Source organism: Cornus florida, unplaced genomic scaffold (assembly GCF_030987335.1).
Source record: "Cornus florida cultivar Cherokee Brave unplaced genomic scaffold, ASM3098733v1 CherokeeBrave_3.0.0_Hap2_Chr05, whole genome shotgun sequence".
Lineage (NCBI taxonomy): Eukaryota > Viridiplantae > Streptophyta > Magnoliopsida > Cornales > Cornaceae > Cornus > Cornus florida.
In genome coordinates this window covers 33,427,395-33,499,483 of record NW_026775575.1, presented here as the reverse complement: position 1 = coordinate 33,499,483, position 72,089 = coordinate 33,427,395, and positions in this window count along the sequence as shown.

Sequence of the window (72,089 nt, the reverse complement as noted above, 5' to 3'; positions counted from 1 at the left end):
CATCTTCCTCCTTCATTGTCTCAAAATTCGGCAAGTTCAGTTTGTGCTTCATGTACTAGTCCATTCCATCTCTCGGAAGATTGCCCCACAATGGAGCAATTTCCTAGTCCCAACCAAGAGCAAGCTAATGCCATGTTCTCGCGGCCCGGGAACAATCCATATTCCAACACCTACAATCCGGGTTGGCGTGATCATCCGAATTTCTCATGGCGGCAACAAGCCCCACAGAATTCCCAATTCCAAAACCAAGGGCGGCAAAATCAGCCCTCTTCTCAATATCAAGGTAGACCTTTCCAAGCCTCTTCAAGCTACCGTCCTCCTTACAATCCAAATGTCTCCAATCAACCTCCTGTGTGTCCAACTGACGAGATAGTAGCAGCAAACAAGCAAATGATGGAATCATTAAATAAGCAAATAATGGATGCCAACAAGCAACTCTTGACATCCTTGCAGCCTACTCTCCAAATGGTCCACTCTCATACTCAATCCATAGCTAATCTCGAAAATCAAGTAGGCCAAATAGCTAACTCGGTGAATCAATTGCTTCAAAAGGACAAGGGCAAGCTTCCCTCTCAACCTTTTGAAAATCCTAGAGGAATGCATGTGATTGACGAAACCCCTCCTCCGAGTGGGCCGACTCATGAACAAGTTCAAGCTATCACCACCCTTCGGAGTGGTAGAGTGGTGGACAACAAGGTCGATGGAGACAAAAGTGAAGAAGTTTCGCCGTTGAAAAATCCAAATTCAAGCTCTTCTAATCCAAATTCTTGTCCCAATACCATTCACGGATATCCCACACATGTCTCCCCAAATGTGGAAACTACTTATGAGCCAAAAGCTCCGTTTCCTCAACGTCTTCAAGAGTCGACACACTTTGGGAACAAGAATTGTAAAATTCAAGACATGTGGGAAGTCTTCAAGCAAGTGAAGATTAACTTGCCCCTGTTGGATGCTATCAAGCAAATCCCTCCCTATGCAAAATTTCTCAAAGATTTGTGCACTCAAAAGCGCACTTCTAAAAATCATTTGCCAAAAAAAGTGAGGTTGACTGAAAATGTTAGTGCTATTATTCAGCACAGCACTCCCCCGAAGTATAAGGATCCGGGTGCCCCCACAATCTCGTGCGTCATTGGTGACAGCAAAATCGAGAGGGCCCTCCTTGACTTAGGAGCTAGTGTGAATTTAATTCCATACTCGGTCTACCTACAACTTGGTCTGGGCGATCTTAAGCCGACTTCCGTGGTTTTGCAACTTGCCGATAGATCGGTCAAGCATCCACGAGGTATTCTTGAGGACGTCATCATCAAAGTGGACAAATTCTACTTCCCGGTAGATTTTGTGGTTCTTGATACGGAACCAGTCCATGACCCAAAAAAGCACATTCCCGTGATCCTTGGTAGACCATTTTTGGCTACGGCTAATGCATCAATTAATTGCAGAACCGGGGTGATGGACATTGCTTTTGGAAACATGCAAGTCAAACTCCACATCTTTCATGCAACTCAACATCCCTCCAATGAGGATGATTGTTTTCTTGTGGATGTCATTGATGAAGTGGTCGAAGAATCTCTCCCCTTCATCCTAAGCAAAGATCCCCTTGAAACTTGCATGTCTCATTTTGACTTCTCAAACTTTGATGTTGATCAAGCCATTCAAGAAGTCAATTCCTTGCTTGATATTAATGCTATCATGGATGTACCTCCTTGGAAAATTCCAAAAGAACCACTTCCCCAACTTTCCACCACTCCTCCGGTCCCATCATTGTTATCTCCGCCACAACTTGAGCTTAAGCCGCTCCCGGCCCATCTCAAGTATGTGTTCCTTGGTCCAAAGCAAACCCTTCCGGTCATTATTGCCTCGGACCTTCAAAAAGACCAAGAGACCAACCTTTTAGCAGTGCTCCAAGAGCATAAAGAAGCTATTGGTTGGACAGTGGCAGATTTGAAAGGAATTGACCCCTCCATTTGTATGCACCGCATTCATATGGAGGATGACGCAAAGCCTACTAGAGAGGTCCAGCGCCGGTTAAATCCAAACATGAAGGAAGTAGTCATGAAAGAGGTGATCAAATTGCTAGATGCGGGAATCATCTATCCTATCTCTGATAGCAAGTGGGTGAGCCCCACACAAGTTGTCCCCAAGAAATCCGGGCTCACCGTTGTTGAAAATTCAGCGGGCGAGCTCGTGCCACAACGAACCACCACCGGGTGGCGTGTGTGCATTGACTATCGTAAACTCAACTCATCAACTAGGAATGATCATTTCCCGCTCCCATTTATTGATCAAATCCTAGAAAGGTTAGCCGGCCAAAGCTTCTATTGTTTTCTTGATGGTTATTCCGGCTATAACCAAGTGGCCATCGCCCCCCAAGATCAAGAGAAAACAACATTCACATGTCCCTTTGGTACTTTTGCCTATCGACGCATGCCTTTTGGTCTATGCAATGCACCGGCAACGTTCCAAAGGTGCATGATGTCCATATTCTCCGATATGGTTGAAAGGTTCTTGGAAGTTTTCATGGATGACTTTTCCGTATTTGGCTCCTCCTTTGACTCGTGTCTCAAAAATTTATCTCTTGTGCTCCAAAGATGCAAAGAGACGAATCTCATTCTAAGTTGGGAGAAAAGCCACTTTATGGTCCAAGAAGGCATTGTTTTAGGACATGTCATTTCTAAGCGGGGAATCGAGGTAGACAAGGCAAAAGTTGAGTTAATCTCTAATCTTCCTCCTCCGAATTCCGTCCGTCAAATCCGTTCTTTTCTTGGCCATGCCGGATTCTATCGTCGCTTCATCAAAGATTTTAGCAAAATCTCACGGCCCTTGTGTAATCTCTTAGCCAAGGATGTTCCGTTCAATTTTGATGACGCTTGCATGGAAGCTTTCATCAAACTTCGCATTCTCCTCTCCTCTGCCCCGATCATGAAACCCCCTAATTGGTCTCTTCCCTTTGAGATCATGTGTGATGCATCCGATTATGCATTAGGGGCGGTTTTGGGCCAACGTGTGGATAAACTTCCGCATGTCATTTATTATGCTAGCAAAACTCTCTGTGATGCCCAATTGAACTACACCACCACTGAAAAAGAATTGCTAGCTGTGGTGTACGCCTTAGATAAATTTCGCTCCTATCTTCTTGGCTCCAAGGTCATCGTCTTTTCAGATCATGCCGCCCTTAGGCATTTGTTAGCGAAAAAAGAGACAAAACCCCGCTTAATTCGATGGATCCTCTTACTTCAAGAGTTTGACATTGACATCCGGGACAAAAAAGGGACCGACAATGTTGTCGCCGATCATCTCTCTCGCTTACTTCTTGAGAAATCTTCGGAATTTGCAGCCATCCGTGATTCCTTTCCGGATGAGCAACTTCTTCAAGTTTCACATTCTACTCTTCCGTGGTTTGCGGATATTGTCAATTATCTTGCGGTTGGCAAAATTCCAGCTCATTGGTCCAAACAAGAGAGGGACCGGTTTTTCTCCCAAGTCAAGCATTTCTTTTGGGAAGATCCGGAATTATTCAAGTATTGCCCGGACCAAATCATCCGGCGATATATTCCTGAAACCGAGGCCACAAGCATTTTAAATTTTTGCCATACTCTTGCTTGTGGAGGCCATTTCAGTGCCAAAAAGACCGCTAACAAAATCCTTCAAAGCGGATTCTTTTGGCCTACCTTGTTCCGGGATGCATACAATTTTTGCAAATCGTGTGAACGATGTCAAAAACTTGGATCCATGTCCCGAAGAGACATGATGCCCCTCACCAACATTTTAATTGTTGAAATTTTTGATGTGTGGGGGATTGACTTCATGGGACCATTTCCATCTTCTTATGGCTATGAGTACATCCTTGTAGCGGTGGATTATGTGTCTAAATGGGTTGAAGCCGCGGCTACCAAAACCGATGATCATAAAGTCGTGATCCATTTCATTCAATCTCACATCTTTAGTCGTTTTGGTACACCCCGAGCAATCATTAGTGATGGCGGATCTCATTTCCGAAATCGTTATCTCAAATCCGTCCTTGCTAAGTATTCAGTCATTCATAAGGTTGCTACACCTTACCACCCTCAAACGAGTGGTCAAGTAGAGATTTCTAACCGGGAGATTAAGCACTTTCTAGAAAAAACGGTTAGACCGGATCGCAAAGATTGGTCATTACGGCTAAACGATGCACTTTGGGCTTACCGGACAGCTTATAAGACACCCATTGGCATGTCACCATATCGACTTGTCTTTGGCAAAGCATGTCATCTCCCGGTAGAATTAGAGCACCGTGCTTATTGGGCCATAAAAAGGTTCAATTTTGATCTCAAACAAGCCGGCTCTAATCGTGCGTTGCAATTGAATGAACTTGAGGAATTGCGTAATGACGCGTATGAAAATGCAAAAATTTACAAGGCAAAGACTAAAGCTTTCCATGACAAACACATCGTCAAAAAGTCTTTTGCCCCGGGACAAAAGGTCTGGCTTTTCAATTCCCGATTGAAACTCTTTCCCGGTAAACTCCGGTCAAGATGGGATGGTCCATACATTGTCACTACCGTCTTTCCTCATGGAGCAATCGAACTTCATGATCCTGCAAGTGGATCACTCTTCAAGGTAAATGGCCAAAGGCTTAAGCCTTGCATTGACAGCACAATTCTAACCCGAAAAGTTGAGGAAGTCCCCTTGACGGATCCCATTTATGAGGAATAGTGCCTGCTCTAGCTTGGTCTAGCTATCGACATTAAATTTAGCAAAGCAAGGGAAGAAATTCTTTCGATGTTCCAAGCTTCCCTACCTTCTTAAATTGCTCGTGCCTTGAAATTTTCTGGGAAATGGTTTCGATAAGCCAAAAATTTGATTTTTCTAAAATGGTCTTCAGTTGTGTTTCGCAATTTTAGACTGGCCTCTTAGACCTTCTTAACTCTAATTTTCATTCCCGGAAATTTCTATCGCTTTTGAACAATTTCATAGGACCTATGGCATGCAACTCATGTGCACAACCTCTCCTTTTCAATGCATTGTTGAATCATGGTTCCTCAAAAATTTTCATGCATTAGAGAGAAGTTGCAAGGTTTGAAAATTTTCTCAAAACTTTCCAGGCATTGGAGATGAAATGCAAAGTTTGAAAAATTTTCATCCAGGCATTAGAAATGTTGAGCAATTTGACAATTTTTCCAAAAATTTTCTATTCATGCATTGGAGAGGTGTTACATTTTGAAAAAATTTCCAATTTGATCCATGCATTAGAAAGAAGTTGAAAAGTTTTCCAATTTTCTCTAAAAATCCATCCATGCATTGGATTGGAATAATGTGTCAAGTTTCAAATTTTCCATGCATGCCTTGAATTTAGGACTGACATGCAAATTTTCAAAAATTCTCTATGCTTAAAATTTTCATTTTTGAGAATTCTATCCCTTTTGCATCATGTTGCCAAAAGCTTGAAAATTTTCTTAAACTCATCCCTGCATTGTGTGCAGTGCAAAGTTAAAAAAAAAAAAAAAAAAAAAAAAAAAAAAAAAATTATTTTTTCCATCCATGCAAGCTCATGCATGGCCATGGAACAGCATTCAAGCTCCATTCAAGGTTCAAGCACCAACAATCATGAGCCTGCTGCCTTCATTTAGAGCTTTCTAGCTCCCAGTTGGAGTGCTCTAAGCTTTTTAGCCCATCTTCCGCAGCTGCATGCTACTGCCTCAGAATCGAGCACTCGTAGCCCAAGCTTCGAGTGCTCGAAGCTTCACCATTTGCTTGGCCAACTCACTGCTCTCATTTCGAGCACTCGAGCTTCCTCTTCCGAGTGCTCGAACTCCCTATGCAACCCACTCGAGCCTGCTGTCTCCATGCAGAGCACTCGCCCTCCCCCTTGCGAGTGCTCGAAGACTCCATCCCACTCAGCAAACCTCTCAACCTCCACCACCCTGCCTGCATGCATGCACGCCCCTGCGTGCATGCCACCCCTCTCACCTCATCACCCCTCCCACAACCACCCTTCCCACCCTAACCAACATCATCCCACCTCTCTGCAACCCATAGAACCATGCACAACACCTTGCACCACCTCACCACCTCGCACACATAGAACCATGCAAGCATCAACTCCAACCTCAACTCCTATCTCTCTCCTCAACCCAACGCACCACAACCCAAACCATCCACCTCCTCTCGGCATCTCTGCAGACAACCCCATCAACCCACCATCTCTCTCTAAACCATCCCCACCATGCATGCATGCATGCACGTCCATGCATGCATGCCACCTCTCAAACCCACATTCTCTCTCTCTCAACAACACACCCTCCAACACCCTGCACCACTACCACCTCTCGGCCTCCACCCCTCACCACCCTCCTACCAACCATCCCAACCAACCTTCACAACCAACCTCAAACCCTCACACTGCTCAAACTTCGAGCACTCGAAGACCCAGCCTCGAGTGCTCGAACTCCCCTTCACACACCCGAGCCCCTCACCCAACTCTCTGCCCCCATTTCGAGCACTCGAAGTGGGCCTTCGAGTGCTCGAACCAAGCTCTCACTCTCCCTCTTTTAAACCCCGAAGCTACCACCTCACTTTCCTCCCCCTCTCTTGGCTCCAACTTCCTCACCTCTCAAACCCACATCCTCTCTCTCTCTCTACCTTCCCCAACCACCTGCTCGACCCTCTCACACACCACACCAGCTTTTCTCTCCCTCCCACTCACAACCAAGTGCACAACCACCAGCATGCAACACACCTTGTTTGCATGAACATCCAACACCCATCATCCTCGCAGCCAACTCCTCCACCCACCACCTTCAGCATCCACTTGCATAACCAACCCACCTCCATACCTCCCCACCCCATCCTCTCACCTCCCTCTTCCTGCCTTCCTTCTTGCTCTCGGATACCCTGACATTCAGGTTTGTGTCCTCTTCCTTAGTTTTTCTTTTCCTTTGTTCATTCATGGTGTTTTACACGGAGGATGGGCTAGTAATGTTGGAGTTTGGTTTTGTTGATGATTTGTTGTTGCTTTGTCAATGCTAGTGCTTGTTTCCTTGTTAAAAATTTTGGGTTTGCTCCTCCATCCCACTCACTTTCCTCTTCTCCTTTTTGTGGTGCACGCCAGGTGTTCGCTGAAATTCCTCAACCAAGTCCACCTCTCTAAATGTCTCGTGCCGGTCCTTCTCGCCCTCCTCGACCCTCTTCAGGTGCCCGTGCTGTCACTCGTGAGCGACCACGTGATCCTTGGGATCGCAAACAACTCAACTACGAACTCTCATTTCCGCTCACGGATGCCTTTGACATTCTACCCACAACTTCGTGGGCTGTCGCCGAATTGACTAACCGGCGTCTGCAGCACATTTGCGCACCCCTTGCCAGGGTTGCTTACCCCCGTGTAGTGCGCCTCTTCTACCAGAATCTCCAGTGCCCTGAAGAGCCACCCATTTCTCTCACTACATCCATTGACGGCACTGCCTATGCTTTCACTATGACCGACATCATTCAGGTTTCTGGTTGCCCCATTGAGTGCCCCGATGACATTGTCAATCGTGAGAATCTCCCTTTATATGAGGAGCCGGATACATTAACTGTGGCGCAGATTGCCGCTGCCATTTGCCCTATTGACGATCCTACTCGGCCCCGGTCTTTTATCCGCAAAACCAATCTTCCGGAACGCCTATGGTTCATTGACACTGTCTTCAAGCACAATGTTTGCCCTTTGGTGCACAGCACCGAGCGTCGGGGCCTCTTTCTGCAAGCCTTATATGCCATGGACCAAGGCCAATGGTTCTCCATCCCAGAGCTCATTTGGTCCACCTTTATGAAGTTTTGGCATGATGCTCATAATGCACGGGCTCCGCGAGTTGAAAATCGGAAATTGCCTTTGCCGTTTTTCATCACTCGACTCCTTCAGCACAAGGGTTTCGTTGTTCCTCCCCACGAACCAAGAGGCGACAAAATCAAAATTTTTACCCAGCGCTGGTGGATCAATGTTCTGAGCCATTCTAGTACCCCTCCGCCTCCTGCCCCCCTGTTCATCCACGCTCCACCTCCTCCTCCTTCTGAGGCAGTTTCCACCGCCGCAGCCACTGCGAGGATAGAGCCTTCGGTCGACTCTCACCAGGACCAGGCTTTCATCCGAGCTTCCATTGCCGGTATTCATGCGCGACTAGATCGTTTTGAGCATTCTTTGTCCGCGTGCACTCAGGCTCTGTGTGAGTCTTCTTCACGTGCTGAGGAAGATCGTCGTCTTGCTGCTGAAGACCGCCGTGTCGCCGCTGAGGACCGTCGTTTGGCTTCCGCTGAACGGCGTAAGACTCAATCTCTCCTCCATTCCATCCTCGCCCGTTTACCTTCTGGCCAGTAGCTTGTTGCGCGTGTGGACCTTCTCTTTTGTTTCATCTGTACCTATTTCTCTTGTATATTTTGTTTTCCTTTTAAACTGTAAGAATTTGCTATGTATAGGTTACTCTGGTCGACATGATCCCTGTACAGTTCTTTTTGTCATCATGTAAACTCTTTATGCAATGCAAGTTCTTTATGTTCTGTTAACTTTCGATACATTCGTTTTCTGTCTTTATGCTTGTGCTATTAATATGTTTGTGGTTGTTTCTTTTGGTTCTTCATATTGCTTTCCAGGTTGCGCAGTCCGGTTCAAGTTTGGGGGTTTTTGTCTCCAAATGCCATTCCCTCCCCCGGGTATTGTTGTTCCTTTTGTACTCGTTGTCATTTTTGTCTCTCACTTGCATCCATGTCCACATTGAGGACACTGTGTCGTTTAAGTTTGGGGGTGCATCAAGCATTCTTGGCATATTTTTGGTTCCATAATTTTTGCTAAAGCAATGATAGTATAACTTGACACTTGTCGGAGATGAAACATATGTTTAATACCTTGTGTATAGAAGCAATTGAAAAATTTTGAAAATAAAGAAAAATTTGAGTTGAAATGATCATGTAAATACAATGTAGTCTGTATAAATGCCTCAATTAGATTCTTGCTGGATTTACACTCTTATAAGCTTCACAATGCACAGATGCACATTGGAAACTTAACTGTGAGGCATGCAACTTGATTGACCTTGACCTTGGCCTAGTTAATCTGATTTGATGAACCTGATAGATGGATACCTTTGGCATGTTTATTCAAAAAAAAAAAAAAAAAAAAAAAAAAAAATAATAATAATAATAATGACCAGTTGACGTTCGTAGCCTTTCCAGCTCGAGCTATTAAGCCCTAGGAGTGTCTCTACACTTAGCACCCTAAAGCCATCTGGTTTGGGAGTTGTTGGCCTAACGCTTGCTACAAGGGTTAGTTAGAAAGCTTAAGGGACTTAAACATTGCACGGTCATTCAAAAAAAATTAAACTAGTAATAAACATGGTTCGTTGGAGTTCGTAGCCTTTCCAGCTCGAGCTATTAAGCCCTAGGAGTGTCTCTACACTTAGCACCCTAAAGCCATCTGGTTTGGGAGTTGTTGGCCTAACGCTTGCTACAAGGGTTGGTTAGAAAGCTTAAGGGACTTCAGCATTGCACAACCATTCTATGTTTCGCTTATGTGTTGAAATAAATTGTTAACAAGCAACAAAAGTTGTCTTGAAAATAAAATCATGCCTTAGGGACTTCATGTAAAAGGGAATTCATTGACTTGAAAACTTGTACCTTGGAATTGGAAAAGAAAGTAAAAGCCGCATGTTGAGAATCCAATTCACTTTCACTGAAGCTAGAGTTGATTTCCATTCAAGAGATGATAATTGAGTTATTTATATAGACTTTGATGTTGATGCATGTATGTGGAAATGTATTTAGCCAATTTTTGTATCAATGCTTCATATATGCAAGGTAGTTTTCCCAATGACCCCATCTCTAGTTTTTGTCTGTTTCAAGTTGTATTTGAGCTATGTATCTATCTCATTTTACCATGGAGGATATTCTTTGTAGTAGCATGCCCATGGTTGTCTTTTCTTTATGTTTTTCATTGTAGTTTTGCTAAGGGACTAGCAAAATGTAAGTTTGGGGGTGTGATGAGCGCCGAATAATGTATATTCAAGCGCCCTAAATTACATTAACAAAGTCCAGTTATTAATTATTTTATGTAGATTAACTCCAATTCTATGTTTTTATGCATTTTCAGGTTCATTGGCCAAAATGGAACAAGAATAAGGCCTTGTGGAGTCTTGAGCAACAAAAGGGTGCCAATGCTGAATTCTGGCAGCAGTAGAGCCTGGTCTTTGCTTGCCATTTTGACCTTCCAAACTCGAGAACTGGACTTCCCTCATAACATGAAAGATTTAGAGCTCTGAATCAGCTTTCCAAATCTTCAAGTGGTTCATCATTCGGAGTTCGGAGCAGAGAGTTATGATCTTCACAACAGAGGTGCGCAGAACTGCCTGGCAGCACTGATGTACTGCCTTTCTCCCCATTTTCGACCAACCAGACTTGAGATTTGGGTCTTCATCAAAACATGAAGTTTTTAAAGCACTGAATCAGCTCTCCAAAGCTTCAAACAGATCGTCATTCAGAGTTCGGGGCACAAAGTTATAGCAGTTTTCCCAAAATAGGTCAGCACTGAGCAAGAGGAGCATGTTACACATTGCACTAAGTTAGAGTGCTCGAAGTCACCAAGCGTGCGCTCGAAAATCAGGCAGAATGCCCTTCGGAAATGGCTCATTTCAGCCCACTTGCACATTGGATTCCTCAATGCCATCTTCCCTCTTTATGAAGTGGTTGGAGGTGTCCCTTGGAGGAGAGAGGGTATGGTTGGAGCATAAAAGGCTACCCAAAGGCCACATATATCATTAAGCTTTATCTTGAGCAAGGAAAGAGAGAGAGAAGAGAGCAAGGAGAGGGTGTTCTTGAGTGCTACAGTAGGAGCTCGAAAATGGAGATGAGGATGATGCTTCTTCCTTCTTCTAGCTCACCAATGGGTAACTAAACCTCATCTAGGGAGGTGATGAAACCCCTCCCTTGTAAGCATGTGTTAGTATAGTTTATTTTTGGGGATTACAATGTATTTTTGATAGTCTTTCCATGGTCAAGAGCCTCATTTTTGTTGTAATGAATGTTGAATGTTTTAAATGATTATTGTGAGTTATTCATCTTGTCTTGGATGGTTGCCTTTCTTAATCATATTGCTTGCACTTCCATGGTGACAATGGAAGTTAGATCATGGAATGGTTTTAATGGCATGGAGTTGGAGAACCTAGATAGCTCATGGCTTAGGGTTTCCCTTTGATGGGCTATACTTGATTCTTAGCTTTATGTGCATTCACCATTTAAATTAGGGCTTGATAATCCTTGGCTTAGTAAGCATGTTCTAAGCTACATTTTAGTTTAGGTAGTTGATCATGTGAACCTTTGATGGTTTATTCTTGCCTTTCTAATTAAATGAACTTCTTAAGGATATTATAGCAACCTAGTTTTGTTATGTATCATGACTATCATATATGTTGTTTTCCCCTTAAATTAATCTTAACCTAGCATGTGTATAGGGATGGAGGTGGATTCATTTCCCTAGCCTTCTTTACTTGTACTCACTCCCTTAAATTCTTGCAATTTACTGTTTTATGCATTTTTAATTTCCTAGCTTAAGTGACATCCAACAAAACCTCTATACACCCTTCATCATTCTAAAAATGATTCTAGACATTTAGGTTGTATTAGACTAGCGTAGTCCCTGTGGTTCGACTTACCCGACCAATAGCCCTATTTTACAATGATTCGTGCTATTGCGAAGGTTGATGTATGATTGACCAACCGATCAGTAACTATGAACTAGAACGCAATAAAACGATAACACCACTTTCATAGGGAACACGATTGCATTTAGCATATGCAACAAGCCTTTTAAACCCCTAGGTTACCCCTAGTGGACGAGTGAAGTCTCGTGAGGGTTTCTAGAAATAAAACCCACAAACATTGAGCTCTTTCTCACAAGAGAGGAACCAATATACAAAACAAGCATCGGGAGAAAACTACCTCAAGTATGCAATTTTTCAACCTTTTCCAAGCAATCTCCCAAAATTTCAATATCAAGTAAACAAGTTTGGTCCTCCACACATCAAAAAAATGATCATGCAAATCAAAACAACTCTAAAATTCTTTTCAAGTGAACCGGTATCAAATATGTTGCTATCTAAGCCAATTAGATAAATAATCACATCCTTACCTTCAAACTAGCACACAAATCTAGTACCGATCATCAAAACAAAGAATGAACCTTTTATTAAAGCTTTATTCAACTAGGGGCGCTTATTCTTTTCACTCGATTTTTTTTTTTTTTTTTTTTTTTTTTTTTTTTTTTTTTTTTTTTTAACTAAACTAAGGATCAAAGATGGGAAACATGGTGCAATGTAGTGATCTATTAAGCTTTCTAGCAATCCATGAGGTCTAGTGTTAGGTCAATGACTCCCAAATTGGATGACTTTAGGGTATTAGGTGTTTAAACATCCTTAAGGACTTACAAGCTCAAATCAACTAGGCTATAAATCAAAACAACCTCTAGCTAATCATTTCCCACTTCTCACCTTTGGAGAGAAGTCCTCACTTTTTTTTTTTTTTTTTTTTTTTAAACCTAGAGTTTGGGCCCTCCACCTTTCGGCGCAAGAAATTCAATACTTGATGATGTTAGAATCTCGGCTACTCAATGAAAAGGGATTGTTGTTTACTTTTGTCAAGATAAAAGCTTTCAATGCACTACTAGCTCAATTGGGATATAACCAAATCAATAGTCAACAAAGCATGTACCCCATAAATGAATGCTAGTGTACACCTGTGCTAGTGTAGAATCCTAGAGTGAATCTCAAAACAATCACAAGATCAAGATGACCTGGACCACAAATGCAAGCAAAATATCAATTTTTCAAAAAATTTACTCTTAAATGGCATCCACAAGGCATACAAGGAGTACTGGACTCTCAAGTCAAGTAATTTTTAAATTCTAAGTATTATGGCCATCAAAAGATCAAAATCTTAGCCCAGGACTCTCAAATCATACCACATGCATAGAAAGTAAGTGCAACATGCAAAATATGCTAACACAACCCCAAACTTAATCTATGCATTATCCTCAATGTGCAAAGAAGCAACAGATAATGGAAAGAGTATATCAAATGGGTGAAGCAAAAGGGACCCGGTAACGGAAGCTTAGCTTTGGAAGACATACCCAAACTTAGATTTCGAAAACCTGTCAGAAAATGGTCACACTAACAACTGTCAAAGCATATGCAGCAATGATATGAATGAGAGGAGATAAGACATCAAGCATGGAATTGAGATAAGGCATGGGATAATTTTTTTTTTTTTTTTGATCGATCAAAATCTTCTTTGATCGATCGAACCATCCCACAATCGATCGAAGTCAATGAAAAATTGAGACTTTGGAGCAAAAATTTCTGACGCATTTTCGATTGATTGAAGACCATTTCGATCAATTGAGATATAGGTTCGATCGATTGAAAATTTATGATGCAATTTCGATTGATCGAAATGCAGTTCGATCGATCGAAGTTCCTAGGCTCTAAAATTTTTAAGAATGCAGATTTTGAAAAACTCACACATGCCTGGAAAAACTTCAACGAGACAATGATATATCATTATTATGATGCTGCAAAAATGAAAGGTAAGAGAGAAAAAGAGAAAGGAGTGTTTGGAAACTCTTATTAGAACCAGGTTTAACGTCTTTAGATGACACTCACACAATTTCAAACATCCACATAGACTGGATCCACCAAGAGGGTGGCTTCCATATGTCTTTGAAAAACTTGTCCTTCAATGTAGGGTTTCAACCTTTGCCCATTTACTTTGAATGTGTTGCCATTTTTTAAACTTTGTATCTCAACTATCCCATGAGGTGCAATAGAAATGGTTTTATATGGGCTTTCCCATTTGGTATGCAACTTCTCGAGAAAAAGTTTAAGCCAAGAGTTAAAGAGCCATGCTTTTTGTTTGGGTTCGAAAGATTTCCTCACAATATGTTTATCATGAAAAGCTTTGGTTCTTTCTTTGTAAAGTTTTGTATTATCATAAGCATTATGTCTCAACTCTTCTAACTCATTTAGTTGGAGTAAACAATTCTCTCCAGCCTTGTCAAGGTCAAAATTCAGCTTCTTAACTGCCCACATAGCTTTATGTTCTAGCTCAACCAGAATATGGCAAGGCTTTCCATATACAAGTCTATAAGGAGACATGCCAATCGGAGTCTTATATGTTGTCTAATAAGCCCACAAAGCATCATTCAACTTTTCGGGTTGTGTTTACTGTTTTCTCAAGAATTTGTTTAATTTCCCGGTTTGACACTTCTACTTGCCCACTTGTTTGAGGATGGTAGGGGGTGGCGACTTTATATGAGATAGAGTACTTAAGAAATAATTGCCTCAAAAATTGATTACAAAAATTCTTTCCTCCATCGCTTATCATTGCTCTTGGCATACCAAAATGAATAACAATGTTCAATTTAATGAATTGAACAACCACAAAGTGGTCATTTGTTTTGGTAGCACAAGCCTCCACCTACTTAGAAATATAATCAACGGCAAGTAGAATGTATTAAAAACCATAGGACATAGGAAAATGACCCATGAAATCAATGCCCTATACATCAAAAATTTCCACCACAAGAATATTTGTCAAGGGCATCATGTCCCTTCTTGACATTGATCCCATCTTTTGACACCGCTCATACTCCTTGCAAAAATTATAGGCATCTCTATGGATTATGGGCCTAAAAGAACCTTCATGGCGGTCTTCTTTGCACAAAAATGACCACCATATGCAAGGGTATGGCAAGACACGAGGACACTTGGCACCTCACTCTCCGGAATGCATCTTCCCACAATTTGATCCGACAATATCGAAACAAGATGAGGTCTTCCCAATAGTATTTCCGGATGTTGGTAAAAAATTGGTTCTTTTCTTGCCTTGACCAATAACGAGCCCCTTTCTATGTGATAGAAAACCGACTTTTTAATACGAGAGGTCGCTTCGCAAGGTCAAAATATGAATGTGGTTTCGGAAGCCTTTCTAGTCAAATTTACATTTATAAAAACCACCACTATAACTAATGAAGTATAGCGAGTAGGGATCGTCCACAGAGATTATATGTGTTGGAATTTAATTTCGACTCTAATGTATCAATTGATTGCAAAAGGGAGATAGTTGGGTTGGTTGATTACTCTAGAAAACAATTAATTAAAAATGCGATTAAGATAAAACTAAGCTGAGATAGGGATTTAAGAGATGAGAAGTGAGGTCTTGGGATGCATTAGAATTGCCACCAAGCTTGTTCACCAAACCACACACTTTCAATTAATTGGGGAAAACCTTCTTGTGAACAAAATGTGACTACCAATTGCAATATTAAGCATGGACCATCAAATTCATGTATGAATTGTCTACCTAACTGAAAAATAAACTAAGTGTAGCACAACCCATCAATTCTAAGCATGACCCATCAAACTAGTCACAATTGTAGCACACATCAATCTAGAGAATCATGAAATTTGTAATAGTAAGCCATGGAATATCAAATCAAGTAAAGATTGTCTACTTACCTACAAGCATGAATTAAATTATAGAATAACCCATCAAGTATAAGAATAATCCATCAAATTAATTGATAAACCCATTCAATGAATACCATGCATAGTTATCACTAGATCATTAATTAATCATACATAGACATACAACCAACATAGAAAAACTAGTGTAGAGATCAATTCCCAAGTAATCACACATAAGACAACATGTAATCACAAAGTGAATCAATAGGAAAAATTAAACCATATGAATCATGTAAGACATAATTCCCAATTTAATCACACATAGACATGTAAATAAACTAGAGAATTAAAAGAAAGAATTAAACCATAGAAATCATAGAAATATACCAAGATTCATTTTATTCACAAGGCTAAAACATTAATCACAAGATATTATTTCCCAAAAAGTATGAAAAAGATAGAGGTTTAGATTACAAACTTGGGGCTCATCCAAGCCCAAAAGAGAAGTCTAGCCAATCATGGAGGAGGTGGGTGTGATCTTGGAACCCTTAAGGGCAATCCCCAAACATGGCTCCATCTTCTTCCTTTCTTCTTTGTTGCATTCTAGAGAGAGAATGTGTGTAAATTTTGAGATGTGTTCTTGGAGCCTCCATTCTTCTCTTTTCTTCTAACCCTAATCTCTAACTTTTCTAAAGAAAGAAAATAAAATTACAATGTAAAAATAAAATGATAAAAAGCTCCCTTATAAAATAGTTCAATTCCCCCCTTTATAAAAGGTCCTTTTCTTGGTCACTAAGTCAGAAATATAGCCCCAAAAATATCTAATCCCGCAACTATGTGGTAGGTGGAGTTTGGGCGCGCAGTAATAAAACAGCTCGCTACCAGTACATTTTCGATCGATCGAAGAAATCTTCGATCGATCGACACTTCGATTGATCCAAAATATCTTCAATCGATCTTCGATCTATCCAAATTTTCAGCATTTTTTAACCTTTTTCTGAATTTTTCTGAAATTTTCTAGGAACTTTTGTTTAACTCCAAAAAGGCTGTAATAGGCTATTTTTAACCCGTTTGAACCTTATTGACCTGAAATAAACAAAAACACAAATAAGTACTAAAATGGAAAAATAAAGATAAATGAATGGACTAAAATACCCTCGTTTAGGTGCTAAAATACGTCATATTTGAGCACTCATCACACCCCCAAACTTAGATATTGCTAGTCTCTAGCAATGAACTACAAGGAGAAGAAAGAAACAAACAACTATGTAACTATGAACTAGAAAGCAAAAAAAGGATAATGCCACTTTCGTAGGGAACACGATTGCATTTAGCGTATGCAACAAGCCTTTTAAACCCCTAGGTTACCCCTAGTAGACGAGTGACGTCTCATAAGGGTTTCCAGAAATGATACTCACAAACATTGAGCTCTTTCTCACAAGAGAGGTACCAATATACAAAACAAGCATTGGGAGAAAACTACCTCAAGTATGTAATTTTTCAACCCTTTCCAAGCAATCTCCCAAAATCTCAACATCAAACAAGCAAATATGGTCCTCCACACATCAAGAAAATGACTATGTAAATTAAAACAACACTAGAATCTTTTTTGAGCGAACCGGCATCAAATATGTTGCTATGTAAGTCAACTAAAGAAATGATCACATCCTTATCCTCAAACTAGCACATAAATCTAGTCCCGATCATCAAAACAAAGAGTGGACCTTTTATTAAAGCTTTATTCATCTAGGTGCGCTTATTCTTTTCACTTGATTTTTGTTTTGTTTCGTTTTTTATTTTTTTTATTTTTTTTTAATTTTTATTTATTTATTTATTTTTATTATCCTAGAGGATCAAAGATGGAAGTATGGTGCAATGTGTTGATCTATTAAGCTTTCTAGCGATCCATGAGGTTGAGCGTTAGGTTAATGACTCCCAAACCGGACAACTTTAGGGCATTAGGTGTTGAAACACCCCTGAGGACTTACAAGCTCAAATCAACTAGGCTACAAATCAAAACAACCTCCATCTAATCATTTCCCACTTCTCACCTTTTGGGAGAAGTTCTCACTATTTTTTATTGCTTTTGCAACTTTTTTTTTTAGCAAGTTCAATTATTAACCTAGAGTTTGGGCCCTCCACCTTTCGACGCGAGAAATTCAGTGCTTGATGAAGCTAGAATCCTGGCTACTTAGTGAAAAGGGATTATTTCCACTTTTATCAAGATGAAAGCTTTCAATGCATTACTAGCCTAATTGGGATATAACCAATTCAATAATCAACAAAGCATGTACCCCACAAATGAATGCTAGTGTGCGCCTATGCTAGTGTAGAATACTAAAGTGAATCTCAAAGCAATCATAAAATCAGGATGATGCGGACCACAGATGCAAGCATGATATCAATCTTTCAAAAAATTTACTCCTAAATGGCATCTACAAGGCATACAAGGAGTATTGGACTCTCAAGTCAAACAATTTTTTAAATTCTAAGTATCATGGTTCTCAAAAGATCAAAATCATAGCCCAAGAATCTCAAATCATACCACATGCATAGAAATGAAGTGCGACATGTAAGATATGCTAATACACCCCCAAACTTAATCTATGCATTGTCCTTAATGTGTAAAGAAGCAATAGATAATGGAAAGAGTATACCAAATGGGTGAAGCAAAAGGGACCAGGCAACGGAAGCTTAGCTTTTGAAGGCGGACCCCCAAACTTAGAATTTGAAAACCTGTCTGAAAATGGTCACACTAACAACTGTCAAAGCATAGGCATCAATGATATAACTGAGAAGTGGATTGATAACTGGGCAAAAATCATGGCATTTAGCAATGTAAAGCTCATAACATCCAAAACTAATATCAATTATCCAAAAATCCAAATATAGAAAATAAGTGCAAGATCAAATATCCATAAAATCAATACTATCCATCAAAATCTTAAAATATCTAAATCAAATCCAAATAACTATCCAAGAAATATCCAAATATATCCAAATAAATATCCAGAAAAATATATCCAAGACTAGTGCAAATATCCAAATATGATGTAAAAATATCATAGGCAGAGCAATAGAGATCATGAGTATGAGAGAGAAAATGGGATCAGACGGTAGGATCCGGGGTAAGTATGTCAGCAATGTGCTACAGCATAGTGGATATCTCGGTGCTATGGCAAGTGAGCGAAGTGGTAAGGTCAGTCTTCAAAGTGCCAAGCTCATGTCTCACCTCAGTTACCTCGTAACGCAGGGCATCAGATCTCTAAACTAAATCATCATGTCTCCCCACCAGATCGTCATGTCTCCTCACCAGGCCATCATGCCTCCTCGAAATATCCTTGTGATGACCAGTCATATCAGCTCTGAAAGATACAAAATCTATATGCAACTGAGCTACCTCTGATCGGTAGCTAGAGTCAGTGCTGGTCTGTGCTGTAGGTGCGGGACGATGGGCATGTGACTAGCTAGTCTGCTGTGATACAACCGATACATCTGGCTGGGAAGTGGATCTGGAAGTAGTAACGCGACGTTTCTGTCTAGGAGGAGATTTATCAGCTATATCATCTTCTGAAGCATCACCTGCTGCTGCTGCTGTTGCCTGTGCTACTTGTAATCTATTGAAATCTCTATTGGCTCTGTTCTTGCAGCAGGAATTGAAAGTCTTGGTCCACCGGGCCAAGTCATAAGCTCTCTTTGCCCTGTCAGCATCGGGCTCTGGGATCTCTTCAGGGTTAAACTGGTATCCTTGGTCTATAAGCAGCTATGTGATAAGATGGCCAAAGGGTAAATGCCAGGTCTCTGCTTGAGTGGTAGGCAAAAAATATAAGTTCTTCTAGAATTTATGGATAAGCTCCCAGATAAGTGCAGGAATGGAGAACCAGTAACCCTGATCGACACAGTGTAAGGCCTGGAAGATCCCCTCTCTCTTCTGAGTGCCATGACCGGTAGGGAAGGCATTGAAGTGAAGCACGGAATTGAAGAACCAGTACTGGGGATCAATCCTGACCCGGTCTAAAAATGTGTGCCCCTCATATGCCACCTGTGGAGATAATGTGGCTACCATGGTCAACTCAGTAGGAAATGGTGGAAGGTTAGGGAATAGAGGCTCCTGAGAGTCCTCAGCCAGTAGAGAAGTGTAGAGGCATCGACTGGCAGCAGCTATGGCTGGGAGAAAAATATCGATCTCCTGACCGTTAATGGTAGTGTGTAGTAGAAGTCTGTCATCCTCATCCATTCGGAGGTGCTGGTAGAAGAGAGCAACCAATCGGGGGTAGACAACTGTATCTGCTGAAGTCATAATAGCAGCAATGCCCCACCGCACTAACTCATCATAAGACATCTGGTCTGGTCTAGTGTAGAGAATAACTCTGTATCAAATCTATACTCGGTCTCCCGGGCCTTGCTGGTGTAAGACTCAAGTGGGACCTCTCTAACAATGGCCTGCTTAGCATCCATAGTGGCAGAAGAAGATGAAGACGATGAAGAGGAAGACTCTGCAACTGGAGGTGCATGTAATACCCCCAATTTAAAAGGACAGTCTTGGAATTTTATTATTTTATTTAATTGCATTTTTATTTAGTTAATTGTTTTAATTACTTGTTAAATTGCTCGTTTTTGTGAATTAAATGTTTTATTTAAATTATGTTTTGGGTTGTTTTATTATCTAAATTATATTCTTAAATTTTAGTATGTACGTGCTTATGTGGCTTTATGATTTAAATGTAATTTAGCTGTTTCATTTTTAGGGTTTCTGGTTGTCTTTAATTAAATCACGTCACGGGTTTTAGCCGACTTAGGGATGGTTTTATATTAGAATTAGGATAGTGGTGTGAAGCCTATATTTATACATATTATACGTTGGTTTAGGGTTACAAATAAAACCCTAGTCACCATAGTCACGATTGTGAAACAGAGAGATACACAGAGAGCAACAGAGAGAGAATTCTGAGAGTTTAAAATGGAGCTTTAAGGAGAAAGGAATGGGGTTGCTTCTGGGTTGAACCAAGAGCACCGGAGGAGTGGAACGGCAATCTAGGACGTTGTCGAAAACTTTAGAGATGGTGGATTATAGTTTCAAAATCTAAAACTGCAGGCAATTCTCTGTTCTTCTCTTTCCCTTTAATTCGTGTTCTGTTCATGCCTAGTTAGACTCCAGGGTTTTATTAAAGGCTAAAACGGATTGAAATGAACATAATTACATGTCTTCCATGCATATATGAATTTATTTGATCTCATTGTATTAACTATTTTTCATAATCATTGAAATTCTGTAATCTGTTCCTTCTGTGTTTACAATTAAGCATTGTTCTAATTGAGCTTAGAATTATAATTGGATGCCTCGTATTTAATCTGGGACTAAGTTTGAACTCTAAAACAAGTCCATAGAACAGTATTTAATTGCACAAAATTAATTGGAATTAAATCTATAAAAACTTGCTTAAAAATTTGTAGTAGAGGTTCTGTGTTCGTGGCTTTAAAAATTAGATCCTATACACGTTGGGATTGGATCTAAGAGATTTAAGATGAACCTAGGTGATAAGCGCCGAATATTGTATATTCAAGCGCCCTAAATTGCATTAGTTAAGTTCTTTATTTGTGTATTTTATATAGATTATCTCCAATTGTATGTTTTTGCACATTTTCAGGTTAAATTGCAAAAAGGAAGCAAAAATGATGCTTTGTGGAGTTTTGAACATAGGAAGGTGCAATGCTGAATTCTGGCAGCAGTGAAATCCGGATTTGCTCACCATTTTGACCTACCAAACTCCAGAACTGGACTTCCCTCATAACATGAAAGATTTAGAGATCTGAATTAGCTTTCCAAATCTTCAACCGGTTCATCATTCGGAGTTCGGAGCAGAGAGTTATGATCTTCTTATTAGAGGTGCTCAGAACTGCCTGGCAGCAATGAGTTTCTGCCTTTCTCTTCAATTTCGACCAACCAGAATTGAGAATTGGATCTCCACCAAAACATAAAGTTTTTAGAGCTCTAAATCAGCTTTCTAAATCTTCAAACATTTTGTCATTTAGAGTTCGGAGCACAAAGTTATAGCCATTTTACCAAAGTAGGTCTGGGCAAAGCAAAGCAAGCATGGAGCAATCTGCTCCATTTTCGAGTGCTCGAGGCCCTATTTCGAGCACTCGAGATTCAGGCAGAATGCAGCTCAGGACTCCTCATTTTCATCCACTTGCTTCATTGGTTTCCTTAATTTGAATCTCCCTCTTTTATGAAGTGGTTGGCAATGTTTTTGGAGGGGAGAGAGAGAACTTTGTTGAAGGATATTAGGCAACCAAAGGCCACACATATGCTATCCTTCATTTTTGGAGAAGATTAGAGGAGAGAGAAGAGAGCAAAGAGGGTGGTGTTCTTGAGTTCTACAGTAGGAGCTCGAAAATGGAGATGGATTATTCTTCTTCTTCTTCTATTTTTGTATCAATGGAGAGCTAAACCTCCATCTAGGGAGGTGATGAAGCCTCCCCTTTTGTTCATGTTCTAGATTAGGTTCTAGTTTGGGGATTATAATGTATAAACTTTGGTCTTTTCATAGTTTAAGAGCTTATTACTTCTTGTAATGAATATTCATGTTTAAATGATTGATGTGAGTTATTTAGCTTGTCTTGATGATTCTTACATTAGTCTTATTGCTTTTATTTTCATAGTGACAATGAAGATATTAACTATGAATGGTTTTCAAGGCATGTTGATTTTGAAACTTGATATTCCATTGCTTAGGTACCTCCTTTGATGGACTATGCTTGATTCTTACCTTCATGTGCTTCATCATTTGATTGAATGCTTGATGGTCTTTTGCTTAAGTTAATGTATTTGGTACTACACCCTAGTCTAGGTAGTTCAAATGTGTTGTCTTTTGATAGACCATTCTTGTTTTAATTTCATGAACTTTTTATTGGTTATGAAGCAACTATGTGTTGCTACATAATTCTTGATCATTACTTATATAGTGTTTATCCCCAATTTAGTCTTGATTTAGCATGTATTTAGGGCGTAGGTGGATTCACTTCCCTAGTTTCCCCTTTTATTATCTCTAACTCTCATTTACTAGCATTCTTGTTTTATGCACACTTCAATTACTAGCTTAGTGACAAACCAATCAACAACTCCTTATTACACCTTATCATTCTAAAATGACTCTAGCTACTTAGGTTGCCTTAAGACTAGCGCAGTCCCAGTGGTTCGACTTACCCGTCCAATAGCCCTATTTTACAATGATTCGTACTATTGCGAAGTGGGTTGATTTATAATTGATTTCGACCGCTGATCAATTTTTGGCGCCGTTGCCGGGGACTGCAAACGGTTTAGCAACCAAAGTTTTAGGGTTAAACTTAGTGTGATTGTTAATATTGTGTTTTGTGCATATTTCTCGTGTGGTTTAACCATTTTCGTGTTGTAAGATTCTAGGGACTCGACTCTCGCCGTGGGAACGCTAGCAAAGTGTAAGTCTAGAGGACCCTAGGTAAGCTTCTTGACCTTTTAGTTTCGCATTGTTAGATATTGTGCATGTGTTAAGCTTAGAAGTAGTTAATTTATTTGCAAGCCCTTGTTGAGGCTATATTATTGTTTTAATTTCGTGTTCAAGCATCGGTCCTTGTCGTGGCCATTTATTTTCTGTCTTGATAATTGAGGAGAAAGGGAACATCGTATGTGGAGTTGTGGATAATGAATTGCTTTGTTGATTATATGCTGTGCTGTTGATGTTCGGTCGTAGGTCACTCTCTCTACCGACAATCGATTCGCCCATTGATATCAATTCTCTTGAAAGAACTCTTAGAAGAAACCTTAGGGAATCTACTCTTACAAGGGATCTTGAAACTGAATTTAATACAATGGGAGATAATAGAGGAAATCCGGGGAATGAAAGGGCTGAAATTCCTAATATCGAGCCAATGACTCTTAGAGATCATTTCATCCCTACCACCTATGCTTCTCCTTCTTGCATTGTAATGCCAAACATCGATGCAGCTCAATATGAGATCAAATCAAGCACCATCCAAATGCTTCCATCATTTCATGGCTTTGATAATGAAGATCCATATAAGCATCTTGATGAGTTCCTTGCAATCTGTTTGACCATCCGATTGAGAGGTTTTCTGGACAATGCACTCCATCTCCATCTTTTCCCATTCTCCCTAAAGGATAGGGCAAAATATTGGTTGAACTCCCTCGCTCCCAATTCCATTACTTCTTGGGCTCAATTGCAACAAGAATTCCTTAAGAAGTATTATCCGGTGAGTAAAACCAACCAAATGAGGCGTTCCATTCTAAGCTTTTCTCAAATTGATGGAGAACAACTCCATGAGACTTGGGAAAGGCTACAAGATCTTCTTCGGAAATGTCCTCATCATTTGATCCCAAAATGGCAATTAATGCAAGCTTTCTATGCCGGCTTGACCGAAACCCATAGATTCATGGTTGATTCTTCTTGTGGTGGGATGTTCATGTCCAAGAATGCGGATGAGGCTTGGACCCTACTTGAGAATTTAAGCGAAAATTCACTTCAACATAATTCTCGTAGGGCTCCAACCTCAACCATTGCAAAGAACACCAACCCTTGTCAACCAAAATCAATAAGGGAGGAATCATCTCAAGTGGATGCCATAGCTCATAAATTCTACCAATTGATGGCACCACATCTTCCTCCTTCATTGTCTCAAAATTCGGCAAGCTCGGTTTGTGCTTCATGTACTAGTCCATTCCATCTCTCGGAAGATTGCCCCACACCGGAGCAATTTCCCAATCCCAACCAAGAGCAAGCTAATGCCATGTTCTCAAGGCCCGGGCATCACCCGTATTCCAATACATATAATCCGGGTTGGAGGGACCATCCGAATTTTTCGTGGAGGCAACAAGCCCCACAAAATTCCCAATTTCAAAATCAAGGGCCTCAAAATCAGCCCTCTTCTCAATATCAAGGTAGGCCTTTCCAGGCCTCTTCAAGCTACCGTCCTCCTTACAATCCAAATGTTTCCAATCAACCTCTTGTGTGTCCAACTGGCGAGATAGTAGCTGCAAACAAGCAAATGATGGAATCATTGAACAAGCAAATCATGGATTCCAACAAGCAACTCTTGACATCTTTGCAGCCTACTCTCCAAATGGTTCACACCCATAATCAATCCAAAGCTAAGCTCGAAAATCAAGTGGGCCAAATAGCTAACTCGGTGAATCAATTGCTTCAAAATGACAAGGGCAAGCTTCCCTCTCAACCTTTTGAAAATCCTAGAGGAATGCATGTGATTGATGAAACCCCTCCTCCGAGTGGGCCGACTCATGAACAAGTTCAAGCTATCACCACCCTTCGGAGTGGTAGAGTGGTTGACAACAAGGTTGATGGAGACACAAGTGAGAAAAACCCTCCTTTGAAAAATCCAAATTCAAGCTCTTCTAATCCAAATCCAAGCTCTTCTAATCCATATTCTTGTCCAAATACCATTCACGGAAATCCCACACATGTCACCCCAAATGTGGAAACTACTTATGAGCCAAAGGCTCCGTTTCCTCAACGTCTTCAAGAGTCGACACATTTTGGGAACAAGAATTGTAAAATTCAAGACATGTGGGAAGTTTTCAAGCAAGTGAAGATTAACTTGCCCCTCTTGGATGCTATCAAGCAAATCCCTCCTTATGCAAAATTTCTCAAAGATTTGTGCACTCAAAAGCGCACTTCAAAAAATCATTTGCCAAAAAAGGTGAGGTTGACTGAAAATGTTAGTGCTATCATTCAGCACAGCACTCCTCCGAAGTATAAGGATCCGGGTGCCCCCACAATCTCTTGCGTCATTGGTGACAGGAAAATCGAGAGGGCCCTCCTTGACTTAGGAGCTAGTGTGAATTTAATTCCATATTGAGTCTACCTACAACTTGGTTTGGGAGATGTTAAGCCGACTTCCGTGGTTTTGCAACCTGCCGACAGATCGGTCAAGCATCCACGAGGTATTCTTGAGGACGTTATCATCAAAGTGGACAAATTCTACTTCCCGGTAGATTTTGTGGTTCTTGATACGGAGCCGGTCCATGACCCAAAAAAGCACTTTCCCGTGATCCTTGGTAGGCCATTTTTAGCCACGGCTAATGCATCAATTAATTGCCAAACCGGGGTGATGGACATTGCTTTTGGAAACATGCAAGTCAAACTCCACATCTTTCATGCAACTCAACATCCCTCCAATGAGGATGATTGTTTTCTTGTGGATGTCATTGATGAAGTGGTCGAAGAATCTCTCCCTTTCATTCTAAGTAAAGATCCTCTTGAAACTTGCATGTCCCATTTTGACTTCTCAAACTTTGATGTTGATCAAGCCATTCAAGAAGTCAATTCCTTGCTTGATATTAATGCGATCATGGATGTACCTCCTCGAAAAATTCCAAAATAACCACTTCCCCAACTTTCCACTACTCCTCCGGTCCCATCATTACTATCTCCGCCGCAACTTGAGCTTAAGCCGCTCCCGGCCCATCTCAAGTATGTGTTCCTTGGTCCAAAGCAAACCCTTCCGGTCATCATTGCCTCGGACCTTCAAAAAGACTAAGAGACCAACCTTTTAGCGGTGGTCCAAGAGCATAAAGAAGCTATTGGTTGGACAGTGGCAGATTTGAAAGGAATTGACCCCTCCATTTGTATGCACCGCATTCATATGGAGGATGACGCAAAGCCTACTAGAGAGGTCCAGCGCCGGTTAAATCCAAATATGAAGGAAGTAGTCATGAAAGAGGTGATCAAATTGCTAGATGCGGGAATCATCTACGCTATCTCTGATAGCAAGTGGGTGAGCCCCACACAAGTTGTTCCCAAGAAATCCGGTCTCACCGTTGTTGAAAATTCGGCGGGTGAGCTCGTGCCACAACGAACTACCACCGGGTGGCGTGTGTGCATTGACTATCGGAAACTCAATTCGTCAACTAGGAAGGATCATTTCCTACTCCCATTTATTGATCAAATCCTAGAAAGGCTAGCCGGCCAAAGCTTCTATTATTTTCTTGATGGTTATTCCGGCTATAACCAAGTGGCAATCGCCCCCCAAGATCAAGAGAAAACAACATTCACATGTCCCTTTGGTACGTTTGCCTATCGACGCATGCCTTTTGGGCTTTGCAATGCGCCGGCAACGTTCCAAAGGTGTATGATGTCTATATTCTCGGATATGGTTGAAAAGTTCTTGGAAGTTTTCATGGACGATTTTTCCGTATTTGGCTCCTCCTTTGACTCGTGTCTCAAAAATTTGTCTCTGGTGCTCCAAAGATGCAAAGAGACGAATCTCATTCTAAGTTGGGAGAAAAGCCACTTCATGGTCCAAGAAGGCATTGTTTTAGGACATGTCATTTCTAAACGGGGAATCGAGGTAGACAAGGCAAAAGTTGAGTTGATCTCTAATCTTCCTTCTCCGAATTCCGTCTGTCAAATCCATTCTTTTCTTGGCCATGCTGGATTTTATCATCGCTTCATCAAAGATTTTAGCAAAATCTCACGGCCCTTGTGTAATCTCTTAGCCAAGGATGTTCCGTTCAATTTTGATGACGCTTGCATGGAAGCTTTCATTAAACTTCGCACTCTTCTCTCATCCACCCCAATCATGAAACCGCCCAATTAGTCTCGTCCCTTTAAGATCATGTGTGATGCATCCGACTATGCATTAGGGGCGGTTTTGGGCCAACGTGTGGATAAACTTCCGCATGTCATTTATTATGCTAGCAAGACTCTCTGCGATGCCCAATTGAACTACACCACCACTGAAAAAGAATTGCTAGCTGTGGTGTACGCCTTGGATAAATTTCGCTCTTATCTTCTTGGTTCCAAGGTCATTGTCTTTTCGGATCATGCCGCTCTTAGGCATTTGTTAGCGAAAAAAGAGACAAAACCCCGTTTAATTCGATGGATCCTCTTACTTCAAGAGTTTGACATTGACATCTGGGATAAAAAAGGGACCGACAATGTTGTCGCCGATCATCTCTCTCGCTTGCTTATTGAAAAATCTTCCGAATTCGCAGCCATCCGTGATTCTTTTCCGGATGAGCAACTTCTTCAAGTTTCACATTCCAATCTTCCATGGTTTGCAGATATTGTCAACTATCTTGCGATTGGCAAAATTCCAACTCATTGGTCCAAACAAGAGAAGGACCAGTTTTTCTCCCAAGTCAAGCATTTCTTTTGGGAAGATCCGGAACTATTCAAGTTTTGCCCGGACCAAATCATCCGGCGATGCACTCCTGAAACCGAGGCCACAAGCATTCTAAATTTTTGCCATACTCTTGCTTGTGGAGGCCATTTCAGTGCCAAAAAGACCGCTAACAAAGTCCTTCAAAGCGGATTCTTTTGGCCTACCTTGTTTCGGGATGCATACAATTTTTGCAAATCGTGTGAACGATGTCAAAAACTTGGATCCATGTCCCAAAGAGACATGATGCCCCTCACTAACATTTTAATTGTTGAAATTTTTGATGTATGGGGGATTGACTTCATGGGACCATTTCCATCTTTTTATGGCTATGAGTACATCCTTGTAGCAGTGGATTATGTGTCTAAATGGGTTGAAGCCGAGGCTACTAAAACCGATGATCATAAAGTCGTGATCCAATTCATTCAGTCTCATATCTTCAGTCGTTTTGGTACGCCCCGAGCAATCATTAGTGATGGCGGATCTCATTTTCGAAATCGTTATCTCAAATCCGTCCTTGCTAAGTATTCCGTCATTCATAAGGTTGCTACACCTTACCACCCTCAAACGAGTGGTCAAGTAGAGATTTCTAACCGGGAAATTAAGCACATTTTGGAAAAAACGGTTAGACCGGACCGCAAAGATTGGTCATTAAGGCTAAATGATGCGCTTTGGGCTTACCGGACAGCTTATAAGACACCCATTGGCATGTCGCCATATCGACTTGTCTTTGGCAAAGCTTGTTATCTCCCGGTAGAATTAGTGCACCGTGCTTATTGGGCCATAAAAAGGTTCAATTTTGATCTCAAACAAGCCGGCTCTAATCGTGCGTTGCAATTAAATGAACTTGAGGAAATGCGTAATGATGCGTATGAAAGTGCCCAAATTTATAAGGCAAAGACTAAAGCTTTTCATGACAAACACATCGTCAAAAAGTCTTTTGCCCCGGGCCAAAAGGTTTGGCTTTTCAATTCCCGCTTGAAGCTCTTTCCCGGTAAACTCCGGTCAAGATGGGATGGTCCATACATTGTCACTACTGTCTTTCCTCATGGAGCAATCGAACTTCATGATCCTGCAAATGGATCACTCTTTAAGGTTAATGGCCAATGGCTTAAGCCTTGCATTGATGGCACAATCCCAACCCGAAAAGTTGAGGAAGTCCTTTTGACGGACCCAATTTATGAGGATTAGTGCCAACTCTAACTTCGTCTAGCTATCGACATTAAATTTAGCAAAGCAAGGGAATAAATTCTTTCGATGTTCCAAGCTTCCCTACCTTCTCAAATTGCTCGTGCCTTGAAATTTTCTGGGAAATGGTTTCGAAAAGCCAAAAATTTGATTTTTTTTGGAATGCTCTTCAGTTGTGTTCCACAATTTTAGACCGGTTTCTTTGACATTCTCAGTTTTAATTTTCATTCCCGAAAATTTCCATCGCTTTCTAGCAATTTCATAGGATCTTTGGCATGCAACTCATGTGCACAACCTCTCCCTTTCAATGCATTGTTGGATCATGGTTCCCCAAAATTTTCCATGCATTGGAGATGAAATGCAAAGTTTGACAATTTTTCATCCAGGCCTTAGAAATGTTGAGCAATTTAACATTTTTTCCAAAAATATTCCATCCATGCATTACATTGGAATGAATTTACAAAGTTTTTAAATTTTTCTCCAGAAATTTCATTCATCCATGCTATGTGTGATGTTGTACAAGTTGGAAATTTTTCCATGCAATTGAAATTCATGCATGCATCCAAAAAAAAAAAAAAAAAAAAAAAAAAAAAAAAATTTTGCATTCTAAAATATGTATGCATAAGTGCTCGGTTGGTCACTCATCATGTAAGATTTAAATTTTGCATTCATGCATGCATAAAAATGAAAAAATTTTGGATGCATCCATGCATCCATGTCGGATGAAGAATTCAATTTCCATGATGCTCAAAACCCCTCACCTTTCTGTGCTCATTTCGAGCAATCCAAAGGCCCTTTGGAGTGCTTGCAGCTTTCAACCCACAACCCCCTAGCCTATTGTCCTGATTTCGAGCATTCAAGATCCAAGTTAGAGTGCTCGCAGCCGCACACCAATGTTAGCACATCATCCTGAGGCTACTGTCTCCATTTCGCGCACTCGAAGTCCATTTTCGAGTGCTCGAACACTTCATGCATCACAACCCGAGACACTGCCTTCAATTCGAGTGCTCGCAGGCTCAGTTCTAGCACTCGAATCTGCAACCCTCTCCTCTCGGCAAGCTCTCCCCCACACAAACCTCACCAAACCGAGCCAATCAACCAACTTTCCTCTCCAACACCAAACCCATCTCGGCAACCTACTGCATGCTCACCCATTCCACAACCATGCTCACACCCATGCACAAACCACACACCCCCCTCACCTCTCTGTCATATTTTTGAGTGCTCGCAATTGCTCGAATTCTCACACAAAAAGCAACCGACCCACTACCAGATTTTAGAGCACACGAAGGCACAGTTCGAGTGCTCGAACCAAGCCACCTCTCTTTTAAACCCAACCCAAACCACCCCATGCCACCCTCATTTCTCCCTCTCAGCTCCAACACCCCAACCCTCCTTACCACCATCCCATTCAACCACCAACACCCACCACCTCAAACCACACCACCCACCACCTTACCTTATTCCCAACTCTCCTCCAACCCAAGCACCATCACCCACCTCCTATCCATCACCACCACTTATCGCACGCACAAAGGGCCTTTGGTTCTCCATTGTTGGGTAAGTTTATTCCTTCTCTTTCTCTTTCACATTTTTGGTATAAATGGAGGATGGGCTTGCATGTAATGGAGATTTGTGATTGTTTGGGAGTAGTTATTGCAATTGCAGGGCCAAAAATTTTTGGGTTTCATCATCCATCCCACTCATTTTCACCTTCTCCTTTTTGTGGTGCACGCCAGGTGTTCGCTGAAATTCCTTAACCAAGTTCGCCTCTCTAAATGTCTCGTGCCGGTCCTTCTCGCCCTCCTAGACCCTCTACAGGTGCCCGTGCTGTCAATCGTGAGTGACCACGTGATCCTTGGGTTGGCAAATAACTCAACTACGAGCTTTCCTTTCTGCTCACGGATGCCTCTGACATTCTACCCATTACTTCGTGGGCTGTAGCCGAATTGACTAATCGGCGTCTACAGCACATTTGCGCGCCCCTAGCCAAGGTTGCCTACCCCCGTGTAGTGCGCCTCTTCTACCAAAATCTCCAATGCCCTGAAGAGCCACCCATTTCTCTCACTACATCCATTGATGGCACCACCTATGCTTTCACTATGACTGACATCATTCAGGTTTCTGGTTGCCCCATTGAGTGCCCCGCTGACCTTTTGGACCCTACTAGCCATACGTTGTATGAGCAAGTCGATGATATGACTATCGAGCAGGTAGTGGCCGCCATCGGCAATGTCAACGATCCTAATAGGCCCCGGTCTTTTATCCGCAAAACCAATCTTCTGGAACGCCTCTGGTTCATTGACACTGTTTTCAAGCACAATGTCTGCCCTTTGGCGCATAGCACCGAGCGTAGGGGCCTCCTTTTGCAAGCCTTATATGCCATGGACCAAGGCCATTGGTTCTCCATCCCGGAGCTCATTTGGACCACATTTATGAAGTTTTGGCATGACGCTCATAATGCATGGGCTCCGCGAGTTGAAAATCGAAAATTGCCTTTGCCATTTTTCATCACTCGGCTCCTAAAGCACAAAGGCTTCGTTGTTCCTCCCCATGAATCAAAAGGCAAAAAGATTAAAAATTTTACCAAGCACCGGTGGATCAATGTTCTTAGCCATTCTAGTACCCTTAGCCTGCTGCCCCCCTGTTCATCCAAGCTCTACCTCCTCCTCTTTTTGAGGATGCTTCCACGGCAGTAGCCGCTGCAAGGGTAGAGCCTCCGGTCGACTCTCAGCAGGACCAGGCTTTCATCCGGGCTAGCATTGCTGGCATTCATGAGCGGATGGATCGTTTTGAGAATTCTTTGTCCACGTACACTCGGACTATGTGTGAGACTTCTTCACGTGCCGAAGAAGATCGTCGTCTTGCTGCTGAAGACCGCCGTGTCGCAGCTGAGGAACATCGTTTGGCTTCCGCTGAACGGCGTAAGACTCAATCTCTCCTCCATTCCATCCTCGCCCGTTTACCCTCTGGCCCGTAGCTTGTTGCGAGTGTTGGACCTTATCGTTTTGTTCATATGTAAATATTTCTCTTGTATTTTTTGTTTTACTTTTGAACTTTCAGAATTTGCTATGTATAGGTTGCTCTAGTAGACATGATCTATGTACAGCTCTTTTGTAATCATGTAAACTTCCTTTTGAATGCAAATTCTCTCTTTTCTGTTAACTTTTTTGTTCATTATTTTTTTCTGTATATGTGCTTGTGCTATTAATGCCCTTTGTGGTTATTTCTTTTTGTTCTTCATCATACTATCCAGGTGGCGCAGTTCATTTCAAGTTTGGGGGTTTTGTTTCACCATGCTGTTTCCTCCCCCTGGGTATTTTTGTTCCTTTTTATTCTCTGTCATTTTTGTCATCAATTTTACTCTATATCCCACATTGAGGACACTGTGTATTTCAAGTTTGGGGGTGCAATATTGCATTTTTGGCATATTTTTGGGTTCATAATTTTTGCTAAGCAATGATAATGGAATTTGAAACCTATTGGAGATGAAAGCATATATTTAAAACTTTGTGTATAGAAGTAGCTGATATTTTTAAAAATAAAGAAAATTTGAGTTGAAATGATCATGTAGATTCAAATTAGTCTGTATAAATGTCTCAATTAAATTCTCGCTAGATTTGACACTCTTTTAAGCCTCACAATGCACAGATGCACATTGGAAACTTAACTGTGAGGCATGCAACTTGATTGACCTTGACCTTGGCCTAGTTAATCTGATTTGATGAACCTGATAAATGAATATCTTTGGCATGATTTAAGTTGTCTAAAAAAAAAAAAAAAAAAAAAAAAAAAACTAAGAAAGAAAGAAAATAATGACCAGTTGACGTTCGTAGCCTTTCCAACTCGAGCTATTAAGCCCTTTGGAGTGTCTCTACACTTAACACCCTAAAGCCATCTGGTTTGGGAGTTGTTGGCCTAACGCTTGCTACAGGGGTTGGTTAGAAAGCTTAAAGGACTTAAACATTGCACGGTCATTCAAAAAATAAACTGGTAATACACATGGTTCGTTGGAGTTCGTAGCCTTTCCAACTTGAGCTATTAAGCCCTATGGAGTGTCTCTACACTTAACACCCTAAAGCCATCGGGTTTGGGAGTTGTAGGCCTAACGCTTGCTACAGGGGTTGGTTAGAAAGATTAAGGGACTTCAGCATTGCACAACCATTCTATGTTTCGCTTATGAGTTATAATAAATTGTCAACAAGCAACAAAAGTTGTCTTGTAAATAAAACCATGCCTTAGGGACCTCATTTAAAGGGGAATTCAATGATTTGAAAACTTGTGCTTTGGAATTGGAAAAGAAAGTAAAAGCCGCATGTTGAGAATCCAATTCACTTTCACTGAAGCTAGAGTTGATTTCCATTCAAGAGATAATAATTGAGTTATTTATATAGACTTTGATGTTGATGCATGTATGTGGAAATGTATTTAGCCAATTTTTGTATCAATGCTTCATATATGCAAGGTAGTTTTCCCAATGACCCCATCTCCAGTTTTTGTCTGTTTCAAGTTGTATTTGAGCTATGTATCTATTTTATTTTACCATGGTAGATATTTTTGTAGTAGCAGTCACATGTTTGTCATTCCATTGAGTTTTGCATTTTGGTTTTGCTAAGGGACTAGAAAATGTAAGTTTGGGGGTGTGATAAGCGCCGAATATTGTATATTCAAGCGCCCTAAATTGCATTAGTTAAGTTCTTTATTTGTGTATTTTATATAGATTATCTCCAATTGTATGTTTTTGCACATTTTCAGGTTAAATTGCAAAAAGGAAGCAAAAATGATGCTTTGTGGAGTTTTGAACATAGGAAGGTGCAATGCTGAATTCTGGCAGCAGTGAAATCCGGATTTGCTCACCATTTTTGACCTACCAAACTCGAGAACTGGACTTCCCTTATAACATGAAAGATTTAGAGACCTGAATCAGCTTTCCAAATATTCAAGCAGTTCATCATTCGGAGTTTGTAGCAGAGAGGTATGATCTTCTTATTAGAGGTGCTCAGAACTGCCTGGCAGCAATGAGTTTCTGCCTTGCTCTTCAATTTCGACCAATCATACTTGAGAATTGGATCTCCACCAAAACATAAAGTTTTTAGAGCTCTAAATCAGCTTTCCAAATCTTCAAACGGTTTGTCATTCAGAGTTTGGAGCATAAAGTTATAGCCATTTTACCAAAGTAGGGCTGGGCGAAGCAAAGTAAGCATGGAGCAATTTGCTCCATTTTCGAGTGCTCGAGGCCCTATTTCGAGCACTCGAGATTCAGGCAGAATGCAGCTCGGGACTCCTCATTTTCAGCCACTTGCTTCATTGGTTTCCTCAATTTGAATCTCCCTCTTTTATGAAGTGGTTGGCAATGTTTTTGGAGGAGAGAGAGAGAGAACTTTGTTGAAGGATATTAGGCAACCAAAGGCCACACATATGCTATCCTTCATTTTTGGAGAAGATTAGAGGAGAGAGAAGAGAGCAAAGAGGGTGGTGTTCTTGAGTTCTACAGTAGGAGCTCGAAAATGGAGGTGGATTCTTCTTCTTCTTTTTCTATTTTTGTATCAATGGAGAGCTAAACCTCCATCTAGGGAGGTGATGAAGCCTCCCCTTTTGTTCATGTTCTAGATTAGGTTCTATTTTGGGAATTATAATGTATAAACTTTGGTCTTTTCATAGTTTAAGAGCTTATTACTTCTTGTAATGAATATTCATGTTTAAATGATTGATGTGAGTTATTTAGCTTGTCTTGATGATTCTTACATTAGTCTTATTGCTTTTATTTTCATAGTGACAATGAAGATATTAACTATAAATGGTTTTCAAGGCATATTAATTTTGAAACTTGATATTCCATTGCTTAGGTACCTCTTTTGATGGACTATGCTTGATTCTTACCTTCATGTACTTCATCATTTGATTGAATGCTTGATGGTCTTTTGCTTAAGTTAATGTATTTGATACTACACCCTAGTCTAGGTAGTTCAAATGTGTTGTCTTTTGATAGACCATTCTTGTTTTAATTTTATGAACTTTTTATTGGTTATGAAGCAACTATGTGTTGCTACATAATTCTTGATCATTACTTATATAGTGTTTATCCCCAATTTAGTCTTGATTTAGCATGTATTTAGGGCGTAGGTGGATTCACTTCCCTAGTTTCCCCTTTTATTATCTCTAACTCTCATTTACTAGCATTCTTGTTCTATGCACACTTTAATTACTAGCTTAGTGACAAACCAATCAACAACTCCTTATTACACCTTATCATTCTAAAATGACTCTAGATACTTAGGTTGCCTTAAGACTAGCACAGTCCCAATGGTTCGACTTACCCGTCCAATAGCCCTATTTTACAATGATTCGTGCTATTGTGAAGAGGGTTGATTTATAATTGATTTCGACCGCCGATCACTAGGACTGAGTTGAAGCTTAGAACAAAGATTAAAAACATCATAGAGGGTTCTGTAAATCACCGGAATTGAAGTAGATGAAGCTGAAACGGATGAGGGCTGCTAAGAGGAAGGAGAGAAGGCTCCAAACCTCTTAGAGCCGACTCCCGAAGGGGAGAGCCGGCTCTAGGTGTCATGGAGCTGGCTTTAAGATCCTAGAGCGTCTCTAAGTGGAAAAATAAAGCAGGCTCCCATTTTAAGAGCCTGCTCTCTCTTGAAATGCACTGTAGCGTGGATTTTTAAAACTATTTGGGTTTTCTGGGTTTTTGCAATTAATTTAAATTGTATAAATGATGTGTGGGACTGTATAAGGCTGGAATTGTGATGGAAAAATATAAATTTACAATTGGATTTAGGAACAGAGCAAGCAAAACCCAAGAGCAGATTTGTAGCTTGTACACTATTATGTTAATTTTATTTACTAGAATTTGGCAAGAGTTTTTATATATAATCTAATTATATATAATCGTATATTTTTCCAGTGTTATAGGTATAGTGAATTAATTAAAATCAACTCTACATAGTGTGGATTTAATTGGTACTTCAGTTGTATTAAATTGTATCAATTCATAAATCTTGTTGGAGGATATAAATGGTTGCATATGTTATAGCAGTATACAACATTAGATATGATTTCAGGCCCTGTATTGAATGCCTAATATTTATGTGTATGGAATAATTTATCTTGTGCATATTTTGGAGTATGGTTGATGACTATTTAATACTGTTATGTCAACTATGTTAACCGGAGGATTGTATGTACCGGTATGGGACGGTGACATACTAGGTATGGACTAGTTCAAATACTAAGTTCTACCTAACTTGGATTAAGGTATGGATTAATCATACATGTAATGACCCGGATTTTCACGTATATTTTTTTTCCATTGTCTTTCCTTTTTGAGTTTAGTTCCTCTTCGCTTAGTGTCATCTCGAGTGCTCTGGAGTGATTTCCGAGACTCTTTTCTGTGGATTGGCAACTTCCTTTGAGGACCGAGTCGTTTCCATATTTTTCGTTTTTCAACACTATTCACTTTTCGTCCTTTTCCCTATTTTGTCTTTTCCCCATTTGACACTTTGTTGGCGTAACCACACTTCTTGTGTTCGAAGTTAGTTTTTGACTTCATGTATCTCCATCTTGAGTGGTTTCCACGAAATACGTATCTTTACTTTTGCAAGAAAGTACTCTGGTTGCTCCCGGTGTCCATAGGGGCATGGATGCAAAATTCTTTGAAATTATTTTCTTTTCTTGGGGTGTTTTTCATAAATATCTTTTGAAGATATTTTATTTTAGGGGTTTTTAAGAAAATATTTTTGGAAGATATTTTCATTCTGGGCCATTAGTGCAGTTTTCACTTTTTGGAGGGGCCATTGTGCAATTAATGAAAGTTATTGCTAAATGCCTTGTTTTGAGCCTGGATCCTCGTACGGGATTCATTTTCACTTTTTGTTGAGTCGTGTACTCTTAGAAATTCCTTCTGGTCATTGTTTTCCAGTTTCAGGGTTTCTGGCCCCAGTTAGTGCCAAACTTGTTTGGGGTATAACTTTCTGCTCGGGACTCAATTTTTGACGTTGTTTCTTCCATTGTTCATATTTTCTCATTTTGAATCTTTTTTGTTCATAGAGTTTTGTCATTTGAGCGCGTCTGCTCAAATTTCACTTTTTCAGACCCGGCGGGGTCCGTTCGGGGCACTTTTTGAGATTTCTATAAAAGGGGGGTGAGATATTTTATTTTTTCATCTTCCCCACTCTTTTGCATGAACTGAAGCTTCCATGGCAGCCCAAGGGAGGCTGCCACCTTCTCTCTCCTCTTTTGAGCTTCATTCCTTCGTCAGAACATAGAAGGGCCTTTGCGTTTAGTGTTTGTGTTGACTACACGCTTCTTTCACCCATATTAGAACCCATTTCTAACCATTCTTTGAGTTTGGGTTTGAAGTCAAGTTGTGATTTTGATGGGGCTTCCTTGGGGGTTATGTGCACGATGTAGTCCCCGACCAAACCTAGAAGTTTCGTCGGATTCGGAGCGGTTTCCATTTTAGTGGCTTTTGAGATTTTCATCTCAAATTGAGGTAGGGGATGTTCTAGGATTTTGTGTGTGTTGTATTGAGTGTTTACCATGATTATACAGCTTAATTGCATGCCTTACATCAATTCTAGAAAATTGGTATTAATTATTTCTTTGTAAGGATGTGTATAATTTAGAATAGAATTGTGGCATGCTAGAAAATCATGTTTTAATATGTTTGTTAACATATATTAAATTAGGATTAATTGAATAAGAATTGCACTTTTTATTTAATATTTATCTTTGGTGAAAGATTAAATCCCATGGCTATGCTTTTCATAAAATGAACTTATAGTATGCTTTTAAATTAAGTCTTAGCATGTTTGTTAACATACTTTAATTTGAGAGTATTTGGACAAGTATGAAAATCTATAGTTTTTAAATTAAATGATTAATTAAAATCTATTTAATGGTTCCCTTGGCCCAATTAAGTTTTTTACTTGATAATCATGATGACAAGGACTTGTGTACTAGTTATATTAAATTGGGACCATTTGAAGTTGCTTTGAAATTTAGAAGTTTAATTATCATGATATAAGTAAATTCTATCTTGTTGTGCCATTGGCCTAATTGAGATTTTAGTGAATGTATGTATATACTATGCTATATTGTATAATATGCATTGATTAGGGACCATTTGATTGAGATTTGAAAGCTAGGGAATTTAATTAGTTTATTTGATGAAATTCCGTTTCTATTGCTTTAATGATTAAATCCTGAAATTGGCATTGATAGTATGTTTGAAGCATGATTTTAGACTTGTAATAGATTTATAAATTATGTTTTCAATATTGGATTATATTGTTATAGCGTGTAGTGAATCGCACACTGAAGATTCGACATGTGATGTTATTATAGTGCGTAACGAATCGCGCTCTGAAGATTCGACATTGTCATCCTATAGTTGTTGTGGATTTAGAGCATGTGTTGTGTGGTTACAACCTACTTGTGCATGACGGTAGTTTCGTGTATTGTTTAATACGTATATAAGTTGTTAGCTTATTTATTTTGGAGTTGCTTGGGACATTGTTAAGCTGTGATGGCTAGGGTTTGGCTCTAGTATGGGGACAAGAGTCCTCTAAGTCAAAAGTTCGCGTGTTGGGTAGGCTGCCTGGGGGTTAGTAGCTCCAAATTAGCCTTATAAAGTTCGCGTGTTGGGTAGGCTGCCTGGGGGTTAGTAGCTCCAAATTAGCCTTATAAAGTTCGCGCGTTGGGTAGGCTGCCTAGGGGTTAGTAGCTCCAAATTTGCCTTGTCTCGGCGGAAATCCGAGCTGTGATGTCCAAGTCTTCCACTATTTGATTTCGCATTCAACTCCAAGTTGACAACCAATGTTTAATTGTGACTTGTGGTTTTAGTAATTGGCGATTTGATGTTGTTAAGTACATCCATACTAAATTGATATATTTAGTTGATTTCACACTTTTAGATTGCTAGTTGATAACCTAGAGAATCTATGTCTTGATGTGTGGTATTAGATATTCTAATTATGCTAAATTGTTATATTTAGTTGATGTTGCATTTTAGACTTCAAGTTGATAACCTGAGAACCACTATGTTGTTGCTTTGTGTAAGCATGCTCCTATGTTGTTGCTTTGTGTAAGCATAACCCTATGTTGTTAAAATTGCATGAATAAGGTGATTGATACTAGAAATAATCTTAGGTAGCTAGGATGCTCCCTGAGTGTCACCTTGACATAGACGTTAGGTGGAATGAACCACAATAATTAAATCATGCAACTTGTAAAACTTTAGGTCGATGCATGCTCATTTCCTACGAGTAGCTTTTTGTTACTCACACCTATGATACTGGGGCATATTTCAGGTACAGGATACAAGATTGGAGATTGCAATTGCTTGGGTGATTTGCTGAGTTGAGCTTCTTTAGAAGCATTCTTGTTCACATGCAAGTGTTAGCATGTTCATGATTTGTCTATGAAATGTAATTTTTCTAACTTGGAGGTTTGACATGTCAAATGTTGTAAATGTAGTGTAATAAGGCCATAGGCCATTGTAGCACATCTATTTTATCATATTACATACACTTGCATGCTCACTTTGGCAAACAATACCTTCCTTGATGAAACAAAAACTCTAAGTAGCATTTTTAGGGAGTTTTACCCTATTCTGTTCCAGGGGCATTTTGGGTATTTCACAATGCATTTTTTTAATTTTTCCTCAAGAGTCACATAGAAAACTGAATTTTGAGGGGGTTTTCCTCTTTGTTTTTTTCTAGAAAACATCATCTTGGCCCTCAAAAATCAATATTTTTCCGAAAAATCCTTGCTGCCAGGTTTTGCAAATTTTTAGTACAAATGTAGTTGGTACTATTCATCGACTTTTTTTTTGAAAATCGTTACGACCGATCCGAAACTTCTGGAGGTCTTGTGGGTGCATTTTAAGATTGAATTTTCAATTTAGGCAATTTAAAAACCTCCCGAAGCCCTATTTCCAAAACTTGGGCAGTTGCTCGGATTAGTTTTTTTCCTCTTGACCTGATTTTCTTGGGGGCATTCTGGGCATTTTACAATGCATTTTTTTTTTTGTTTCCATCTACATACGGGGTAGGAAACTTGATTTTAGGGGGGGTTTATTCTTTGATTTTTTTCCAAAAAAGTCCGTTTAGATGCCCGTTTTTACTCTCAGTTGCAACAGTGGTGGGTTGTCCTCGTCGGGCCGCCATGACATCATTTTTGTTTTTGACCTTTCTCCCCCGTCCGGACTCCAAATTAAGTAAAATTTTTTTTGAACTTGACTAATTTGTCATTGTCTTTCTAGCAGTGTACTCGATAGCACCTAAATACACTTTTTACAAAATGACCATTTTGCCCCTAGGTTCTTTTTGTCCGTTTTTGAAACGACACTTCTGCATTTGTTTCCTTTGGGTTTCGTGACCTCATTGAGGGTCACATTGGTGTCTTAGAGACATATTGAATCTCTAGAGACCGTTGTTTCATCTTTCACTTCCGCATTTCGGATCCATTATCGGGTCATCATTTGGTCATCACTGACGCACCGGGTTTACAAAACTTGGGCTGTCACAATACAGGTTAAGTCCATCACCTACTTGTGTCATATCAATTGAGAATTGAATGACCTACTATGGTTTCAGGATGGATTTCTTATACATATATCATACCACTACACAGATGGATGGTATTTTGTATTAGGAGGAGCACAGACTTTATATATATATATTATATGGTGCTGTGGTATGAGCTTGAGTCTCATGACCATGGTTAGGGCGCGTATATCACCTAGGATGGATAACTGGACATAGGTGTTGTTCCCTAGTAGGTCTAGGTACTCATGCTCACCTTAGGGTGCGTATTTGCATGTTGCCTTCTATTCAGGCTGAGACAGACCTACTGGACTAGCGAGCATCCTATAGTGTGTACTATATACATATATGGACTACTCTAGATATTGTTGGGTCTTCTTAGGATGTATCTACGTATCGGATTACTGTTTGGATTGTAGTAGATCAGGACTTGCATGTGGGCCTGATTCACTTCTTTATTTTTCAGGTGTTCGTCAGTTCCAGGGTTAGAGCTTGGACGTGTAGAGCAGATACAGATATTCATTCCTCCGATTATATAGGAATCTTCTTTATGTTAGCTTTGGATTTTATTTATATTATTTCAGCTTTGGTTTGAGGTTTTTAATAAGGGGTCCAATGGATGGATTCCCGAGTTGTAAACCTATGGAGTTTGGATTTAATAGATTTCACTAATTATAATTTTTGAATATTTTCATTAGATTTCTTTCCAGCCATTTATTATTTATTTCTTATTATTTCAATTTGTATTCTGTGTTCGTTATAAAATACTTTAATTGTTAGACATTCCCTTGGGCTCGGGCCGGACCTGATCAACCCGTGTCTCGGATCCGAGGGGTATCACAGTTGGTATCAGAGCACTCTAGGTTAAAGTGTCTCTAGGATTCTATCGTATAAGACTTTCGCGTAGCATTTTCTCTTGATTAGAGCTTAGGTATTAGTATTCATTGTATTTTTTACGGTTCGGTTTAATCGTGCTGATGTTTATCTTTTTGTGTTGACAGAATGGCTAACGCAAGAACCAGACAGAACAATCGGTAATGAAGGGAAGCGGCCCGTAGGCAGCGTCAGGAGGATGAATGACAGTTTTATGAGGAGCAGGAGGAAGTTCAGCAGACTCAGGATCAGGGAAGAGATCCAGAGTTTCCTCCTCACCTCAATAACCTTATTGCTCGGGCTATAGAAGCAGGGTTAATGGCTGTATTTTGGATCTGCCTCAGGTACAGCCGGCACCATTACCAGCACCAGTTGTTCAAACTAATACTTGGGAGAAGGCAAGGAGTTCTTTCACAAAGGGGAGCCTACCTGAGTTCACAGGCTCCACCGATGCGAGAGCAGCTCACCAGTGGAAACAGGGCATCGAGCGACATCTTCACTTGGTTCAATGCACGGAGGTTCAGAAGCAGATGCTTGCTACCTTCAAGCTAGTTCGGGGATGCACTATAGTGGTGGGAGTCAGTTACCACCATAGAAGAGAGGATGGCTTTGACTTATGATGAGTTCAGTGCACGCTTTGAAGAAAAGTATTTTCCTTATGCAGTTAGGGCAGCCATGAAGACTGAGTTTCTCAATTTGCAATAGGGAAACATGACAGTGGCAAAGTATGAGCAGCAGTTCACACGTTTGTCTCTCTTTGTACCGAAGGAGGTGGATACAGAGGAGAAGAAGTGCAATAGTTTCATCAAGGGACTGATGTGGTCTATCAAGAGAGCTATTACAAGTAGTCCAGCCTATATTACCTATGCTCAGGTGGTAGACGCCGCTCTACAGCAGTACTAGTTGACCGTAGATATCAGACAGGCCAAGGGTGAGAAGCGGGGTGACAGACACTTTGCTAACCAGTCAGCTGAGAAGGGGAATGGGAATGGACATCGACAGAATGATCAGGGAAAATTCCAGGGACAGTAGCCTTGGAAAAAGCACAAGGGTTTTTCGGATGCTCCCAGGGATGTAGCACCTGTTCAGCGACAATAGAATAGGGGACCACAGGCAGGACAGGGTCAGCCACAAGCTAATCGACAGAGGAGGCCATTTGGTACTTTCCAAGGTAGTTGTTACACTTGTAGAGAGTATGGTCACACTTCTAGGCAGTGTCCTACAGCTAGAAGGGATAGAGACAGGGATAGGGACAGCATGTGCAGTAGGGGTAGAGGGTGCCAGTGCCCTTACCAGCTCCACAGGTTCCACAGATTCAGGGACAGACTTACCCGGCTTTACCAACGCCGCCACAGCCTCAGGGACAGACACCGCAGCAGTTACATTATGGCAAAGTGTACAATCTCATGCCACAGGATATGCAGGCACCTCAGGCTGTTGAGGGTAAGTTTCCTATTCATGGTTTTCATAGATGTGTTTTATTTAATACGGGTGCTACACACTCATTTGTAGCTAAGATTTTTGTTGCTTTATCTGGGATGACGACTCGGGTATGCCATAGACCTCAAGGTATTTCTACACTGTTGGGCGATACAGCCATTCTTCATGAGAGTGATGGGCTTGTAGCACTAGATATTGGCAAACTCAAGTTTCTAGCCAATCTATTGGTCCTGGACATGCACACTTATGATGTGATACTTGGGATGGATTGGTTGTCTTACTACCATGCCTAAGTTAATTGTTGTGATAGGTCTATTGTGTTTACCATACCTGGTCAGGACATGTATGTCATCACTATGCCGCGTTCTAGTGGAGTCACTAGCACCTATTTGTTTCACGTGGAGGAAGGAATGGAGGGGGGGACTACTGTATCATTAGATAGCATACCGATTGTACAGGATTTCCCAAATATATTTCAGGAGATTCCCGGGTTGCCACCTAGTCGTGAGATCAACTTTGTGATAGATTTAGCTCCAGGCACTGCGCCTATTGCTAGGGCACTTTATAGGATGGCACCAGTGGAGATGCGCGAGCTGAGGGATCAAATTCAACAGCTACTTAGCCAGGGTTTCATTCGCCGGAGTACTTCACCCTGGGGAGCGCCAGTGTTATTCGTAAAGAAGAATGATGGTTTGCTTTGCCTGTGTATAGATTACAGGGAGTTAATTAAGGTTACAATTCGTAACAAGTATCTTTTGCCTATGATCGATGATCTGTTTGATCAGTTGAAGGGAGATACCTATTTCTCTAAGATTGATCTGCGGTTTAGGTATCATTAACTTCGGGTTCGGGAGTAGGATGTTCCAAGGACAGCGTTTCTCACTAGATATGGATCTTATGAGTTTCGTGTGATGCCGTTCGAGTTTACTAATGCACCAGCGGTTCCATGGATTTGATGAACAGAGTCTTCAGGGCTTACTTGGATCAATTTGTCATTGTTTTCATAGATGACATTTTGATTTACTCGAGGTCAGAGGACGACCATGCTAGACATCTACGGATTATGTTGCAGACACTTCGTGAGCACCAGTTGTATGCCAAGTTCGAGAAGTGTGAATTTTAACAACGGGAGGTGAGGTTTCTGGGTCACGTGGTGTCAGAAAGAGGAATAGCGGTGGATCCGGCCAAGGTCTCAGCGGTGGTTGAGTGGGGACAGCCTACATCACCTACTGAGATACGGAGTTTCCTCAGTTTGGCAGGCTATTACAGGAGGTTCATCCAGGGGTTCTCAAAGATAGCAGGACCACTCACTTATCTGGCTAAGAAGGGTGTACGGTTCGTGTGGGATGAACATTGTCAGAAAGCTTTTGATGAGCTAAAGACTAAGTTGACTTTTGCATCGGTTTTATCTACCCCACAAAGCGGCATAGAGTATCTGGTCTACATGGATGCTTCGTTGCAGGGTCTTGGATGTGTTCTGATATAGGAGGAGCGACCGATTTCCTATGGATCTCGAAAGGTCAAGCCTCATGAGCTTAATTACCTAACACATGATTTGGAATTGGCAGTAGTGGTCTTTGCCTTACGTATTTGGAGGCATTATCTGTTGGGTGAGTCCTTCAGGTTATTTAGCGATTACAAGAGTTTGCAGTACTTGTTCACTCAGCGGGAGTTGAATTTGAGACAGCGCAGATGGTTGGAGTTTGTGAAAGACTATCACTTCTCTATACAGTACCATCCAGGGAAAGCGAATGTGGAGGCAGATGCACTCAGTCGCCGACCTGTTGGTAGTCTTTCTGCTCTGTTCGCTACGGAGTGGAATGCTTTAAGGACAGTGGATGAGTTGTTGGATGATTTCATGGCTTGTATGGTAGTTATACCTTCTATTATTCACAAGGTTTTGAAGGCACAACTTACGGATCAATAGTGCATTGACAAGGTTGTAGAGATAGCTTCCGGAGAGGTTCTATTCTACTATGTTGGGGCTGATGGAGGTTTGAGGTACAAGGGATGGTTAGTGGTACCTTCTGCGGATGATTTTAGGAAGGATGTGATGACTGAGACTCACCACTCTGAGTTTTCTGTTCATCCGGGAGGCGACAAGATGTATCAGGATATGAAGTGGCAGTTTTGGTGGGCAGGTATGAAAAGGGACATTGCTCTTTTTGTCTCCTGATATAGTACTTGTCAAATGGTCAAGATTGATCATCAACGGCCGCCAGGAGCTCTACAGCCACTACCGATACTGGAGTGAAATGGGAGAGCATTTCTATGGATTTTGTGGAAGGATTGCCAAATTCTTTCAAGGGGCATAATTCCATATGGGTCATTGTGGATAGGTTGACCAAGTTAGCTCATTTCTTGCCTATTTTCACTGACTACACTTCGGAGTAGTTGGCGAGGCTTTCCATTTCAGAGATTGTGAAGTTACATGGCATTCCATTGTCTATTATATCGGACAGGGATTTGAGCTTTGTATCTGGATTTTGGAAGAGCTTTCAGTAGGATTTGGGTACAGAGTTACATCTTAGTACTGCTTATCATCCTCAGACTGATGGACAGACTGAGAGAGTGAATCAGATTATAGAAGATATGCTTCGATCATATGCTCTTGATTTGAAGGGCCATTGGGAGGATTACTTGCCACTTGTGGAGTTTGCGTATAACAATAGTTTCCAGAAGACTATTGGTATGGCACCATTTGAGGCATTGTACGGTCGATCGTGTCGATCACCTGTTTGTTGGATGGAGGTTGGAGAGAGTCGATTCTTGGGTCCTGAGTTCATCAAGGATACCTCTGAAAAGATTGCTCTTATTAGGGATTGCATGCGTACTGCTCAGAGTATGAAGAAGAGTTATGCTGATCGGCATACTCGTGCTTTGGGTTTTAGAGTTGGAGATCAGATCTACTCAAAGTGTCACCTATGAAAGGTGTTATGCGCTTTGGGAAGAAAGGGAAGTTGCACTGCGGTTTGTCGGTCCATTTATGATTACGGATCGAGTTGGCACTGTAGCTTACCGGCTGCACTTCCAGATACCTTGGATCGCGTACACAATGTGTTTCATGTTTTCATGTTGCGGAAATTTCTACGAGATGAAGATCGGTATCAGCATATCGATGTTGGTGAGATTGAGTTGCAGCCAGATGCAACTTATTTGGAGCCACCGTGTCGTATTATCGACCGTAGGGATCAAATCCATCGTAACAAGGTTATCCCTTTAGTTCGTGTGCAGTGGAGTCATCACAATGAGAGGATGTTATTCGCTCGCAGTTTCCTAAATTATGGGAAGAAGGTAAGAGCGAATTCCGAGGACGGAATTCCTTTTGTTAGGGGGGAAGAATGTAATACCCCTTATTTAAAAGGACAGTCTTGGAATTTTATTATTTTATATAATTGCATTTTTATTTAGTTAATTGTTTTAATTACTTGTTAAATTGCTCATTTTTGTGAATTAATTGTTTTATTTTAATTGTTTATTTAAATTGTGTTTTGGGTTGTTTTATTATCTAAATTGTATTCTTAAATTTTAGTATGTACGTGCTTATGTGGCTTTGTGATTTAAATGTAATTTAACTGTTTCATTTTTAGGGTTTCTGGTTGTCTTTAATTAAATCACGTCACGGGTTTTAGCCGACTTAGGGATGGTTTTATATTAGAATTAGGATAGTGGTGTGAAGCCTATATATATACATATTATACGTTAGTTTAGGGTTACAAACAAAACCCTAGTCACTATAGTCACGATTGTGAAACAGAGAGATACACAGAGAGCTACAAAGAGAGAATTATGAGAGTTTAAAAGGAAGCTTTAAGGAGAAAGGAACGGGGTTGCTTCTAGGTTGAAACAAGAGCACTGGAGGAGTGGAACGGTAGTCTAGGATGTTGTCGAAAACTTTAGAGATGGTGGATTATAGTTTCAAAATCTGAAACTGCAGGCAAGTCTCTATTCTTTTTTTTTTCCCCTTTAATTCGTGTTCTGTGCATGCCTAGTTAGACTCTAGGGATTTATTAAAGGATAAAATGGATTGAAACAAACATAATTACATGTCTTCCATGCATATATGAATTTATTTGATTTCATTGTATTAACTATTTTTCATAATCATTGAAATTCTGTAATCTGTTCCTTCTGTGTATACAATTAAGCATTGTTCTAATTGAGATTAGTATTATAATTGGATGCCTTGTATTTAATCTGGGTCTGAGTTTGAACTCTAAAACAAGTCCATAGAACAGTATTTAATTGCACAAAATTAATTGGAATTAAATCTATAAAAACTTGCTTAAAAATTTGTAGTAGAGGTTTTGTGTTCGTGGCTTTAAAAATTAGATCCTGTACACATTGGGATTGGATCTAAGAGATTTAAGATGAACCTAGGACTGAGTTAAAGCTTAGAACAAGGATTAAAAACATCATAGAGGGTTCTGTAAATCACCGAAATTGAAGCAGATGAATCTAAAACGGACGAGGGCTGCTAAGAGGAAGGAAAGAAGGCTCTAGGTGTCATGGAGCCAGCTCTAAGATCCTAGAGCCGGCTCTAGGTGGAAAAATAGAGCAGGCTCCCATTTTAAGAGCCTGTTCTCTCTTGAAATGCACTGTAGCGTGGATTTTTAAAACTATTTGGGTTTTCTGGGTTTCTACAATTAATTTAAATTGTATAAATGATGTGTGGGACTGTATAAGGCTAGAATTGTGATGGAAAAATATAAATTTACAATTGGATTGAGGAACAAAGCAAGCAAAACCCAAGAGGAAATTTGTAGCTTGCACACTATTATGTTAATTTTATTTACTAGAATTTGGCAAGAGTTTTTATATATAATCTAATTATACATAATCGTATATTTTTTCAGTGTTATAGGTATAGTGAATTAATTAAAATCAACTATACTTAGTGTGGATTTAATTGGTACTTCAATTGTATTAAATTGTATCAATTCATAGATCTTATTGGAGGATATAAATGGTTGCATATGTTATAGCAGTATACAACATTGGATATGATTTCAGGCCTTGTATTGAATGCCTAATATTTATGTATATGGATTAATTTATCTTGTGCATATTTTGGAGTATGGTTGATGACTATTTAATACTGTTATGTCAACTATGTTAACCGGAGGATTGTATGTACCGGTATGAGACGGTGACATACTAGGTATGGACTAGTTCAAACACTAAGTTCTACCTAACTTGGATTAAGGTATGGATTAATCATACAGGTTAAGTCCATCACCTACTTGTGTCATATCAATTGAGAATTGAATGACCTATTATGGTTTCAGGATGAATTTGTTATACATATATCAGACCACTACATACATGGAAGGTATTTTGTATTAGGAGGAGTACGGACTTTATATATATATATTATATGGTGCCGTGGTATGAGCTTGAGTCTCATGACCATGGTTAGGGCGCGTATATCACCTAGGATGGATAACTGGACATAGGTGTTGTTCCCTAGTAGGTCTAGGTACTCATGCACACCTTAGGGTGCGTATTTGCATGTTACCTTCTATTCAGGCTGAGACAGACCTACTGGACTAGCGAGCGTCCTATAGTGTGTACTATATACATATATGGACTACTCTAAATATTGTTGAGTCTTCCTATGATGTATCTGCGTATCGGATTACTGTTTGGATTGTAGTAGATCAGGACTTGCATGTGGGCCTGACCCACTCCTTTATTTTTCAGGTGTTTATCAGTTCCAGGGTTAGAGCTTGGACGTGCAGAACAGATACAGATATTCATTCCTCCAATTATGTAGGAATCTTCTTTATGTTAGCTTTGGATTTTATTTCTATTATTTCAGCTTTGGTTTGAGATTTTTAATAAGGGGTCTAATTAATGGATTCTTGAGTTGTAAACCTATGGAGTTTGGATTTAACAGATTTCAATAATTATAATTTTTGAGGATTTTCATTAGATTTCTTTCCAGCCATTTATTATTTATTTCTTATTCTTTCAATTTGTATTCTGTGTTTGTTATAAAATACTTTAATTGTTAGATATTCCCTCGGGCTCAGGCCGGACCTGATCAACCTGTGTCTCGGATCCGAGGGGTATCACAGTGCAGGCTGTGGCACTTGGGGAACTCGTTTCCTGGCAAGTGTCTTTCTTCTACACTGCATCTGTAAAAATAGTTTTAAATCAGTGCACAGGTAAAGGATAAGGTAAGCAAATGAGAAGGAAACATAAAGCATGCCTGAATCAAATAGAAGCAGATATTTGACAAATAGGATCATGCTTGTGCAAGAAGTGAATAAGAAAGCTTCAGAATCAACATTCTATATGCCTTAGCTTAAACAAAATAGATTATATCGGCAATAATAGCATAGAGGGTAGAAAAGTCACATATGAAATAGATGGAGCAGAAAGATGATCAACAGGACAGGCATAGGCTGTGATGTGCATAAATGATGCAACGTGTATTCACAAACCTAAAACTTAAGAAAATGCTGTAATAATATGACAAGTAGACTCCAGGATGACATCGTATAAATTCCTAGTAAGAATGTTTATAAGTGCAACAATGACGATCAAAATAGAGCAACAGGATAGCATGGATCATATAGAAAATGTTAACTTAGGACTCAAGAAATAGGCATGTCATGCAATAAAGACTAAGTGTAATGCACGGTTGCAAAACACAGCAATCCAAGGTATGTCATGACAGGCAAGTTCAAGAAAGAATCCTGGACATGGTATCCAACTAGATGGCATATATCTGAATGATGAACAAATAAGAATAACTCTAAACAAAGAAATATCCTGTACTTGCAATGCAACAAAAATCAACATCCTATGATCACTCATGGCTCGTGACCTCCTCTGATGCTTAGATGAAGCAGAGAATGAATAAATTTCAAGAATACAAGATGCTTACCCTTTGGAAGTCAAAATTTGGACTGGAAAGAACCTCGGTCATCAAGAATGATCACAAGTGTATAAGATATCAAGACAATGGCATGGAATCAGATAAACAACAATATCAAGTAAAACACACTCCCAAGTTGGTTCACATTTTAGTTTAAAACAGGATCATGCAAATGGATGCAAGGGAATCAAATGGAACAAGTTTCAATTCAGACAATGGCATTTTGGTCAACTTTGGAATTTCTCAACACTTTGGGGTAAAATTGGAATTTTTGAAAACTTTGGGGTCAAGACATTCAATTGCATTGTAAAAAAGCTTCATGACAAGAATCATGCAATGAATGAAAATCAATTCAAGGAATCATGCAATTCAACTTCAAATTTGGCAAAAAAAAGTTCAAAATTTTCCTTTTTAAATCATTTGAAACCCAACAAGTGTGATCACAAAGCATTTTAACAATGAGAGCTCATTTTACCTAAATAATGCACTCAATCCAACTAAAATTTTGCAAAGAGGTCCATTGAAACATAACACATCTGTGCACTTCATATTCAAGATAAGTAAAGGAAACATGATGGAACTATGCTCACAACAATTGAAACTTTCAAAGCCATTTCAAAATCAACATCAACATCAACATTTGAAAACAAGTTAAAACTTTCTTTCTTTTCAACCCAAGATCAACTTGTACAATCCTTCCAAATTTCAACTCAAAATTCATGAATCAAATCTCATGACGTATTGAATTTAAGTGTGGAAATTTTTCAAAAATCCGGCATGGTTTCCCCTTAAAAATGGACATCCCAAAAATTTGTAAACACAGCAAATAGCATGTATATATCAATACAATCAAATATCAATCTCAATAAGGGACACTGCCCACAACAATTCATTAACAACTAAACCAACATTCACATTCGATATCATTCTAATGCTTGCCCATCACCATTCAAAAAAATATCAAATTCCAGTTCAAGTCATATGCTTCCCAATTTTTTAGAAATTTTCAACAAAATTTTTATTTTGTTTTGCTATTTTTCATTTTTTATTTGTTTTTGATTCTTTTTATTTTTTTCTATTTTGTTTTCAGATTTTAATCTATACAAGAATATATACAAGAATAAAAAAAAAAAATGCAAACTGAAATGCAAAAATAAAATGAAAACAAGAAGCAAAATAGAATAAAAATAAAAATAAAAATAAATCGATGCAAAAATGAAAACTCAGAAATTTGGAACTCACCCGACAACTTAGAGAGTAGAGAGGAGTAGAGGAAGAGATTTGGAGCAAAAACTGGAATTTTTCAAGCCTCGCCGGACTTGGGGAAGATAACCGGAGCTCGTCGGTGACTCGCTGGAAAATGCAGAAACTCACTGGAGATGGATTCGGCGTCTCCTTGGCCTAAATCGGCTGGAGACGAAGGCTTTGATGTTACCCGAACAAGAAAAGAGGGAATGGAAGATGAGATTTGGCCGAATGGCCCAAAATCTCACTGGGAAAATTGTTGGGACGACGACAAGAAGCTTCGGTTTCTCCTTTGGTGCTCGCCAGAATGAGAGAAGAGAGAAGGTGAAGTGGTTGTGGTGAGATTGAGGGAGAGACGAGATGGGAGGGATAAATGAGAGAGAATCGGGTGAGAGAGATGGTGGTGGTGGCTAGGGTTTGGAAGTGAGGAAGAAGATGAATAGGGAGGGAAAGAAAAAATAAAAGAAAAATAAAAAGAAAAGAAAATAAGGAGAAAAGGAAAAATAAAATAGAAAAGAAAAAGAAAAATAAAAATAAAATGGAAGAAGGAAATGAACGCCAAAGGTGTTTCCGAAAAATTCAAATGACGCATTTTCGATCGATCGAAGAACGTCGATTAATCGAACCAAAATGGATTTCGATTGATTGAACTTAACTTTGATCGATCAAAATGGAAACTGAAGAGTCCTCATCATAGGAGATTTGATTAATCAAAGTGGGATTTCAATCAATCGAACTTGAGTTCGATCGATTGAAATGTCCCTGGCAGTACTCAAAATGCAGAAAATGGCTTTCAAGCCGGATTTTCGTTCGATCGATTGAAATGTCCCTGGCAGTACTCAAAATGCAATGGCTTTCAAGCCGGATTTTCGTTCGATCGATTGAAATGTCCCTGGCAGTATTCAAAATGCAAAAAATGGCTTTCAAGCCAGATTTTTCAATTCAACTCATATCTAGACGACGCAGAAACATGTAAAAACAGAAATGAGGGAGCAATAGGGTTACAAACCCTACGAAATGCACTAGTCTTTAACGTTTCTAGTAAGACGTTGGGCTCTTTTAGCCTAGATCAAAAATCTTATTTGGCATCCCCTCCTTGACGGGGTGAATGGTAGTTTGAATCCCACCCAACAAATGGCTCCCTAAAGAACTTGTTGGATTCGAATCAAAAGAGATTGATTGTCCTTTTCCAATGCAAGTTTTGGGCTTCCATGCCCTTTCAAAATTTGGTTTCAAAACAACATTCTTAGAAATCATTTTAGAATGAAAACCTTTGGAAACATGATTTTCAAGCAACGACTCAACTTTTTCAAATTCATTGTCATTACACTTTTCCACAACACACACTTCTTCATGCTTGTATTCAAACTTGGGGTTGGATTAAATATATTCAATTTCACCTTCATATGCCCAAATGAAATTTTCATTATTCTTGTCCTACAATTGATGTTGGCATTGGCTGTTGCCAAGAATGGACGGCCAAGGATAACGGGAATTTAATTCTTGTGATTCAGGACCAGTGCCGTGTCAATGACAATGAAATCGACTGGGAAAAAGAATTTATCAATTTTAATCAAGACATCTTCAATTATACCCCGGGCCTTTTTGATGGATCAGTAGGCAAGTTGTAAAACTACCGACGTTGGTTTCAAGTCTCCTAAGCCCAATTCGACATACACTGAATATGGAAAAAGGTTAACACTTGCTCCTAAATCTAGAAGAGCCCGGTTTATGACATGGTCACCAATGATGCAAGAAGTAATAGGTGAACCGGGGTCCTTAAACTTTAGGATAGTATTATGTTGCAAAATGGAGCTTACTTGCTCGATCAAGACCACTTTCTTTGGTGCTTGGCTTTTGTTCTTCCTCTTTTGGGTGCAAGGATCTTTTAAAAACTTGGCATAAGCCAGAATTTGCTTGATTGCATCCAAAAGTAGAAGATTAATCTTCACTTGCCTAAACACTTCAATTATTTCATTCACTTTGGTCTTTTGCTTTTCAAGAGAAATGGACAATTTTAAGGCGTCCGGAAATAGAGCCTTTGGCTCAAAAGCTTTTTTAAAGTCTTTCTTCAAAACATCTTCAACACAAGAATTTTTCAAATTATCCTTCAAATCATTTTTCACCATTTTCTTAACAAGATGATCATACACATGCAATGAAGGAGGAATAAAATATGAAACGAGACGAGTGTCAACTTTTGGTTGCACCGGTTCACTCACTTCATTGGAAACACCAACTTGATTGTCAAAATTTTTCCCACTTCTCAAGGTTGTCACCGCATTGACATGTTCAATTGTGTGACCCTCCGATGAGGAATCGGTCTCCATAACAAATTATTGCTTTGGTGGGGCATTTAAAGGCATCTTCCCTTTCTCTCTAGCATTCAAGGTACTAGTTATTTGCCCTACTTGGGTTTCCACCTTAGCAATGGATTGAGAATGGGAATGAAGCAATTGAGTGTTCGCCTCTAAAGTGCCTAAAGGGGTCAACACTTTTTCCTCAAAAACGGGATTCCTAGAATTTTCTTGAGAATAAGATGATTGATTAGGAAAATGAGAGTTTGAAAATTGGTTTCCATGTAATGATTGAAAAGAAGATCTATAACCTTAGGAACCTTGGCTTTGCATTGGAGGTGGAACATACTTTCCTTGAAAACCACCTTAGGGAGGGTTTGAGCCTTCCCCTTGGTTTTTCTAAGAGAAGTTTGGATAGTTCCTCCACCCGGGATTGTAATGTGAGCCATAGGGATTATTCCCTTGGTGAACAAAAGTGGCATTTACTTGTTCTTGGTTCTCACTTTGCGTATGTCCATGAGGACAATTGGAAGTAGAATGTAAGACACTAGAACAAGTCATGTAAGATTCATTTGAATTATGATGATGAACATGATTAGGGGAGGAAGACACTTGATTCACCGAATTGTGGTTGATAAAAAATTGATCAAACCTTAGAGATAGAGAATTCACCTCGGCGGCTATGTCATTGGAATTGTCAACTTGATATAAGCCGACATTCTTCCTTCCACCTAAATTTCTACCATTTTTAGAAGACAAGGATCGATGCATTGAATTTTCACTCATGCTTTCATAAAGACGCCATACATCATCCTTATATCTATCAAGATAAGAATCACCCATAGATGCATCAACCATACCCTTGAAATTATCTGACAAACTTTCAAAGAAAAATTGCATCAATTGCCATTTAGGAATGTCATGATATGGACACTTCCTAAGCAAATCATTAAGGCGCTCCCATGCCTCATGAAACAATTCCCCTTCCCCTTGAGAAAATTCTCGAATTGAAGTTCTCATGGCATTAGTCTTTGAAACCGTTTAGTACTTCTTTAAGAACTCTTGTTGCATTTCTACCCAAGAAGTTACCAAAAAAGGCCTAAGATTGTTGAACCAATATTTTGCCTATCTTTAAGGGTAAAAGGAAAAAGTTTTAATCTCAAAACCTCTTCCGGCATGTCTGTATATTTCACGGTAGAACACACTTCAAGAAACTCATCCAAATGCTTGTAAGGTTTTTCACTTGGAAGTCCATGATAATTGGGAAGCATTTGAATAGTTTGCGGTTTAATTTCATAGTGATGTGCTCTAAATAGGGGCAATTGAATGCAAGTGGGTGAATTATATTCATTAGGCACATAATGGTCACGCAAAGTAAAAGGAGGATTCACAACAGGTGGTGCTACACGAACACCTTGATTGCCTTGAAAAATGGGAGGCTGTGGAACAAAAATTGGCCGAGGCATTCCCAATGGAACTTGGTCTTGTTGTTGTGGTGGAATGAATAGTCTTGGCATGCCTAATGATACTTGAATATTGTCATGATGTACATTGGGGTGGAGGATACCTTGTTGGTCTATATAACCAAGGTCCTCCACATAATCCTTATTGATATCTTCTATTGATGAAATGGAATGACTTGAATTACCCCTTCCCTTAGAATTATAAACAATGGATTCAAGATTCAAATTAAGTGGGATAAGAGTATGATTTAATGACCTACGACTATGCATGCACAAACAAAACAAAAACAAGTAACAAGCAAGTAGCAATCACTTCGCCCCCACAACAAATCAATAATCAACATTCCTCCACATACGATGATCCCATACTCCCATGCTTTGAACAATATGCAAGAAAAATTAAAATGCCTCCACGCGGGCTCACGATCTATCTAAGAAAATAAAAACTTGCCTCCACGCGGGCCGACGATTTAACTAGAGATTGAGTTTAGAAAGCTCACAAAGGGTCCTTAAGCAATTTCAAATGATTTTGCAATTTTTTTTTTGCCTTGCTTACTTTACAATTTTTATTTTATTTTTGAGCTTTTTATGCTCTTGCTTAGCTTCACTTAGCTTCTTTTGCTTCTCTTGCTTTTCAATTGCTCTTTGCTTCACTCTCTTGGCTCGATTCACCTAGCCAATCAAGAACAAACACAATAAGTAACTAAAGATAAAATAAAAATAAAAATAAAGACAAGATCAAAAGAGTACTAATTCCTAATTAATTTCCAAATACGACGGTGCCAAATCCCCGGCAACGGCGCCAAAATTTGACGAGCCCCCTTCTATGTGATAGAAAACTAACTTTTTAGTGCGAGAGGTCACTTCGTAAGGTCAAAATATGAATGCGGTTTCGAAAGCCTTTCTAGTCAAATTTACATTTATAAAAACCACTACTACAACAAATAAAGTATAACGAGTAGGGATCGTCTACAGAGATTATACGTGTTGGAATTAAATTTTGACTCTAATGTATCAATTGAATGCAAAAGAGAGAGAGTTGGGTTGGTTGATTACTCTAGAAAATAATTAATTAAAAATGCAATTAAAATAAAACTAAGTTGAGATAGGGATTTAAGAGATGAGAAGTGAGGTCTTGGGGTGCATTGGAATTGCCACCAAGCTTGTTCACTAAACCACACACTTTCAACTAATTAGAGAAAACCTTCTTGTGAACAAAATGCAACTACTAATTGAATATTAAGCATGAACCATCAAATTCATGTATGAATTGTCTACCTAACCGATAAATAAACTAAGTGTAGCACAACCCATCAATTCTAAGCATAACCCATCAAACCAGTCACAATTGTAGCACACATCAATCTAGAGAATCATGGAATTTGCAATAATAAGCCATGGAATATCAAATCAAGTAAAGATTGTCTACTTACCTACAAGCATGAATTAAATTGTAGAACAACCCATCAAGCATAAGAATAATCCATCAAATTAATTGACAAACCCATTCAATTAATACCATGCATAGCCATCACTAGATCCTTAATTAATCACACATAGATATGCAACCAACATAGAGAAACTAGTGTAGAGATCAATTCCCAAATAATCACACATAAGACAACATGTAATCACAAAGAGAATCAGTAAAAAGAATTAAACCATATGAATCATATATGACATAATTCCAAATTTAATCACACATAGACATGTAAATAAACTAGAGAATTAATAGAAAGAATTAAACAATAGAAATCATAGAAATATACCAAGATTCATTTTATTCACAAGGCTAAAAAATTAATCACAATATATTATTCCCCAAAAAGTATGAAAATGATAGAGGTTGAGATTACAAACTTGGGGCTCATCTAAGCCCTAAGGAGAAGTCTAGCCAATCATGGAGGAGGTGGGTGTGATCTAGGAACCCTCAAGGGCAATCCCCAAACATGGCTCCATCTTTTTCCTCTTCTTCTTTGTTGAATTCTAGAGAGAGTGCGTGTAGATTTTAAGATGTGTTCTTGGAGCCTCTACTCTTCTCTTTTCTTCTAATCTTAATCTCTAACTTTTCTAGAGAGAAAAAATAAAATTAAAATGTAAAAATAAAATGATAAAAAGCTCCCTTACAAAATGGTTCAATTCCCCCTTTATAAAAGGTCATTTTCTTAGTCACTGAGTCAGAAATATAGTCCTAAAAATATCTAATCCCGTAACTATGTGGTAGGTGGAGTTTGGGCGCGTGGGAATAAAATAGCTCGTTTCAAGCACATTTTTTATCGATCGAAGAAATCTTTGATCGATCGAAACTTCGATCGATCCAAAATATCTTCGACCAATTGAAGAAATCTTCTATCCATCCAAATTTTTAGCATTTTTGACCTTTTTTCTGGAATTTTCTGAAATCTTCTAAGAACTTTTGTTTGACTCTAAAAAGGCTGTAATAGGCCATTTTTAGCCCGTTTGAACCTTATTGACCTGAAATAGATAAAAACACAAATAAGTACTAAAATGGGAAAATAAAGATAGATGAATGGACTAAAATACCGTCTCTTAGGTGCTAAAATGCATCACATTTGAGCACTCATCAACCAATTAGTTGGAAGCTTGCCTGTTGCCAAAAAATTCACAATGTCGGCAAACCAAGGCACTTTTCTATTGGAAATTTGGAAGAGTTGTTCATTCAAAAATGAGTTATGAATTGGTGGACTTAGGGAAGATTCTACCATCAATCTTGACAGATGATCGGTAACCACATTTTTGGTGCCTTTCTTATCCTTAATTTCGAAATCAAATTCTTGAAGAAGCAAAATCCATCTTATTAGACGAGGTTTAGTTTCTTTCTTAGTTAAAAGGTGCCTCAAAGCAGCATGATCAGAATAAACAATGACTTTTGACCCTAAGAGGTAGGACTGGAATTTATCAAGAGCATACACTACGACAAATAATTCTTTCTTGGTAGTGAAGTAATTCAATTGAGCTACTGAGAAAGTCTTGCTTGCATAGTATACGGCGCATAGAAGTTTACCTACCCTTTGTCCTAATACTGCTCCTATGGCATAATTAGAGGCATCACACATGATTTCAAACGGTAATGACCAATTGGGAGATTGCATAATAGGAGCAAATGATAATAAACCACGAAGTGTATGAAAAACGTCTAGACATGCTTGATCAAAGACAAAAGGGGTTTCCTTGGTGAGAAGATTGCATAAGGGTCTACAATTTTGCTAAAGTCTTTGATGAAACGGTGGTAGAAGCTGGCATGACCTAGAAAGGAGCGGATCTCTCTCACCATAGAAGGTGGAGGCAATTCAAAAATGAGCTCAACTTTTGCTTTATCAACCTCAAAACCTCTTTTTGAAATAACATGTCCTAAAACAATCCCCTCTTGAACCATAAAATGGTTCTTTTCCCAACTAAGAACAAGATTTGTTTCGTGACATCTTTTAAGCACCAAGGATAAATTTTTAAGGCATGCATCGAAGGAAGACACAAAGAACGAAAAATCATCCATGAAAACTTCGAGATATTCTTTGACCATATCCGAGAAAATTGACATCATACACCTTTGGAATGTCGCAGGGGCATTGCATAAACCAAATGGCATCCGTCGGTAGGCAAATGTGTCAAAAGGACAAGTGAATATGGTTTTCTCTTGGTCTAATGGGTCAAGGGCTACTTGATTGTAGCCTAAATAGCCATCAAGAAAGTAGTAATATTGTTACCCGGCCAATCTCTCTAGAATTTGATTAATAAATAGCAAAAGGAAGTGATCTTTTCTAGGGGTGGCATTCAATTTTTGGTAATCAATGCATATACGCTATGAATTAGCGGTACGCTTAGAAATTGCCTCACCTTTTGTATTTTCAACCACCGTAATCCCCGATTTCTTGGAACTACTTGAGTTGGACTCACCTATTTGCTGTCAGAGATTGGATAAATGATACCGGTATCTAAAAGCTTAACAACTTCTTTCTTAACCACTTCTTTCATGTTTGGATTTAATCTCCTTTAGGCATCTCTAAAAGACTTTTCATCCTCTTCCATAAGAATGTAATGCATGCAAATAGAAAGGTCAATGCCTTTTAGATCTGCCACACCCCATCCAATAGCTTCCTTATTTTCTTTAAGCATATTTAAAAGATTATTCTCTTAGTCTTCCTTAAGACTTGAAGAAATGATGACCGGAAGAGTCCCTTTTGGGCTAAGAAGGCATACTTAAGATTCAAAGGTAGAGTTTTAAGCTCAAGATTTGGTGGAGAGATTAGAGATGGAATCGGTGGAGTGCTAGAAAGGGGAGGAAGAGGTTTTTTTGGAGTTTTCCAAGGTGAAAAATCAAAGCTTGCAATAAATTCCATTAGATTGCTTACTTTACTCATTGATCCCTCGTCATCAAACCCACAATTACCATACATTTCAAGAAGACAAGATACAAGAGGATCCTCAGAAAGGAGAGACGAAAGATTGCCCTCATTTGGTTTTTTCACAATCATGGTAGGAATGGACTCCTCGATGATGAGCGCTGAAAAGTGCCCATTTAAACCCCTTAAGCGAGGGTATTTTAGTCCATTCATCTATCTTTATTTACCCATTTTAGTACTTATTTGTGTTTTTGTCTATTTCATGTCAATAATGTTAAAACAAGCTAAAAATGGCTTCTTAAGGCCTTTTTGGAGTTAAAATAAGTCTTGGTGAGAATCTGGAGCAAAAGGAGGCTGATGCTGAAAATCTGCCAAGTTGGATAGATTGCAGAAAAGTTGGATCAATCCGAGAAAAGTTGGATCGATTGAAGAAAAGTGAGATCGATCGAACCCTGATTGATCGAAGAAAATTTGGATCGATCGAACTGTTCGTGAAAGTTATTAAAAAGCAGATCTGAATCTTATTTCGAACCAACTCGGGCAGAGCTTGAAAGGGGCGATTCTAGGGCCGAGTTCTCACCTTTTTGGGCTCTAAAAGCCTTGTATATATGAGGGATGAAATCATTTTTGTTGAGAGATTCATATTTTAGATTGTAAATTCTATATTCTCTTTAGTTTCTCTCTCTAAAAAGTTAGAGATTAGGGTTAGAAGAAAAGAGGGAAGTGGAGGCACATCTCAAGATCCATCTCTAGATCCACTCTCTCTCTTTCTAGAGCTTTAAGAAGAAGAAGAAGAAGATGGAGCCATATTTGGAGCTTACTCTTGAGGGTTTTATGACCACATCTACCTCCTCCATGATTGGCTAGATTTACACTTAGGGCTTGGATGAGCCCTAAGTCTTGTGTAATCTAAACCCTTGTATTTCTATTTTTGGGGATATATATATATTGTTGTGATTAGTATTCTAGCCTTGTAAATTTAATGAATCTTGGTAAATTTCTATGATTTCTATGGTTTAATTCTTCCTATTAATTCTCTAGTTTATTTACATGTCTATGTGTGATTAAATTAGGAATTATTTCTTACATGATTCATATGGATTAATTCTTTCGATTGATTCTCTATTTGATTACATGTTGTATTATGTGTGATTATTTGGAGAATTGATCTTTACACTAGATTTTCTATGTTGGTTGCATGTCTATGTGTGATTAATTAAGGATTTAGTGATGGCTAAGCATGGGTTTTCATTGAATGGGTTTGTAGATTAACTTGATAGATTATTCTTACGCTTGATGGGTTATTCTACAATTTAATTCATACTTGTAGGTAGTTAGACAATCTATACTTGGTTTGATATTCCATGGCTTATTATTGCAAATTCCATGATTCTCTAGATTGATGTGTGCTATAATTGCTACTAATTTGATGGGTCATGCTTAGAATTGATGGGTTGTGCTACACTTAGTTTATTTGTTGGTTAGGTAGACAATTCATACATAAATTTGATGGTCTATGCTTAATATTGCAATTGGTAGTTGCATTTTGTTCACAACAATGTATTCCCCGTTAATGGAAAGCAAGTGGTTAATTACATGAGCTTAGTGGTGATTCCAACACCCTAAGACCTCTCTTCATATCTCTTAAATCCCTATCTCAACTTAGTTTTATTTTAATTGCATTTTCATTAATTGAAGTAGTTTAATCATCTCATCAAATCTCTTTGCAATCTTGTGATACATTAGAGTCAAAGTTAAATTCCGACACGTATAATCCCTTGGGACGATCCCTAGTCACTCTTGCTACGTTAATAGTAGTGGTGGTAGTGGTTTTTATAAATTTAAATTTGACCTAAAAGGCTTTTCTTGAACTGCATATTCACTACATTATTTTGACGTATACAAGCGGTCATCGTCAAATTTTGGCACCGTTGCCAGGGATTAACGGTTTTGTTGGAATTAAATTAGACAATAGTGTTCATTTGATTGCTTCTATTTTTATTTTATTTTCCATTGTATATTCTTTTCTTAGTCTTGATATTATTTGTTCAATTAGGTACTTGACTACAAGGAAGGCAAACATTGGATTCTAAAGCAATCATTGGAGCTTAAAGCTAGCATTGGAATTTGAAGTTGCTTAAAGACCTTTGTGAGCATTTCTTGAAAATCTCGTAGTACACTTCTTTGCATGCTCGTGATAGCCCTTGTTGAGGCTAATTTCATTACTTTAATTTTTGTCCAAGCATCGGCTCGTGTGGAGGCCAAAATTTTTCTTGCATTTGGATTTTTAATGTGGATGAAACCATTGTTTGATCCAAGTTTCGGGGGGAATTACTTCCCTTCACCTTATATCCCTCCACCATATTTTAATCCTTATGAGGTTGAGTCCAATTCATTTCAACATGCATCATCTTACTATGGACTTGACTATTCTTATTATCCTCTTTTTGACTATTACCCTTCCCCACCATTTTATTAGGAACCACCTCTATCACCTTATTCACCCGGATTTAAAGATAAAGTGTTAACTTTATTTGATGTGCATGTGACGGCCCAAGTTTTGTAAACCCGTTGCGTTAGTGATGACCAAAAGATGACCCGATAACGGATCCAAAATGTGGAAGTGTCGTTTCAAAAACGGACAAAAAGGAACCTAGGGGCAAAATGGTCATTTTTGTAAAAAAGTGGATTCAAGTGCTATCAAGCACACCACTGGGAAGACAATGAAAAACTAATCATGATGGACTCAAGAATTTCATTATTTGGATTCCGGACGAAGGAGAAAGGTCAAAAACAAAAATGATGTCGTGGCGGTCAAACGAGGACAGCCCACTATTGCTGTAACTGAGAGTAAAAACGGGCATCTAAATGGACTTCTCTGGAAAAACTCAAAGAAGAAACCCCCCCTAAAATTGAGTTTTCTACCCCGAACGGGGACGGAACAAAAAAAATGCATTGTAAAATTCCCAGAATGCCCCAAAGAAAATCTGGTCAAGGGGGTAAAAATTCCTCGGAGTTGCTGCCCAAGGAAAGGAAATAGGGCTTCGGGAGGTTTTTAAATTGCCTAAATTGAAAATGTAATCTTAAAATACACCCACAAGACCCCCGGAAGTTTCGGATCAGTCGTCACACTTTTAAAAAAAAAGTCGATGAATAGTATCAAGTACATTTGCACTAAAAATCTGCAAAACTTGGCAGCAAGGATTTTCCGGACAAATATGAATTTTTGAGGACCAAGATGGCATTTTCTGGGAAAATAAAAAGAAGAAACCCCCCTCAAAATTGAGTTTTCTACGTGACACATGAAGAAAAATGAAAAAAACGCATTATGAAATACCCGAAATTCCCCTGGAACAGAATAGGGTAAAACTCCCTAAAAATGCTACTTAGAGTTTTTGTTTCATCAAGGACGGTGTTGTTTGCCAAAGTGAGTATGCAAGTGTATGCAATATGATAAAATAGATGTACCAACATGGCCTAAAGCCTCTTTACATTCCATTAACAAGTTTTAGCATACAAAGCCTCCATTTCTCACAAATAAGCTACAATGGCAATACTTGAGTTTTAGAGGAAACATACTTGTAACCTTTCAAGTTAATGGCCCTTGGCCTCATGTCGTACATGTAAAATGCATTAAAAGGAGTGTACTTATGTACACTTTACATACGTAGAATTAAAGAATACAAGTTTGATACATAAAGCTACCAAACGATCCAAGGCAATGAAATCTTCAAGTCTTGAGTCCTGTACGTAAAATATGCCCTAGTATCGTAGGGGTGAGTAACATAAAGCTACTCGTAGGAGATGAGCATGCATCAATCTAGAATTTTACAATTTTATCACCTTAAGGTGAAACATATCAAAGGGGTTCATGCCACCTAATGTCTATGTCAAAATAAGACTCAAGAAGCATCCTAAGCTACCTTAAAACATTTTTAGCATGATCACATTGTTCATGCAATTCAAACAACATGGATATAGATTCTTAAAGTCTTCAACTTGAAATCCAAGATACAAAAGCAAGAAGAGTGGGTCATGCCACCTAACGTCTATGTTCAAAGTGAATCTATAGGATCATTCCTAAACTACATTTGAATATCAAAACACAAATTATGATATCGATGCAAATTAACTAACATTGGAACTTCCAATACAATGCTTAAAGCATGATTTCTCAAAGTTAACATCTTGTAACTTAAAATGGGAAATCAAACAAAGAACAACAAGTTACGATATCATCTAGTTATCAACTTGAAATGAAATACGAAATCAAACAAAGTGGATACTCGGACGTCACGCCGGATCAGACCGACAACATAGTTACTTTAGGGTTACTAGCCCATGGGTAACCTCCCTATGTGCGCACTAGACTATATAGAGGGACAATCCCCCGTACTCGAACCAAGTCCTAACCGTAGCCAACAACGACATCCCCAAGTTTCCAAAATCAACAAATTGTGCAACAACGTATATATATCAACATGTGTATACAAGATATTAACCATTTACTAAGCACAACAAAATTTTGGAAACATATACAATACATGCTCCAAGTCTACAATTACTATGGCATGAAAGATGTCAAATACAAAGCGTGCAATTCCTTATACATAGCAACAATATATTCAATAAGGAAAAACATATTCTTATGAATATAAAAGTACCAACTATATTATCCAATACTCAAAAGTAATCAAGTGAACATACACCAAACCCAAATCCATGATTTAAATATAAAAACAACTTCCAAAATTCAATTACATCCATGGAGTAATAAAATAGAATTTAATTAGACATAAATAGTTAAATTCTCTAAATTCCAAGTTAATCCCAAATAACCTCAATTTAATATATATTGAAGGACATGTCATGGTCATCACATATATAACATCAATTGATAATTTAAGTGATTAAAGCACTTAAAACAAAATTAATCAAGCTAATTAATTAATTTCCTCTAGATTTTTAAACAATTCCAAATGCCCTCAATTTAATCTATGTTAGAGAACATGCCAAGGCCTATTTAAATACCATATTACAACTTGATTTCATGCTTGATACAACCATGTGAATTAAACTTTCACTAAAGATAAATACTAAATAAAAATTGTAATTCTTAATCAAATGAGCCAAATTTAATATATGTTAACCAACATATCCAGGAATAATTTCCTAGCATGTTACAATTCAATTCCAAGTCATACATATCCTTGAGCATTAAATCCTTTACAAAGAAATTAATTAAAATTAAATTCCAAGATTTATACAAAACATGCATACAAGTTGTATAAGCATATATAATCATCAATACAACACAAATATAATCCTAAGACACCCCTTACCTCAATTTGAGATGAAAATCTCAAAAGCCATCAAAACGAAACGGCTCCGAATCCGACGAAACTCCTAGGTTTTGTCGGGGACAACACGATCTATATGAATCTCCAAGAAGCCCCATGAAAATCCAAACTTGGCCTAAATTCCAAGCTCAAAATTTGGTCAGAAATGGTTTCTAATAAGGGGTAATGGTAGAGCACGACGAGGCGAGCAACAAATGCAAAGGCCGAAGGATTTTCACTTAGGAAAAGTAGGTTAAAGGAGGAGAGAGAAGATGGCAGCTCCATGGGCATCCATGGCTGCCTTTGGTCATGCAAGGAGAGGAGGAAGAAGAAGAAAATCTGATTTTTCTTCTTTAAGGCACCTATTTATAGTAAATCACAAAAAGTGCCCCGAAAGGGCCCTGACAGGTCCGGAAAAGTGGATTTTGAGCAAACGCACTCAAACGGAAAAACTCTATAAATGAAAAAGATTCAAAATGAGAAAATACAAACAACGGAAGAAACGACATCAAAAACTGAGTCCCGAGCAGAAAGTTATGCCCCGAACAAGTTCGGCGGCAACCGGGTCCAGAAACTCTGAAACTGGAGAACAACGACCAGAACGGAATTCTATGAATTTACAAGTCAACAAAAAGTGAAAATGTGTCCCGTACGAGGATCCAGGCTCCAGACGAGATATTTTGTAATAACTTTCGTTAATTGCACAATGGCCCCTATAAAAAGGGTTAACTGCGAAACTGCCCCAGAATGAAAATATCTTCAGATGCCCCTGAAATAAAATATCTTCAAAAGATATTTATGAAAAATACCCCAAGAAATGAAATTAATTCCAAAGATTTATGCATCTATGCCCCTATGGGCATCGGGAGCAACTAGAGTACTTTCTTGCAAAAGTAAAGATACGTATTTCGTGGAAATCACTCACGATAAGGATATGTGAAGTCAAAAACCAAATCCGAGCACAAGAAGTGAGGTTGTGCCAAAAACTAACAAACTAAGATAAGACGAAGTAGGAAAAATGACAGAATAGGGAAAAGACAAAATAGCGCATAGTGTCCAAAAACGAAAAATGCGAAAATGACTCGGTCCTTAAAATAAGTTGTCAATTCACATCAAAGAGTCTCAGAAACCAATTCTGAACACTCGAGATGACACTAAGCGATGAAAAACCATCCACAGAAAAGAAAAGACAACGGAAAAAATTTATCCGCAAAATTTGAGGAAAAAGGGAAAAGGAAGAAAATGACCAGGTCATTACAACCTTCCCACCTTAAAGGGATTTCATCCCCGAAATCCAGCCCCAACAAAACAAAAGGCAAAACTAGGATAACTATGGAGTACATCTCCGAGTACCCCAAACAACATGTAACGAAAACAACCCCAAGGCTGAAAGACAACGCTCAAGCTAATGCCATTTGCACCCACGTGCTTACGACTGGACAACCTCTCAAAAGAAAAATGACCGCACGGCCACACGACAAGTCAAAGGTCACTCACAGAACCCAACGCCAGACAAAGGAATGGAAGACAACAACCGTAAGCATTTCTCCTGATGAACCATTATACCGATCCAAAAACAACCCAAAAAGAACTCCAAGATCATCACAGATCAAATCAAAGTACAAAACAGGGACAACGTGGTAGTACGAATAGCGACCAGAACCCGCCGACACTTACTTGTCAGTAAGATAGCATGACAGTATAAGGCACTAATTCATAACCTGCCCCCTACTAGGTCTACCCATGGAACTTCTCGATACAAATGACATTAATGTCGTGAATCATCATTACCAAAAGCACTACGGGAGCCAGGCATCTTGTGAGAGTTGGGGTAGCTAATCCCAAAACTCTGACAACAATGTCATAGGCATCACTAAGCTTAAGGTCCTAAGTCCTCAATACAACAAAACCAACAACTCCAATGCCTCAAAATACTCCTATTAACAACCTCAATCAAGAGTCCAAAGTCTAACAAACAAAACATCATCTCCGAAATCCCAGATATCATCCTGAAACAGATCAACTACGAAACCACACTAAAATCAAACATCGGATTAAAATCCCTACTACGGATGACCAAATCCTCGAAATACAAGTCTACTAAGTGGTACACACATCAAGTCCTGAAAACCAAAGTCACAAAATGAATCTCTCAAAACCATGCTTGGCATCACCAAGCTAAATCAAAATCCTTTAATTTCAATTCACAATCAGTCATCGAAACCAAAACTATGCCTAGCCATAGCTAGGACGAGAAAACTCCATAAACAAGCTAAATCCAACAGCGATCTTCCAAAACTTCTCCTAAGAGTCAACCACATTTAAGTCTCCAAAAACCAGAGCAAGTCTCCAAAGGACATTCTCAAAAGAGTATCGAGTTCACCTCACAAATTACATAAATCCTCAATTAATTGGACATAAATCCCCGAAAAATGATCTCACATCAATCAACTCACTCTAAGTATCACAACTTCTTCGACAACCACGGCAAAACTCCCCAAGGAAAGACATAAAGGAAAGGAAACCACCAGTCCTAAGAAGGATAACACCACGACTCCACCTCTGAAATGAATGACAACAAGGTCAAAGACTTCACCCGCTACATGAAAGTAAGTCGATTAAAATCTATCAAATCATCGCTAAAGACTCAAAATGACAACAATGATCCTCATGGACCAACCAACCCCAAAACTATGCACAAGGCGACGAAGAGAAGAGACTTACTCCTTGTGAAGTCCCAACCACGAACCAAGAAAGAAGAGGAATCCCATTCTCCCACTTTTCACCTTAAAGAAATGGACAACTCAAGACCAAACAAATGTGATAACTCCTTTATAAGGAATCTCACAACAGAATCATACACACTACGTATGACTGAGGGAAACAAAAAGGAGAATCAAACACGGAAGTCATGCATATGACAAGGAATGCAACTACCAAATAAATAAATCAACTCTCGTAGATAAAATCAAAGGTACATGCGGCACGTCTCCACATAAGCACAAAAGCATGTCACTAAAGTATAATAACAACATGACATATCTAAAGCATATTTGTAGGGCATGCTAATGTCACACAACAAGAAGACAAATGTGGATAGACCTCCACCTACTCATGCATCGCACTAACATAAATCATACTACTAACATGGTAGTAAATGAAGCTGCAGAAAATGAATGATGCAACAATAAACCTTATGGACATCGTGTCCTAGAGTGTCTAGATAAAAAGGAAGGACCAATCCTAGCCACAATCTGACTCCAAAACGAATGTGACAACAACCTGTCTCAAAACAAACATGAGCCCTTACCACGATGGTAAGACTCTAACAATCCATTTCCAAATCTAAAGGTGAGATGCAATGCTCTCTCTACCCGAAGCATCAATCAATCGATTTGATCCCAAAAGTGTCATCACGCAAGGAGAACTTAAATGAAATGGCTACTCTAGCCATACAATCAGACAACCTAATCGATCACTACGACTGATCCCCAAAATAACCATCATCATTATCGATCAAAAGGACTACACCTATCAGAACAAAACCCAACACTGATTCCATTCGAATTACACTTGTAGCTTGCCAGTACGGTAGCATGACAGTGCCATGCACCCACCCATAACGTACCCGCCCACGAAAATTGCAATCTCAGAGAAACCTTCCAAAACCTAACCATGGCCTAAAATCAACAAATCCAGTACTACGGTTATGCCTAATGGCTCACTCCACTAGAGCCTAAACAAAAGGTGTCTCTCCACCTACCTCAAAACCAACTCTAGGTTAACAAGAACCTAAACTACAATACAACCGTGACTACAATCACCATTAATCTCAACACGTGCCTCAATGGCCAATCCTATGTCATGCCAAATATACAACACAATTATGCATATGTGAACCTAATCTAGCACACATCATATGTCAAGCTCATTACATTGGAATCAAAACAAGTTAAACAGGTCGCATACCACGTATAACACATAAGCACCTAAACATGTTATCAAACCAAAATATGTTATCATGAAGCATATAAGAACGTAAAACAAAGCAACAGAAATGTGATATGCACCCAAATCCCGTTGATAAGCGCCGAATATTGTATATTCAAGCGCCCTAAATTACATTAACAAAGTCCAGTTTTTAGTTATTTTATGTAGATTAACTCTATTTGTATGTTTTTATGCATTTTCAGGTTGAAGTAAAAAAAGGAAGCAAAAATGAGGCCTTGTGGATTTTTGAACAAAAAGGATGCCATTTCTGATTTTCTGGCAGCGGTGATCCTGACTTTTGTCGCCATTTTCGACCTAGCAAACTCAAGAACTAGACTTCCATCATAACATGAAAGATTTAGATCTCTGAATCAGCTTTCCAAATCTTCAAGTGGTTCATCATTCGGAGTTCGGAGCAGAGAGTTATGATCTTCATAACAGAGGTGCGCAGAACTGCCTGGCAGCACTGATGTACTGCCTTTCTCTCCATTTTCGACCAACCAGACTTGGGAATTGGGTCTTCATCAAGACATGAAGTTTTTAAAGCACTGAATCAGCTCTCCAAATCTACAAACAGATCATCATTCGGAGTTCGGGGCACAAATTTATAGCAGTTTTCCCAAAATAGGTCAGAGCTGAGCAAGAGGAGCATGTTGCACATTGCACTAAGTTAGAGTGCTCGAGATCACCAAGCGAGCGCTCGAAAATCAGGCAGAATGCCCTTCGGAAATGGCTCATTTCAGCCCACTTGCACATTGGTTTCCTCAATGCCATCTTCCTTCTTTATGAAGTGGTTGGATGTGTTCCTTGGAGGAGAGAGGGTGTTGTTGGAGCATAAAAAGCTACCCAAGGGCCACACATTAAAGGGAGCTTGATCTTTAGCAAGATAGAGGAGAGAGAAGAGAGCAAGGAGAAGGGTGTTCTTGAGTGCTACAGTAGGAGCTCGAAAATGGAGATGGAGTCTTCTTCTTCCTCTTCCATTTTTGTATCCATGGATAACTAAACCTCCATCTAGGGAGGTGATGAAACTCCTCCTTGTAAGCATGTCTAGTTTTTGATTTATTTTGGGGAATGAAATGTGTATTTGACTAGTTCCATAATCTAGAGCATGTTACATAATGTAATGGATGTTTTAATGTTCTAAAGATTATGTTGCATTAAATACTCTTGTCTTAGATGATTTAATCTCATGGTTGTATGGCTTGTAGTTTCATAGTGACAATGGAGCTAAGACTATGGAATGGTTTTAATGGCATGATTTTGAGTAGCTTGTTAATTCATTGCTTAAGAATTTCTTTTGATGAATTAACCTTGTGACTTGTTATCATGTGCTCTCATCAATTGGTTACTTGTTTGACAATCTCTAGCTTAGCGAGCATGTTGAGGATTGCACCATAGTTTAGGTAATTTAAGCATGTGGAGCTTTGATAGGTTGTTCTTACATTTTAATTAATTGAATTTCTTGAAGATGATATAGTAGTCATGAATTGCTATTCATCAAGGTCATTTCTACATTAATTCCCCAAATCAATCATATAATTAGCTTGTGTAGAGGTTTAGAGTTGATTCACTTCCCTAGACTTCCTTCTCTAAATCTTCTCTTTTAATCTCCTTCAATTTATTGTGTATGCATTCTGAATTTGTAGTTAAGTGACAACAAACACAACCTCTATGAACAGCCCTTCATCATCCTAAGAATGACTCTAAACACTTAGGTTGCCTTAGACTAGCGTAGTCCCAGTGGTTCGACTTACCCGACCAATAGCCCTATTTTACAATGATTCGTGCTATTGTGAAGGTTGATGTATAGTTGATCAACCGATCAATTTTTGGCGCCGTTGCCGGGGACTGCAAACGGTTTAGCAACCAAAGTTTAGGGTTAAATTTAGTCTGATTGTGCATATTGTGTCTTGTGAATATTCCTTGTATGTTTTGATCATCTTCGTGTTGTAAGATTCTAGGGACTCGAAGCTCGCCGTGGGATTGCTAGCAAATTGTAAGTCTAGAGGACCCCAGGTAAGTCTCTTGACTTCTAGTTTCGCATTGTGAATATTGTGTATGTGTTTAATTTAGTTGTGAAGCCCTTGTCGAGGCTCTTAACTTGTTTATATTTTGTATTCAAGCATCGGTCCTTGTCGTGGCCATTTACATTTTCTGTCTTGATAATTGAGGAGAAAGGGAACATCGTATGTGGAGTTGTGGTTGATGAATTGCTTTGTTGAGTATATGCTTTGTTGTTGATGTTCGGTCGTAGGTCACTTTCCTTACCCACAATCGATTCTCCCATTGATATTAACTCTCTTGAAAGAACTCTTAGACGGAACCTTAGGGAACCCACTCTTATAAGGGACCTTGGAACTGAATTCAATATAATGGGGGATAACGTAGGAAATCTGGGGAATGAAAGGGCTGAAATTCCTAATATCGAGCCAATGACTCTTAGAGATCATTTCATCCCTACCACCTATGCTTCTCCATCTTGCATAGTGATGCCAAACATCGATGCAGCTCAATATGAGATCAAGTCTAGTACCATTCAAATGCTTCCATCATTTCATGGCTTTGATAATGAAGATCCATATAAGCATCTTGATGAGTTCCTTGAAATCTGTTCGACCATCCGGTTGAGAGGTTTTCCGGACAATGCACTTCATCTCCATCTCTTCCCATTCTCCCTAAAGGATAGGGCAAAATATTGGTTGAACTCCCTCGCTCCCAACTCTATTACTTCTTGGGCTCAATTGCAACAAGAATTTCTTAAGAAGTATTATCCGGTGAGTAAAACCAACCAAATGAGGCGTTCCATTCTAAGCTTTTCTCAAGTTGATGGAGAACATCTCCACGAGACTTGGGAAAGGTTACAAGATCTTCTTCGGAAGTGTCCTCATCATTTGATCCCAAAATGGCAATTAGTGCAAGCTTTATATGCTGGCTTGATCGAAACCCATAGATTCATGGTTGATTCTTCTTGTGGTGGGATGTTCATGTCCAAGAATGCGGATGAGGCTTGGACCTTACTTGAGAATTTGAGTGAAAATTCACTTCAACACAATTCTCGTAGGGCTCTGACCGCAACCACTCCAAACAACACCAACCCTTGTCAACCAAAGTCAATAAGGGAGGAATCATCTCAAGTGGATGCCATCGCTCATAAATTCTATCAATTGATGGCACCACATCTTCCTCCTTCATTGTCTCAAAATTCGGCAAGTTCAGTTTGTGCTTCATGTACTAGTCCATTCCATCTCTCGGAAGATTGCCCCACACCGGAGCAATTTCCTAGTCCCAACCAAGAGCAAGCTAATGCCATGTTCTCGCGGCCCGGGAACAATCCATATTCCAACACCTACAATCCGGGTTGGCGAGATCATCCGAATTTCTCGTGGCGGCAACAAGCCCCACAGAATTCCCAATTCCAAAACCAAGGGCAGCAAAATTAGCCCTCTTCTCAATATCAAGGTAGACCTTTCCAAGCCTCTTCAAGCTACCGTCCTCCTTACAATCCAAATGTCTCCAATCAACCTCCTGTGTGTCCAACTGACGAGATAGTAGCTGCAAACAAGCAAATGATGGAATCATTAAATAAACAAATAATGGATGCCAACAAGCAACTCTTGACATCCTTGCAGCCTACTCTCCAAATGGTTCACTCTCATACTCAATCCATAGCTAATCTCGAAAATCAAGTGGGCCAAATAGCTAACTCGGTGAATCAATTGCTTCAAAAGGACAAGGGCAAGCTTCCCTCTCAACCTTTTGAAAATCCTAGAGGAATGCATGTGATTGACGAAACCCCTCCTCCGAGTGGGCCGACTCA